We start from the raw sequence: 72089 nt of genomic DNA, 5'->3' as shown, positions 1-72089 counted from the left end.
AAGAAGGATGGAAACTAACAATGTAGGGAGGCTGTAGCTGGGCCTGGATCAGGATGAGGTTTGACATTGTATCTATATATTACAGACTCGAAAGACGGATGGAAACCAACAATGTGGGGAGGCTGTAGCTGGGCCTGGATGGGGATGAGGTTTGACATTGTATCTATATTATCTCATGTATTCTGCACAGAGACTTATTCTCAATATACAAATAGGTAACTGAGGCTCAGGAAGGTAAACAAATCCCCCAAGACCTCGTAGCCTAGTTCAGGTTTCTCTGATTTCGAAGCCCATGCTCTTCTCATTCCTCAGACCTACCTCTCAGCCCACTGCAGAGAGAGTGACCATCAACTCCTCCTGGAGACTGGAATCTGAGGTTCTAAGAGGCAACCATTGCCATTGATAAGAAATTTAGTTGTATTTATTGAAATTATTTACAGCTGAATCCATAATGTATATGTATATAAAATATATACATATTTGAGGCAATACAAAGAGACCATATACAAGGGTTAGAAAATAATTTTTGTAGATGGGAGAATAAAATGTTGCTAAGTAATGTGGATGAAATCTTTTGGGTCTGGCACAGAGGTTGCTATGGGTCTAGGTTGGCAAGCAGGCTCACAAGATGCAAATAAGTTTTCATCTACTCCCATTTGCCTTAGCCTTACGGAAGGCCACAGAACCGGAGATACAGCAGATGCAGCATTCCCAGCTCATGAGAAACCCAGCAGCTACCCAAGGATGCAGCTTCTTCTACCTTCTCACCCACACGGGACATGAACTGCTGGTGTGGATGAGAGACAGGGGGTGGGAGTCACCTGACACAGAGTAGCACAGAGCACCCCAATTTCCCACCAATCGTTCATACCATGCTGATCAGCAGGCCCCAGACCCACATGCCAACTCACAGCTCACTCAGTCCAGATGAAGTCTCCCAGGTCTGAGATTTCACAGACACAACATCCTGCATTTGTTTTAACTACCACTTGCACAGGAAAAAAAAAAAAAAAAGTCTACCTCTCAAGTCACTCAGACCTGATGTCAATACTTTAGTCTCAGGTATCAAGCAAAGAGTCAAGAGCATTCAAGAAGCCAGGTTGGGTGAGATGTAGTGGCTCATGTCTGTAATCCCAGCACTTCGGGAGGCCAAGGTGGGAGAATCGCTTGAGCCCAGGGATTTGAGATCAGCCTGGGAAACACACAGAGATGCTGTCTCTACAAAAAAAAAAAAAAAAAAAAAAATAGCTGGATGTTGTGGCACTTGCCTGTAGTCCCAGCTACATGGAAGGCTTAGTGGGGAGGATCAGCCTTGGAGACTGAGGCTGCAGTTATTGGTGATTGCACCACTACACTCCAGCCTGGGCAAGACAGTGAGACTCTAACTCAAAAAGAAGAAAAAAAAAGCAGCAGCAGCCATGTTGCCTAGCGTACGCTCTACATGCACTATGTGTTATGGTTTGAATGTTTCTCTCCTCCAAAACTCAAGTTGAAATTTAACTGCCAGTGTAAGAGTACTGGGAAGTGGGCTCTTTAAGAAGTGATTAGGCCATGAGGGTTCCACCCTCAGGGTGGGTTTAATGCCTTAATTAAAAGGCTTTTTAGAGTGGCTCTCTCTTTGCTCTCCTGCCTCTGTGATGAGACAAGGCAGCCAGAAGGCCCTTGCCAGATGCTAGCACCTTGATATTGAACTTGCCAGCCTCTAAAACTGTGAGAAAACAGATTTATATTTATTATAAATTACCCAGTCTCAGGTAGTCTGTTCTAGCAGCACAAAACGGACTAGGACAATCAGTAAGATCTGTGCTGGGCCAAAAGTAACAGAAAAACTTAACCAATGTTTCTTAAACACTGGGGGCTTATTTTTCACACAACAGAAGCCCAGGAATGCAGTCCCGAGCTGGTGTCGCTTCTCAAGGGGTAAATCCCAATGGTGAAGACTTCCATCCATGCTTGTTGTCTTGCAGTTACCATAGAGACACTACATCCCCTGGTCTCACATCCACATGACAGGCAGAAAGAAGTCAGAGAAAAGGAAAAGGGGGCAGAACCGTAAGAAGAAAGCAAAAGCTTTCCCCCAAATTCCCAGCAGATGTCCTCTCACATCTCATCAGCCTGAGCTGTATTACAAGGCCACCATCAGCTGCGAGGAAGTCTGAGACAGCGATCACACTTAGCTAGGCCCAGAGCTTCCCCCAACAAAATGGGATTCTGTTCATAAAAAAGAAGGGGAGATTGGACATTGGCGAGTTGGATTGGTAATTTGCAATTTGTCACATATAACCACCTTGAAAAAATGTTTTCACATCCACCAGGCCCCACACAATTTGGGGTAGCCCACTCCATGTACACAGGCTTCTCAGTGAACCAAGCTTTCTCCTTCCTTCCTCCAGCCCCAGCCTCTCCCTCCTGCAACAGGATACAGGAGGCTGAACAAACACAGGTGTCTGTCCTCAGCATACCCACTTGCCTTCCACTAGCCACCAGCCCTTTAGGAAAACCACCAAGGAATTTATATTCCAGGATTCATTTTTAGAGCTTTGAAAAGGGCTTGATTTTTACAACTGGAATTTGGAAAGAATGCCCAACGGCACAGCATTTTTCCAACAGAGTGGGAGCCAGGCACCATTCCCTCAGCAGGACCTGCATTTGCTTGGTTTTCTTATTTTCACAACTAGATGCTGGCCCCTAAGTCATGCTGTAAAAATCTGTGGCTACCATGGCCTAGATATTTCTTAAGGTATCTTGGAGCTATACACAGAGTCTACACTGGTCAAAACTGTCTTCTTTCATATGTAGTGAGCTCCTTGACATGGGAGACAGCCAGGAAGAGGTTGGCTGGTCACTTCTTAAAGCCAATAGAGTGCAGCGTATCAGAGAAATGCTGGACGTTCCTTCAGGCTCCAAGAGTCAATGTCTTGGATCTTTGGGGTTTGCCTTCATTTCCCTCTCTTAAAACAGCATCAAGCAAAAGTCATGGGGCTCCCAACAAAGGGAAAATAAGTCATAGGATTTGGAGACTGGGTTAAGGGAAGTTTGGTGGCAAACTCTTCCTGAAGTTGGCTGGGATGAAATTTGAGATGGTTCTCCTGGGCACCAATGTGGAAGTTAAAAAAAAAAAAATCTCCTGAGAAGTGCCAACAACAACTTCATGGGAGACGAGATAGGTGGGTATTGGGGGTCGTCTCTCAAGGGCTTCCTAAACCACCTCAGATTTCAGAAGTTATAAATTGAAGGGACAGGAAAATATGATAACTATTGTTAATTTTAAAACTGACAAAATAAAACTAACATGTCTTCCGGTGGGGAAATCTGGAAACGAGAAGAGAAAATGTTACTGAAGGAAAAAAGGAAACAATCTTAGTGTAAAATTTTTTAAATCTTAACCCTAGGGTTTTAGAACCTAAAAGTTCTATTAAGAAGGCACAAAAGTTCCTAATGTGCTCTGAATCACATCAAAATTGCTTCTATTCAGGTGGGTTTTAAGATCACAAGGAGTATTTGGAGGAAATATTAACAGATAAATAAAATTATCCTTTTTGCTACTGAGGTAATGTTTAGAAAATTACCCATATGAGGCAGACTGATACTAAAAATGACCTCAATTCTTCACCACTCTATACACCCACATTCTTTATCATGTGACTTTGCAGCTCCTCCTATCAAGAGATACAGTCTATTGCCCCACCCTGAGATCTGGGCTAGGATCACTGGCCAATACAATGTGGCAAAAGTGAAGGAGTGTGAAATCCAAGTCTGACCTCAGAGATATTGCTCATTTCTGCTCTCTTTTGGAATGCTACCTCCACTGTTAACAAGGCTCGGCTAGCCTGGGAGCTAGTGAGAGAGCTCAGAGACAAGAGCTCATTTACCTCAGCCAAGGCCATCCTAGATCAACCTACAGCCAGCCAACCTCTAAACATGTGAGAAAAGCCAGCCAAGATCATCCAAGCTCCCTGCCTGATCCACAGCTGGCCTCAGATGCATGAAGGAGATCATCCAGGAGCTAAAGAACCCAGAGACTTGCGTGCAACAAGAAATGCTTTTTGTTTTAAGCCAGGGTAAGCAAACTTTTGATACCAAGGACCAAATAGTAAATATTTTAGACTTACTAAATATTTGATATGGTCTCTGTTGTATGTCTTATTTTGTATTTTTATGATTTAAACATGTAAAACCATTCTCAGCCTGTGGGTGGTACAAAAGCATGCTTCAGGTCATAGTTCGCCACTCTCTGCTTAAGCCACTGAGCTCTGAGATGGTTTGTTACACAGCAGAAGCTAATAGACGACATGGTTTGTATTTGCCCTTATATCTTGTTCTCATGCAAACAGAAAACTACATCATGAGGGTCATTTCCTCCAGGAGAAAAGGTTGACTGCTGCCAGAAACAAAGAGGTCATTGATCAATGTTGTATCTCAAAGCTGATTTTCCTGGTTCCTTTTATAAAATAATAACCTGAAAGCCAGTCCTTAGGATGAAAAAAAGATTTCTAAATTTCAGAGACTAATGGCCAAGATCCAGGGACTCCAGAGAAAGATACTACCATATATTCACAAAATGTTAAATGGGACCAGTCTCTCTTCAGTGGAAATAATTTCCAGAGCAGACTGGGCTGTCATCCTATAGCAGAGACCAGCCAGGATCCAGGGACAGAGTGAGTCAGCCCCTTCCTCTACAACCATGAAGTCATAGACGCCCAGCCCCCTAAACCTCTAGCTCTCATTTTGTGGAGATATGAAGAAACGGGGGAGGAAATAAGAAAGGCTGGGCATGGATCTGAGTCATGCCTGTAAAGAATGAATAGACTATTTAAATTACTGGATTGGACTGAGTTTATTGGACTGGACTAAATTTAGTTTTTCCTTGCTACTCTGGGGGTTTGGGGACTTAAAAGGATGATAGATCACTTGTAGGAAACAATAGAGCTGTTACGGCTTCAATGCTGTCCCCCAACAAGATGTGCCACCCACCTTATTTGGAAATAAGGTCTTTGTAGATGCTAAGATGAGTCATTAGGGTCATGGCCGTGTTACAAAAAGAGAAGATGAAAATGACACCCAGGAGAAGAATGCCACGTGTCAACAGAGGCAGAGATTAGAGAAATGTGGCCATGAACCAAGAAAGGCCAAGATTGCGGGCAACCCCAGAAGCTAAAAGGAAAGTGTGAAACAGACTCTTTCCCAGTGCCTTCAGGAGAGCATGGTCCCACTGACACCTTGATTTCTGACTTCTGGCCTCCACAACTGCAAGACAATGAATGTCTGTTCTAGGCCACCCAGTTTGCCAGCACTTGTTACAGCAGCACTAGGAAACCAACACAAAGTCCATTTGTTCAAAAGAGATTATTTACATCTTCTCGGCCGGGCATGGTGGCTTACACCTGTAATCCCAGCACTTTGGGAGGTGGAGGCAGGTGGATCGCCTGAGGTCAGGAGTTTGAGACCAGCCTGGCCAGCATGGTGAAACCCCATGTAGAGATACACAAATTAGCCAGGTGTGGTGGCAGGCACCTGTAATCCCAGCTCCTTGGGAGGCTGAAACAGGAGAATCACTTGATCCCAGGAGATGGAGGTTGCAGTGAGCTGAGATCGTGCCATCGCACTGCAGCCTGGGCAACAGAGTGAGACTCCATCTAAAAAAAAAAAATTTTTAAGAGATTATTTACATCTTCTAATTACCATAAATGATTCTTTCAACACTGCTTTTCTGAAGTTCCACTTCTGAAATTCAAGTAGTCCTTGAGGGTCCCGGAACGCTGGCTGGTAAAGATGGAGCCACTACTGTCCCCAGAGAGAGGCTCACAGTGAACTCAGAGACTGCGGGGAGGGCACATTCCAGTGGCTCTGAAGACCTCTGGTTGGTTTTGGATTTGGTTTAGAAGGGAACAGATGATAAAAGGAGCATTTTCAGAAATGACCTGCCTTTTCAAGGTCCTAACTTTAACGTACACTGAGGTCATCTGGAACAAGTGTTGGGAATAGAGACTTCTGAACCTCATCCTCAGAGATTCTGGTTCACTTTGTCTAGAGAATGAAATTCAAGAATCTATATCTTTAGCAAGAATCATTTAGTGATTCTGGTAAAGCCATTTTAAAAACCCTTCCCCAGAAGAAGCCATGGAGGGATCCCAAAATTCAAAGTGGCAGAGAGCTCCCATTCATTCCCTGCCCACTTGGAAGCTGTCCCGGCGTGGGGATTGGCTAAGATGGAAGAGCTTGGACCTATGGTGCTCCTCACCTGCAGGGTCCCTCGGGAGGAAGATGGGGGATGCTGGGGAAGCCCCTCCTGGTGCTCTCTCCCTTCACAAATGGGTACCCAGGTCGGTACTCTGGGACAGTGGCACTCCCTAGTGGCCACGTTTAGTTTTTCAGGTACTTAGCAACCGGCACCAGGCCAGCAGCTGAACGGATGGCACTTCATCAATAACAGGGCAATGGAGCAACTTATTGTGATCTTGACTCATATGGCAATAAATGTGAAATCGGAACACAGAAGCGGAACATCACAGGAAATGGCAACTGCACTTTATGGGTCTTAAATTTCAGACCAGAAGAGAAAATCACTACCAGGCTCTGAAAAGCTGAAGTCGGGGTCATTTTTTCTCAAATCCATTTCAGAAGAAAGCATAAAAAAAACTGTAGAAGACAGGGTTGAGGTGGGGTGGGAGGAAGTTGGGGAGTCAAGCCATTTGGAAAAGCTCTTTAGAAAGAAAATCTCTGTGTACCTTTAAGAGGGGAAAATTGAGTGGTGTAAATCAAAAGGAATTTTTTTAAATGCATTTGATTTTTTAAAGTAGCCAATATCTATTACAAATAAATTGTATTTTCTCCTCCTTCCTACCCTATTCTGCTGATTAAATTACAAAATAGTAAAATAATAGACCTCAACATTCATTCTTTGCATCCAATCAGTTCCTATTATTTACAAGCATCTGCGTATTTGTAATGAAATAATTTCATGATTTCACTGAACATCTACTATGTGGCAGGCTCTTCACATATCTTATCTCTAATCATCTGAACAACCCCGCAGGGTAGCTATTATTAATCACATTTTTCAGGTGAACAACTGAAGTCCCGAGTGATTGAATAAACTCGCTACTACTAAGTTGAACTGGGATTAGAACTCAAATTCTCTCAGTGCCAGAACTCAAGAACAATCTTCTCTAATATTCACCTCTCTGAAGAAAGTGAAACATGTCTTACAATCTCATTTTCCATGACAGAGGTACTGCCGGGAATGACGATGAACATTAAAAGGGTATGAGGTTATCTTACTGGGGTAATCAAAATGTTCTAAAACTAGATTGTGGTTTAGCTGGGCATGGTGGTGCGTGCCTGTAATCCCAGCTACTCAGGAGGCTGAGGCAGAAGAATTGCCTGAACCCAGGAGGCGGAGGTTGCGGTGAGCCGAGATCGCGCCATTGCACTCCAGCCTGGGTAACCAGAGCGAAACTCCGTCTCAAAAAAAAAAAAAAAAAAAAAAAAATGTGCAGCCTCAGGCCAGGCGCGGTGGCTCAAGCCTGTAATCCCAGCACTTTGGGAGGCCGAGGCGGGTGAATCACGAGATCAAGAGATCGAGACCATCCTGGTCAACATGGTGAAACCCCGTCTCTACTAAAAATACAAAAAAATTAGCTGGGCACGGTGGCGCGTGCCTGTAATCCCAGCTACTCAGGAGGCTGAGGCAGAAGAATTGCCTGAACCCAGGAGGCGGAGGTTGCGGTGAGCCGAGATCGCACCATTGCACTCCAGCTTGGGTAACAAGAGCGAAACTCCGTGTCAAAAAAAAAAAAAACTGGATTGTGGTAATGCCTGTACAATTCAATAAAATTACCAAAAATCATTGAGTTATACACTTAAAATGGGTACGTTTATGATCTGTAAAGCGTACCTTACTAAAGAAAATAAAAATACAATGTATGTTTTTATACATATTTAAATAACATATTTAAATAAAAGAAATAATAACTCTAGTGAGATATAAGTCTAAGGGAGATAGATTTGGGTAGATTTGTTTCCTCAGAAGCTTGGGAATGAAATGAGGGATAGATCTGATGGAGAGGACGCACCCCAGGGCAGGCCCAGGCTATATCATGGGCAGATTGGGGACCCCTCAGGCTCTCACTGTGGCTGAATATTCCTTCCTCAGTGATAACCACTTTCCCATCAGCATTGATAGTGGCTCCTTATTTCTCCCTTTCTAACAAAACGTATTTGCAGACTTTATTTATACTAATGTGTAAAGGACTGATTAGTGTTTAAACAGCTCCCCTTTTAAAGAAATTACGTCATTTCCAAACTCCAATTATTCAGCCATCCCCTTCCTGATGAAGAGCACAAACAACATGTCACTTGGATGTCCAAGTTACTTCAAAATCAACAAGCAAACTGAAACTCATTATTACCACGTCCTGCCCTGCCCCGCTAGCCAAGTTGTCACCCATTCTAAGATCGCCAACTCTGTTTGCCACTCACGTTTCTCTGGCTCCTGCCCCATCTGCTAACATAGGCCTCAGCCAACTCATAACATACCCCAACTTGAAGTCCTTCCAGGGAACCCCAGAGACGATGTCCTATCAGCTCTCTGATTGTCTGAGGCTGACACACAGCATTCACCATTTTTACCTCTTCCACCGCTCCAACCCCCTCCAGTGGACACACTACAGTTTTGAGACATAAGCACCATTTTGGCTAAGACCACCAGCCCACTGGGCGCCATCCTTTGCTGGCCCACGTTCTGCTCCTGATGGCTCCTTCCATGGCTACTGGACATGGCTTCCCACCCAGGGACCTCTGTTAGCACAGGGGAGACTCTGGAGGCCAGAAAAGAGTGCTCATCTACTCTGAAGTGGGAGAGTCGCTGCCCTCTATCAGGGAGGTCCCAAATCAGTCCTGCCTTCCTCTCCGCCACCCGTGGAAGTAAATCCAGAAATGTTATCAGAACATCTTCTCCTCTGAGACCCCACCAACAAATTGCCTTCCTGTAATAAATGAAAATATTCCCAAAAGATCATTGTTAATCTTGATGGACAAACCATCCGAGCACTTTGCAGTGTGCTACCCTGAGCAAAGTTACACCGGAGACAGCTTTCACAGCTCGACCTGTGCTGACCTGTCCCACTCCAGTGAAGGCTTAAATTACCCCAGCTGCCAGAGGCCAGAATTAATCCCACTTCGAGTTTGGTGTCCTGAGCACAGAGCAGGTATCAGAAGAGGACCGAATGTTGCAAAGCTGCTTAGTAGTGGGATGTTGTTTAAGAAATACCGTAATCAACTGGCAAAGGTACGATTAACAGACAATTGTGCCAATGAATTTTTTAAATTGGTCTGTATCTGCATGCTGCGAAGCTATACTCCTTGTTGATCTGGAGATTTGGGGGTTTCTGCCTTTTTTTTTCTTCCCCTGATTTTAATCTCCTGGGAAACACTCTGAGTCTTGCTTTTTCGATACATTATTCTCTAGCAGCACTTTAAAAAATCAGCCATTTTTTTCTCAGTTGAAAGAAGCAACAAATCTGTTGATTTGATTTATGTCTCCTGGGATTCTAAAACTCTAGGATATCAGCCCTTCCTGTGATCCCGCTGCCGGTGACTAGGATCTCTTGGAAGCATTTGCTCACTTTCACGCCCCTGTTGCATTTAGTATCCAGTTCCTAAACAAACTTTCATTATGGAGATTTCCAGGCCCCCCGTTTTCCTCTCTATTAATTGCTCCTTTCTGTGTGGACAGGGTTTGCCATGTATTTTCCTAAACAGCTTTTTTGTTTTTGTTACAACTACTATTCTGAGAAGGGGAGTGAATGAGGTCTTTGGAATTACCTACCATGACTTAGGAAATGGGAAATATATATATATGATCCCCATATAGTGTTATTTTGCCAAGATCCCATCCATCAGGACACCTAGATAAAACAATTCAGTGTGTTCCCCTGTCCTGATACTCACAGCCTGGCAACCCGTGCAGTCTGAGTCTGGGTCCAGACAGCACTAGGCGCACAGCCGACCAGGGAGAGCCTTCTCTAGCAAGTAAGAGCCCCTAGTGCTTCTTGAGTCACGGACAGATGAGCACCTTGCTGTGGTCCCCATCCTCACAGAAGGTTAAAGTCTAGCTGGGGAAATTAAATCAACAGACAGGAACCTACAGGATAACAGGGAAGTGACTGCTAAGCTGTAGGGGGCTGATTCTTAGGAAAGCAGGGGTGTGGAGAAGGAGAAAGGAGGTGGGTGAGAGGACATGAGACTGAAGCTGGGCCTTGAATGAGGAGGATTAAATGAGGCAGAGTGAAGAAAGGAAAGCAAAGAGGGTGCACAGTGAAAGAAAAGGCACAGAGGAAGCTGGTGTCGGTGGGAGAGGTACTGACTCAGTCAGAGCCTGGGAAAGAGGAGGAGGGTGCACTCGACCTGGGGTGAGTGCAGGGTTTAATAAAGGCGCTGTCTGCAGGAGTGACGGCAGGTGTAACGAAACCACACCCACATCGGATGGCGAAGCATCCTTGGGCTAGCAGCAGTCAGAAGCTGTTGTCCCCCTTAAGCCTAAAGGGACAATGGAAAGAGTGACTACCAGGGCTCAGAGAGGGCAGGTCTCTGGAGAAGGCCCCTGAGAGCCCCTGTGGCCTTTGTAGAGGGCAGCAGCCACTCCACAGAGAGCCCGCAGGAAGCAAGCCAAGGAAAGGCATAAGCTGACCACTTGCCACTCGCCACCATTCTCCAGTCTCCCGCTAGTGCCTCGCACCAGCTAAGACCAAGTAGATAGCAGAGGACTCACTGATGCTTCTAAAGCTATGAGGTATAGACCCAGGAGGAGAATGGCCCAGAGTGGACCTGGAGGAGCCAAGGGAAGGGACCCAGCACAGATGAAATTAACCAGAGCCAGGACACCGTTTAAATCCCATTGCAAACCTGGTTGCACATGAGGGGCATTTCAGTGAAATGAAGCAAATGGGACCCCTGAACAGGTAAGCTTTAATCAGTCTTTTTATCTCCCAGTTCTCTGCTCAGTATTAGAGGAAGCAAGCTGTTCAAATGTCAAACACATTCTAAACATCAACCCTGTCTGAGCTTCCCTCCATCACTTACCTGAAATTATCATTACCCAGTTCCTTTTTTTGTAGATCATCTGTTTCCAGGAGGATGGAATTTCCTAAGGACCTCTGCACTGAATGCAAGCCTGCTGGGGTCTCCACCTGCTGAAACTAGACAATGATCCCTCGTGGATGAAAACTACACTAGCCAGACATAACATGTGCTAAAACCCACCTCCAGTCTACAGAGGAGGATTGGAGGAGCCGAGCAAGAAATGGGAGGAAGAGGCCGGGCGCAGTGGCCCATGCCTGTAAACCCAGCACCTTAGGAGACCGAGGCAGGCGAATCACAAGATCAGGAGTTCAAGACCAGCCTGGCCAGCATGGTGAAACCCCATCTCTACTAAAAATACAAAAACTGGGCATGGTGGTAATCTGGGCCTGTAATCCCAGATACTCAGGAGGCTGAGGCAGGAGAATCGCTTTGGGCCCAGGGGCAGAGTTGCAGTAAGCCAAGATCATGCCACTGCACTCCAACCTGGGTGACAGAGTGAGAGCCCATCTCAATAAATAAATAAGGAATGGGAGGAAGAGTGTCACATGCGCTGCCCTGATGCTGGTCCCAGCAGGTAACCACAAAGTGTGAGAGAGAGAGCTCTGTGTGACTCCAGGGAGATTTCTCTGCCCGGCCTTAATGGAGAGCTGGAGAAAGCCACAGATCTGGCGGTCAGTTGCTACCTAAGCTGCCCCTCTCATTTGATGAAGCACCCTGGGCAGGTCCTGTAACTCAGGCCCTTTCCGGTTGGAGGGTCCTGAGCCATACATGGATTGATGCTGCACCCAGTTCCTGGAGGAGAAAGGTCTATTCTGACATCAAACAGTCCGTCAGCATCGCTGTTCTAGAAGCTGCTAGCATGATGAGTGGGCCGCACAAAGGTAGCAGGGTAACGATTAGCTCATCTCTAATTATATGGGATTTACGATTAGGCAGCAAGTTTATTTTGGAACACTGCAATAACAAGACGCACAGCAGTGGCGAGGACGAGGGGGTGGAGTTCTAGCTTGGCCTTTAGAATATAATAGCTTGTCATTGCCATGGAAACCAGCTCCCTGGGAGTTCGCAGGCACCTTATTCTATAATTATAAAAGATCTGATAAGGGTTGGGGGGATGGTGGTGTGCATTTTTTTTCTTTATAAATTGTATTCGGTAGCTGAAAATAGAAGAACCTAGAGAACAAAGCCTATTATTAACCACCATCTGCTAAGAGGCGGCTGCACTTCAGCTACTTGAAGGGGCTGTTCCTGCAAGTTCTGCAGATGTGCCAGGATGTCAGAGGTGGGTCAGGACTGTGACCCTGGCAGGGGAGGTTGTGTCCAGGCAAGCAACGCACAAGCACAGCTTCAGACTGAAATGGGCTCCTTCTCATTTCCCAGCACCCGAGGGACTGAACCCATCATCCGAGGTGGGCTGTACAAGTGCCCAATCCCAGGGAAGTTTGCAAGGTCTCCTCCGCTCCTCACCTTCCCTCCCCAACATACCCAGACTCAAAGTCTGGGTGGAATCCCAGCCATCTCAGCCACAGGACCCGGAGCAGGTTCCTTAATCTTTCTGAACCTCAGTTCTCTTGTGATTAAAGATTGCTGTGAGGATGAAACAAAATAATAAAGATGAAGGGAATGCATTTGGCAAACTGTAAAGTTGTTGCACACAGCTGGACTATCTGATGAACTGAGCCAAACTAGCTTTGGGAGAAAATCACCCTTCTTTTAAAAATCAAACCACCCATTTTCAGGTGGAGTGATTTTATCAGTAATCCCATAGTAGACATTAAAAATAAGAGGAATGTCCTGTTATTATTATAATAATAACAACAATAATGCTATCTTTCATTTGTAGAAATTTACAGTGTTTTCACTGCATTTTTCACGTTGTTTTGATGGACTGAGCCCTTTCTGTGTTGACTCACTTATTAGGAAGCCCGAGCAGTTTGGGAAGCCTCTTTTCTCAAGAGCGTTCCCTTTTTAAAATGACTCATGATTATTAAAACTGAAGCCAAGCAGCATGTGGTCATGTATGTTAAGGGCAATGAGTCAACAAAATCATCAAAGCTATTCAAATATCTGAAGAGTTCATCCAGTTGCCTTCTAAAAGCAAGAAATGAGTGAGAAGAATAGAGAATGTTTTCTTTAATTCATGACCATAGTCAACCTGTTGTCCAGAGTTAATAATCTTTAAAGCCAAAGACACATCTGGGGAAGAATATTACCTGTAAATTCATTCTACAGCTTCCATGGAATGCCCATAGCTTCTGGAGGCAGGAGAGTGTTCTGTGCTCAGTGTCTGCTATCAGTCAGGACTAGGTATGGCTGCAATAGAAACCTGAAAAACCAATGGCTAAACTGAAATTAAAATGTATTTCTCTATCAAGTAACATTCCAGAGGTAGACGGCACCACTCTGACACTTCACGCAAATCAAAACGATAATGAGATACTATCTCATGCCAGTTAGAATGGCGGTCATTAAAAAATCAGGGAACAACAGATGCTGGAGAGGATGTGAAGAAATAGGAATGCTTTTACATTGTTGGTGGGAGTGTAGATTAGTTCAACCATTGTGGAAGACAGTGTGGTGATTCCTCATGGATCTAGAACCAGAAATATCATTTGACCCAGCAATTTGACACATGCACATGTGTGTTTATTGCAGCACTATTCACAATAGCAAAGACTTGGAACCAACCCACATGCCTATCAATGATAGACTGTATAAAGAAAATGTGGCACATATACGCCATGAAATATTATGCAGCCATAAAAAAGGATGAGTTCATGTCCTTTGCAGGGACATGGATGAAGTTGGAAATCAGTCAGCAAACTAACACAGGAACAGAAAACCAAACACTGCATTTCTCATTCATAAGTGGGAGTTGAATGATGAGAACACATGACACAGGGAGGGGAATATCACACACCATGGCCTGTCAGGGGTGGGGGGCTAGGGGAAGGATAGTATTAGGAGAAATACCTAATGTAGATGATGGGTTGAAGGGTTCAGCAAACCACCATGGCACGTGTATACCCATGTAACAAACCTGCAAGTTCTGCACATGTATCCCAGAACTTAAAGTATAATTTAAAAAGAAAGAAAGAAATGTAAGACAAGAACATGTGCCTGGGTCTCAAGAGGACTAGGATCTGGCCCCATGAAGCCAAGTAAGCTCTCTGCATGTGCATCCTTCTTGCTGTGGCAGGCTTTTTCCATAGAAGGTGACTGCCAACAGCTTCTGGGCTTTCCATCTGACCACTTCAGCACTGAAGAGAGACACTGCCAAACATTGTCGCTGGTGCAAAGTCAGAAGACGCCCAGGCACAGACGCATTGGTTCAGCCTTGTCAGCTGCTTATGCTGGGATAATCGGATGTGTCCCGGTGGGCAGGGCCAGCAGAGCCACATGGCTGGGGCAAGAGAAGGGCTGTTCCTATAAAGAGGTAGCTTGTGGGACTGATTAGAACAACCAGGTATCCATGGCAACAGTCATTCTCCAAGCACCAATGACTGGTTTCACAACAGGTAGAAATATTCTGGGAAACAGTCAAAGATCAGCTGTCACTGAGCACTCACTCATGTGGCTCTGCTCAATTTCCAGATCCCCAGTGAACATCTCTACCTGCTTACATCCTCTGAAGAGATAGGCTCTTTGCCCACAGCTCCAAAGAACAGACATGGGAGCCCAGTCTGGGAAATACTGGCCTTGCCCTGGGAAGGTAACGTCATCAGGAATAGTTTAATATTCACAGAGCACCAATTATGGGAGCCCTAGCTTCCATTTATATCCTTTAAAAAAAAATAAAAGAAAAAGAAACCCTTAAAAAATCATTGGGCTCTTTGGGGTCCATTTTACTTAGAAAAAAAAAAAAATTCGTGGCCCTCGCCAAATTGAACTCATACAACTCTTAGCAATGAAAAAAAAAAAAAGAAGAACAAGGAAAAAAAATCTTTTTTTTTTTTTTTTTGAGGCAGAGTCTTGCTCTGTCATCCAGGCTGGAGTGCAGTGGTGCATCTCGTCTCACTGCAACCTCCGCTTCCTGGATTCGAGCGATTCTCCTGCCTCAGGCTCTCAAGTAGCTGGGACTACAGGTGCCCACCACCACACCTGGCTAATTTTTGTACTTTTAGTAGAGATGAGTTTCAACATATTGGTAAGGCTGGTCTTGAACCCCTGACCTAGTGATCCACCTGCCTTGGCCTCCCAAAGTGCTGGGATTACAGGCATGAGCCACTGCTCCCTGCTGAAAAAAAAACTTTTTAAAAGTGCCATGTTCAAGCCAGTCGTGGTGGCTGACGCCTGTAATCCCAGCACTTTGGGAGGCTGAGACAGGTAGACTACCTGAGGTCAGGAGTTCAGGACCAGCTTGGCCAACATGATGAAACCCTGTCTCTACTAAAAAATACAAAAATTAGCTGGGCATGGTGGTGGGTACCTGTAATCCCAGCTACTCAGGAGACCAACACAGCAGAATTGCTTGAACCCGGGAGGCAGAGGTTGCAGTGAGCCGACATCACGCCACTGCACTCCAGCCAGGGCAACAAAAGCAAAACTCTGTCTCAAAAAAATAAAATAAAATAATAAAAAATAAATAAAAGTGCCATGTTTGTGCACAATGGCTAACCATAGCTTCAGGTGGGATGGATACTGATTTTACCAATCTTGTCTTTTATGTCTGATTCTGGAAGAGTCAAGATGCCCCTTGGATGGCAGTAGAGGGGAAGAAATAGTGTGAAGTCCTTTGCGACCATGTGCAGGTTTTGTGGGGGAGAGGGGACCACACCAGCAGCAATCATCAACCAACCAGTGGGATCTACTTAGTGGTGAGTGGGCTGGCTGTTTAACTGAGAAGAGTCGCCAGCCTGACCACACAACAGCACGGCCACATGGGTTCCTGTAGAGATGGCCTCAGTTTCCAAAACTCCCCCCAGATGTTTGCTTCTTGCCCAATCTAGAGGATATCTTGAGACTCCCAAGTGGAAGTTGTGAGCTGGCACCCTGCCAGGCTGTGTAGATGGACTGTATGGATATCTGAAGTGGGAGTGGGGGCCAAGGGGCTATTACTGCTGTTTGGAAATATTGACCTCTTGTAGATCCTGCCTTAATGGTTTTCTGACATCCTGGTTCTAGCAAACCCTGCACAAAGTGGGTATCAGAGTTAAAACTGTGCGGAGACAAAATAATGAGAATGGTTTGCTAAAGATAATGAAGTATTGCATGATGTCTGCATTTTACCACTGACTTGAGTGCATCCTTAGAAAAACTTAATGTTACAAAAAAACCAGGACATTTTTGGAAATCGTATGCTCTCTAGCAACTCTGTATGAATTTTTATGCAAAGACAGTTTCATGCGTTACATAAAATGCTATAAAAATAGGGGAAAAAAGGAAATTATCCTTTACTCCCCTGGTAGAAGCACAGGCCACACACTCACAGCTCTAGAATGGACACACAACTATCACATTTCCTGAATAAATTCACACTGTTCACATTACACAAACTCCAGATGCCTGAATAATACATGCACAATATACTCACAGATCCAAACACAAACATACACAAGCCTCCATCTTGAAAACTATATTCTGTCCATATTCTCAGATGACATACATATAGCTTGCAACACCCAAATACACCCAGCCATCCCTCTGCCTCCAAATTCCTCATACCAAAAATGTACACCTAAATTCTCAACTAGACACCATTAGTATACATAAAACTCCTCAACTCTGAATACACACAAAACACTAAAACATGTAACATTACCTGTCTTTTTCAAATGTATGCACACATATTCACAATATCTCACATTACCATCAAAATACACAGAACCACCCCCACCATGCAAATACACACACACACATACCCCACATTCAAATATGAACACATAATTATCTAGTACCCTCAGGATAAACCCAAAACTCACTATGCTTCTGTAATATACTAAAAACTCACCCATATTCCCCTAAAAACACATTTCCAACACCACTGAATACTTATTCAACCTACCTACATAAATATATATCTTAAATATATAAAACATATACAGGACACAGAATACAAATACCCCAAACAGACACAAATCCCCAAAACATGTTAGTATCAAAACATCCCACACCTGCCAATGCATCCCTTGTCACACAGCAGCCTTCACACACCTAAATACACTCCCTCATCAACTCCCCATACCCCTTAGTGAAATATAAACCCAGCAATGGAATACGTTCTGAATGGATACACAATGGGGTGGATGTATCACTATGAAAAGTATTTATGGTCCTTCTCTGTGGTGTCTCTGTCTGAGAGATTACACATCCCCAGTCTGTTTAACTCGAGTATGGCCACATGACTTGTTATGGAAAATGAAATGTGAGCAGAAATGCCATGTATGACTCTGAGCAGAAAAAGTCCTTCTAGTTCTGTCCCAAATGAGGTTGCTCCATCCATCTGGATCCAAGGCAGAGGAGTGGTAATTGATCAAAGCCAACCAATGGAGGACATGTAACTTATGTGAGAAGCCTACGTTGTTGGAAGTCACTGAGATGCAGAATTATTTGTTACATCAGATAATCTGGGATATTCTGATGGATGCATGCCCCACCCACCAAAACACACACTGCACACACACACGCATGTGCATGCACGCAGGTACATGCACACACACACATCCTCTCAAAACTCCCCAAATATGCATCCTCAATCATCTACAGTTAGAAATACACATCTACAACCTTCCATGAGCTAAATACATGCACAGACACCAGCTCCCAATCCCCAAATGCATATGTTAAGCACTCTAGCCTTCTCAGACCAGCTGTTCACACATGCCTCATCCCACCAGAATTCAACACATACTTCACATAACCTTACCCTCCTTCAAATGCATGTACACACTCCCTACACATACTATGAATATCCACATAAACTACCCACAGTCTAGAACACATATAATCCAAAAGAATCCTCACATTATACACAAAACTCCAACTCTACCATAAACATATGTGGTGGCTTCCCCCTAATACATACACAGCCCCTCACACTCTCTAAATTCATACACACAAACTCCAACTTTGTATACATGACCCCAATACATACACAGCCCCTCACACTCCCTAAATTCATACACACAAACCCCAACTTTGTATACGTGACCCCAATACATACACAGCCCCTCACACTCCCTAAATTCATACACACAAACCCCAACTTTGTATACGTGACCCCAATACATACACAGCCCCTCACACTCCTTAAATTCATACACACGAACCCCAACTTTGTATACGTGACCCCAATACATACACAGCCCCTCACACTCCCTAAATTCATACACACAAACCCCAACTTTGTATACGTGACCCCAATACATACACAGTCCCTCACACTCCCTAAATTCATACACACAAACCCCAACTTTGTATACATGACCCCAATACATACACAGCCCCTCACACTCCTTAAATTCATACACACAAACCCCAACTTTGTATACGTGACCCCAATACATACACAGCCCCTCACACTCCCTAAATTCATACACACAAACCCCAACTTTGTATACATGACCCCAATACATACACAGCCCCTCACACTCCTTAAATTCATACACACAAACCCCAACTTTGCATACATTACCCCAATACATACACAGCCCCTCACACTCCCTAAATTCATACACACAAACCCCAACTTTGTATACGTGACCCCAATACATACACAGCCCCTCATACTCCCTAAATTCATACACACAAACCCCAACTTTGTATACGTGACCCCAATACATACACAGAACCTCACACTCCTTAAATTCATACACACAAACCCCAACTTTGTATACATGACCCCAATACATACACAGCCCCTCACACTCCCTAAATTCATACACACAAACCCCAACTTTGTATACGTGACCCCAATACATACACAGCCCCTCACACTCCCTAAATTCATACACACAAACCCCAACTTTGTATACGTGACCCCAATACATACACAGCCCCTCATACTCCCTAAATTCATACACACAAACCCCAACTTTGTATACGTGACCCCAATACATACACAGCCCCTCACACTCCCTAAATTCATACACACAAACCCCAACTTTGTATACATGACCCCAATACATACACAGCCCCTCACACTCCTTAAATTCATACACACAAACCCCAACTTTGTATACATGACCCCAATATATACACAGCCCCTCACTCCCTAAATTCATACACACAAACCCCAACTTTGTATACATGACCCCAATATATACACAGCCCCTCACACTCCCTAAATTCATACACACAAACCCCAACTTTGTATACATAAAGACACAGTACCCTAAACATACCTGCACCTCCTACAATCCTGAACACAAAGACACATGCATTTGTCTTCCACCCTCAGACTGCAAATGAAGAAATGGATTCGAGCTGAACAGGAGCAGACTGTGGTGGATGTGGGCATCAGCCACCTAGATTCCTCCTTGATGAAGGACTTGTTTCCCCATTTGCTGGGAGTGCTGCTGGAAGATAGACTTGGCTCTCAGGCCCTCCCAGGGTTGCCTCAGTTATGGAGAGTGCCCGTGTTGAGTTCTTGCATCTTTCTGGGGAAGCTTCATATCCAGTAGCTAATAGAGGCAGGTGTAAAGCGGCTGACTAAGGACAGTTCTAATGAGACACTTTAGTCCCACAGCAGCATAAGGAGTCAGGTGAGACTGTTTGGGGACCAGAGTCACAGTTAAACTTCTCCTTCAATACAACTATGCTCCCTTTTTTCACTTCTTTTAAAAAACAAAACACTATTGCTTATAAACTCTCAGGGACTGAACTAAGGGCACCCAACCTGAAACCCCATTCTTTGATTCCTACATTCAATAATTATTTATTTATTTTATTTTTTTGAGACGGAGTCTTGCTCTGTTGCTCAGTCTGGAGTGCAGTGGCTCGATCTAGGCTCACTGCAACCTCCGCCTCTCCAGTTCAAGTGGTTCTCCTGCCTCAGCCTCCCAGGTAGCTTGGACTACAGGCTTGCACCCCCATGCCTAGTTAATTTTTTTATTTTTAGTAGAGACGGGGTTTTACCATGTTGGTCAGTCTGGTCTTGAACTCCTTACCTCAGGTGATCCCCCCGCCTCAGCCTCCCAAAGTGCTGGGATTACAGGTGTGAGCCACCGCACCCAGCCCAGTTATGACCTTCTTTAATCTGCAATTTCCACACAGACACCACCAACCCACACATGCGAATATATATTAGATTCTCACCAGTTAAATACATATCAAATTGCAAACTAAGAAGTCATATAAACACATTTTTCACATACACACAACCACCCCACAAATCTCATACCCCCCAAAATCCAAAACAAACCTTTCTTACATTCTCAAGTATACACACTGACCCAACTGCCCAAGAAGACACACACACGTGTGCAGTACATTTTAGATATAATACATTTGTAGCCTACAATTTACAAATAATATGCCCTACTTTTTTTTATAAATTCCACATAAGTAAGTGATTCTCATAGAAGCTTTTCTTGACTTTGGCCACACTCTTGTATCCACAACCAACTTGTGCTACCAAGTGAACAGACTACGACTAAAGGCCTGTTCTTCGACTTTGCAACCGCTCATATCACTGACAAATGAGCGTATTGGAACATCCATGCTGGGTGATCATTCTGCTTAAGTCAACAAGCTTCACAACTCACCAAATGAGGATGTCCATGGGAACATCACTGATTCTCCCAGGACAGGAGCTATTTCTTTGCTGAAGGGCATCACAGTTTCAACTGCTGGGGTTTTCCTCAAGCTCTTGCATTGTTCAAAATGTGAGAGGAATGGGGGAGACACACTTTGGAGTTCCCACTGCACTGTTAAACCTCCTCCCTCATTTCAGGGCCAGGCCAGCAAGGGAAAGAAGCGCGGTCTGGGAGTCCTGCAGGGTCCCCGCTGGGCACGCTCCCGCCTTAAGCGCAGCCATAGGCCCGCTGTGGCCACAAGGGCGAGGTCGCCCAGCGGACACTGATGACCAGCGGAAGCATGGCCAGGAGGTGATTACCTTCTAATCATACATAGCTTTGTTTTTAGGTAACACCACGGAGGACGCCATGAAAGCAAAAGTCGTTGGGTAACAGCCATTTCTGTGCAAGGGCGCGTGAAGGGCCCTATGGGAGGGCCCCACAGGAGCTGTGCAAATGGAGACACTCGGAACCTGGGCACTTCCTGGGGCCAGGCGACGCCTCCTCATTGGAACCTCCATGACCGTCCCTCTGAGAAACCAGCACGTCCCAAACCACCTCTCCTAATATTCAGTAATACAAATCTGCAGTCCATGCACTTAGCTGACAGCCTCGCTAAAAGGTTCACCTTTGGAGGGTTTACCCTAAATCAAAGATTCCTCAGATTGCCTAAGTCTTGCATTCCCCCTTTGGACTGCATTTATTTCATTCCTGCTCATGCCTTTTAAAAAATATACTATGCCCTGTTTTCCTACCCAGTCTGGAGGTTCCATTAAAGAACGTTTCTGGCAAACAATTTTAGACCTGAAAAAGCACTCCAAAAGATACTTTCTTCTGACTCCACGCCCACAGTTTTTCCTACCGCGTTCAAATGATTTCTAAAAGTGTTTTTGTTATAGCTTTGATCAATTTCACTAGCCAAAGCAGCAGATAGTAAGGGAGTAATTCCACCTTCCCCCAAGCGCACTCTGCAACATAGTTGCAATTAAAGTTGGCAAGAAAAAGCTAGTAGAGAACTAACTCACTGACTTGAATTTCTAATAGCTTCAGAAGAAACTTTAATCCACAGATCATTTCTGCTCATTTGCAGGTTCCTATCATTCATGGCTCCTCCTGATAAAAGTGAAGAGTCTTCACGTCTATGTTGGCCCAGAGCCTCAAGTGCAGAAACTGAGAGCTCTGTAGGACACAGCATGGACCCGCCATTCCTCTACCTACCTTCTGTTATTGGGTGGAATAGTATCTGTCTTGTGAAATGAGATCCATGCTCTGAGACGTTCTTTCTCAGCAGTCAGTGTGGCCCAGGACTCCCTGTGGTCATGCTCAGAGAGCAGGGGCCAGAGGACTTTTAGCCACCACCTCCCATGGCCAGTCTTCACAAGTTACCTTTGGCTAATTTGATTGTCTCTCCTCCTGGGATCTAGGACTTCAAACACATACAGAGGGGATTGCAGAATTCAGACAAGACACTGTTCCACGGTATACTTTTTCTATCAGTGGCTCAGAAAAAGACTCATTCAAATCCAGTGTCAAAGCTGTGCGTGAGAATCTTGAGAAAGCGTCGGCTGACTGACTTGACAAGGGGAGGAAGTGACCAAGCATTCTGCCCTTCCTCAGTGCCTGACTAGGAGATTTTTCCATCAACATCGCTCTGAGATGAAGTTATTGATGGAAAATCATTGAAGGTTGCCCCGTGATAAAAGATCAAGTCCTCAGAAAGGTCTCCAAAAGTGGTTATTTTGTTTTTGTTTTAATTCGTTAAGTTTACCATGGTTTTGCTTGAATTGCTCTCCGTTGATCTCAGCTAAGATCGAGGTGAGCTGCACGGTGGAAGAGGGCTGCATGTAGGAAGGCAGCTCTGTCTCAGAGGACAAAAGGCCTGGGGGCACCCAGACAGGCAGGCACTGCGTGGAGGTCGCTCCCCTCCCAGTGGCCACTTTGGAGGCATTTCATAGAAATGCTCAAGGACCATTCAGGTTTAGAGTTGGGACCAAACCAAGAACCCATGAGGAATATTGGAGAGGAGTTAGGAAAAGAGTTTCTCACACAACTGTAGAAAGGAGGGGGGAACCCTGGGTTTGAGACCTGCAATCCGCTGCCCTCCCTGCAGTGTGGCCCAAGTTATGTTTTCCCACAACTCTGCCTTCTTGAGTCCAGTTGTCTTCAGAAGGGGCAAACGCTTCGTAAGTGCCAACAGGGAGTGTTTCAGAAAATGAACACAGTGTGCGCTCATCCGTCTGAAGGAGTCTTCCCTTCCCCAACCTCCTCCTAATTTTTTTCTTTTTTTTTTTTTTTTTTGCGAATAGGCAACCTTCATTTCTCAGTGACCGAAGCATGTTTGAGATGCCGTGGGAAACCAAATGCATAATAATAAAAATATAAAAAGCTGATGTTCAACAGAAGTGAAGACAAAACAGTATGCATCGGGAGAATAAGATTAAACTCAGCTCCCACCCTCAGTGGGCTGGGGTTGTCCATCCACAGGAAGAAAGGGAAGGAGGTAGAGGGAAGAAGCAGAAGCGGTGTTCCATTTTCTTCCTCACCAATGACACTCTTTTCTTTTCTCCTTTTGTACTCCTCCCTGAGAGTCCCCTCCTTTCTCCCACACTCGTTTGCCTCTGCTCATGACTCCTGTAGAGAAGTTTCTTCAAACAAAACCCAGCTCCTGATCTCCAGATGTTGTTCTGTCAGTTGCCAAAGGACTTCTCTGACCACTGCACGGGGATCCAACCAATTCAATTGATGTCTTCATCTTGAAGAACACATGTACCTTCAATTGCAAACCTCGTTTTTCTTTTGTTTGCATTTTCTTCTAAAATCACTGGCCAAGATTCTCATCTCTCAAAACACCATTCTCATCTTTTCCTGGAGCAAACACCCGTTTGCTCCAGGAAAGAAAATGCTGTGGACAGGGAAAGAGGTGGGAGGAAGACTGGTCACTGCCTGTTCCACTGTGCACAATTTGAATTTGGAACCATGCAAAAGTGTTGCTTGGTTAAATTAAAATCATTTAAAAGATAAAAAATAAATATTTGATACCAGCACAATATGCTGGAAAACAAAATGAAAGACTTTCTGGCCTCATAGCCACTCTTTCCTGGACTGAGGCTTTCCAGCAAAGGAGATGGGAAGTAAGGCCGGCCTGCTGGTGTGGACAGATTCCAGCAACATACACGACCTGGGGGCACAAGGACGGCTTCCATAACAATGATGAGCACACAGCCACCTAATAGCCTGGATCCTCTGAACCAGGCACAGGATCCAGACGTGGATCGTCTGACAAACACAGGGGTTCTTAGGTAGTGTCCTAAATTGTGTTTAGGAAGTGCAGCCCCTGTTGAAATTCATCAAGAGTGGGAAAGAGCCCAAGTGGGAAGGAGCATGGGTTCAGGGGCACAAAAGTAGGTCTGTTGATAAAGAATGGAAGTGAAGGGGACATCAGGTTGAAGCTGTGTGCTGTGAGTCAGAAGGACAATTTAAAAGTTGCCTGAAGAGGCTCATGCCGTCTGCGCTGCTGCCCTGCAGCTGGAAATGAACCTCAGTTCTTGCCTATTGGCTGGAGCCCTTCACAGAATGTCCCTCACCGCTACCAGTACCTGCTGCAGCGCCCCTCCCCCTCTGCAGAATGTCTGGGGCCCTGGGTTCTAAACTTCCTTACTTTCAGATTTTAACTGATCTACCTGAACTCAGGAGTATCTGTTGAGGCAGGTCACTCTCTGGGTCCTGCCCTTGACTCTTATTGTGGAAACTGTCAGACAGCAGTGATCAGCACCCAGCCTGAGGGGATGGCTTCAAATGGAGGTGAGGCTGTAGGGACAGGGGCATTATCCAATTCTCTGCCATGTTTCAAATCCTTGGGAATTCAAAGTTGACACTGCCCTGGGGACAGTTGATAGAGCTCATGTTGAGGAGGGAGGGACCACTGGATGTCCCCAAAGACATCACACCTGGGGAGGGCCATGGCACCCTGAGTCTGTGGTTAGGGAGAACGGCTCCTTAGAGGTGGACCAAGATGCTTGGGGCAATACACCATGTAGGGGAAAGGATGGAGTGGATGTATTGATTCTTTCTAGAGGGGGATAGGTCACGTCACCGTGTGTTTGTAGGGAGTGGTGGGATCGTGTTGTGCTGGTGGCCCACGGAGGATGAGAGGCAAGCCTGAGCCCTGTGTTGTGTGTTCAGGCTCCTGGAAGGTGCCCTTCCATGTTGTTCAGAGGGATTTGGACTTGACTTTTCTAGATGTTAGGGAGGAGTGGGGAGAAGTGGTCTCAGCCAGAAAACTGTTGGGTGTGTTGTCTGTGACAGAACACGCAGTGACAGCCTCTGGGTGGGCGAGGCTGGGCGCTACTGTAACTGCCGCAGCCTCTCAGCTCCCTCCGCAGGGGTGGCTTCTCCGTCAGTTCAGGTGGCTGTTGGCTCTGGTTTAACAGGGGTGGGGGCAGTTGGGGAAGTTCAGGCAACACGGCCTGGGCTTCCCAGGTTGTTCTGAATTGTTCCTCCTTTTGTGGAAGCCCAGGTCTTCAGACCCACTTCCTCTTATCTGCTAGCTCATGGCCTGCCCTCTGCACTTTGTGTTACTATGGAGATGAAGGATTTGCTTCTATTCCATGTCTACTACCTCATGAATGGGGACAGGTGTGGACTCTTGTTGGTTCTCAGTGGAAGGGTCTGGAAAGACTGGTTTCCTGTTCAGTAGACGAAGGAGGGTAACACACAAATAGGAAGACGGTCCTATTATTATTATTATTATTATTATTATTCAAGTTAGGATGTGTGTCCTGACTGATGAGGTGCGTGTGCTGTATCCTTTATCCCCCTTGACTGGAGACTGCATGAGGTCCTAGTGAACAGGGATGAGCTCCAGACAACGTTGCCCACCTGGCCCATGGCCCAAGAACCTCTGGTTCTTGGTTGGTCACTATATTCAGTTATTGGGAGCTCAAAGGAAAAGGACCAGAGGTGGGCTCGCTGTCCCATGACCTATTGTAACACGACCAGCAGCTGTGAAAATCCGTGGACACCTCCCCTGACAGCCCCACTGCTCACCGCTTGCTGGCTGTGCTCTAATCGGGTGCCGCTGTTGCTGGCTGCACAATGACAGTATCTCAGGGAACTCCTACTTCTCAGACCCGCTCCCTGGGAACGGAGCTTCCTGAGTGGCAGCCAGGACCACCGACCACTGAGGAAAGGGTGGGCCGAATCTGACCCGTGTGTAGCACTTGCTGTGCATGGTGCCAGGACAATCACTTGCAGGCTGGGCGTGACGCGTACGGGTTATCTTCAGGGTTCACAGCGTGCTGGCTTGGGACAGATTTCCATCCAGTGGTTTTCTTTCACTGTTTCTTTTTTGAGACAGATTCTTCCTCTTTCACCCAGGCTAGAACGCACTGGTGCAATCTTGGCTCACTGCTGTCTTTGCCTTCTGGTTCAAGCAATACTCCTGCCTCAGCCTCCTGAGTAGCTGGGATTACAGGCGTGCGCCACCACACTCAGCTGAGTTTTGTATTTTAGTAGAGACATGGTTTCACCATGTTGACCAAGCTGGTCTTGAACTCCTGATGTCAGGTGATCCACCCGCCTTGGCCTCCCAAAGTGCTGGGATTACAGGCATGACCCACCACACCCAGTCTATCCAGTGGCTTTCTTTTGTTGTGTTGAGTTAGGAAAGAAAGGGCTTTACAAGAGCTTCAGGAAAAGGAAGACTGAAGAGGAGATGGGGCCATAGCATTAGGAAGCTTCTGGCTTCCTGTAGGCCTTCTGAGTGCGGAGCACTGCCCTGGGGGAGGCCCCTCACCTGCTGCTGAGCACGCTGAGGGCCTCCAAGCTGGTGAGAGATTCATCCCTGACCCATGGCTTGGGAGATGCCTGTAAGGCTGGCAAGGTCTGCCAGGGATGCCCGAGGGAGACCATCAGAGGCAGCGAAGGCTTGGCTGTTGCTTCTTGGCAGACAGGGGTCAGGGAGTCTAGAGGAGCCAGGGCCAGGCTCTCTAGTGAAGCGACCCTCCCGTGGAGTCACAGAGGATCTGATGCACACACAGGGACACTTGCAAGCTGCAGTTTCCCTGTCACAGGCCCTCAGCTGTTGGGACACCCCTCTGATTCCCAGTGACTACAGCGGACCTGCAGACCCCAGCTCATTCACCTCTTTCCTTTGTCTCCACAGCATGCCCAGGGCTGGAACTGGGTGTGACCGAGAATCCTGGCACCTCCATGCCAGCGTTCACGGCTCTGCCCTTCGCCACACCTGCTCCCGGCCCAGCACACGGGCCTCCCCTCGTGACTGCAGTGGTTCCTCCAGGTGGCCCTTCAGTGCTGTCTGCCTTCCCCAGGACCCCTGTGGTGGCAGGACAGGATGGCCGAGGCCCGAATTGGGCTGGGGCTTCCAACGTCCTTGCCCAGATGGGGACAGAAGTGGGGCCTGTGAAGGCTCCTCAGGCACAGACCTTGCTCCTAAGTCAGGCCTCCCTCGTCTGGCAGGCTCCAGGCACCCTCTGCGAGGGCGTCGCATATCCACCTCCCCGACCCCTGGCAGCTGCCCCTGTGGTGCCCGCTATGGCTGCCCAGGTCTTTGGGGGCACCCAGGCCTGCGAGGGAGGCTGGCCCCAGGGCCCTCCTCCTCCAGCACCACCGGCTCCCCAGCCAGCCCCCATGATGCCTCCAGGGAACGCTGGGCCATGGCCACAAGGGGCTCATGGAGAGGGCAGCCTGGCTCCCTCCCAGGCCAAGACCCCCCCGGACGACTCCTGCAACAACAAGAGCATATATGAGAACTTCCGACTCTGGCAGCACTACAAGCCCCTGGCCCGGAGGCACCTTCCCCAGAGTCCCGACACCGAGGCGCTTTCCTCCTTCTTCATGTGAGTGTCCTCGGGGCACCAGAGCTCATCCTGCAGCTTACCCGTAAAGAGGCTGCTGGATGGAAGGGAGGTCACTCTGTTCAGGGGAGCTTGCAGGGTGGCGTTGAAGGCGATGGGTTGAGCTATGGAAGGGCACATTTTCAGCAACATTAATCTGGCTGCCTCTCAGGACAGACTCTCAGGGGCCTCATCTCACCTACCCCTCACTGTCCTGTGAGTCCAGCCAATCCTTACTTTCAATCATTTTCATGACAATGTTTACAGAACACCCAGGTCACAGAGGGTTCCCGGTCCAACATGAGCCACGGGTTGGGTTTAGGTCTTTGAGTGCACCCCAGTGCCTCCCCTTGACCTGGGTGGTGAAGGCCGGGGGCACATCACATGGGGCTGGGGTGGGAGCTGCAGGAACCTGGCACACGCCCACTGTTCTGCCGAGGTCCCGCTGGCACAGCGGTGGTGGAGCCTGCACAGCGGATGGTCTCGGGCCCCACACTAGGGTCAGTGCTGGGCAGGTATTTGCAGCTTCACCCTTGATCCCTCCTAGAAAAAGGGATGATGATCCTTCATTCAGAGGATGGTGAAGAGGTGACTTGAGCTCACATATGACGCACGCAGCACAGTGCCCGGCACATGCTGTGACACATTACATGATAGCAGTTATGATTACTGTCCCTATTGCTATCATTATCAGAACTAGGCCATCCAGGACAGCGCTCCCCAAAGCCATGGGCTCTGGTGATGACTCTGAGTGCACCACGAGCCCAGCAGCCCAGGGCCGTGGACTGTGGTGACTGAGGCAGCAATGCCAGCATCTGGGAGAGTTTGTCGATTCAGTCCCAGTCCTGCCTCTCTCCATCCTGCAGTGCCTCTGTGACCCTGTATCCCCCGCTGATGAGCAAACCCATACTCCATGGGAGCTTGAGCACATCTACCATGCAATATACTGATCACTCCCCTAGGCAAGTCCCCTGCCTAGTGTGTAGGTGTAAGGAGGCCCCATCTTTGCTCCCAAAAATCTTGCCGCCCCTGCATCCTGGAACTGGTTACCTTCTCCCTTGGAGCTGAGTCCCGGTGCACTTGGGACCCTGATTCTCAGAATGGAGCCACCCCAGGCTCACAGGCTCCGCATGCAGTGGGCTTGGACGCTGCTCTGCTTTGGTTCTGATTTCCACTCCTCTCCAGGACCCTGAGGCTGCGCCCCCAGGGGCTGCCTTGTTCCAGAGTCCCCAGGAAGCTGGTTAAATGCTGAGTCCTGGGGTCCTGGAACCTGCACAGTGAACTTTCGCTCCCCCGTCATTCTTTGTGTGCACTGTCTCAGTCAGCTCGGGCTCTGCCATAACAAATCCTATAGACCGGGTGCTTTATCAGGACACATTCATGTATCCCAGCTCCAGAGGCCGGAAGTCCCAGGCTGAGAAGGAGAGCCCTGGTGTCTCCTCCTGCCCTTATCAGGACTCAGATGCCATGATGGGAACCCACCCACATGACCTGCTCTAACCCCGATTGACTCCAAGAACTGACACACCATGGCTCAGGGCTTCAGCACAGGAATGCTGGGGACACACACATTCCACCCATAGTACTGAGCTCACTTGTCAACACTGAGGACTCAAGGGGCAGTTGGAGAGGCCACCCAGTGGCTTGTGTTGATGTTTGATCTTGGGGGCCTGTCCTAGAGGCTGAGGAGCCCACTTTGGGGAGAACAGGACAGGGACACATGGCAGGACACATGTGGGGAGGACAGGGGCCGGGTGTTGGGACCAGGTGGGCTGGGGATGGAGGGTGGGCTTGTGGACTGGGACTGACTGCATCGCCTTACAGCCCAGTTCTCCGGTCCCTGGCCCAGCGGAAACCCAGCATGACCCTGGAGGAGGGACTGTGGTGGGCCGTGCAGGAATGGCAGCACACAAGCAACTTTGACCGGATGATCTATTATGAGATAGCGGGAAAGTGAGTGTCTGGGGTGCAGGGCAGAGCCCGCATGGCAGGGTGAGAGAGGGTGACAGAGGCCCGGTGGCCATGGTGGCTTCTCAGTGTGGAGCATGAGGAGGGTGTGGACAAACACAGGCCTTCCTGGGCCTCTGGCTCCCTCAGGAAGCTGCTCCTCCCTTCTAGGGTGCTCTGGGGTCTGTATCCTGCCCTGGTGGGAAGCCACGCCCTGCCTGGCCTGGGGCCAACCCCTGCCTGACACTGGGGGTCATGGAGGGAGCAGCCAGCATCACAGCCCAAAGGAGATCACCGCCAGCTGTGGGGATGGGGAGAAGGGGCGCTGGCGACTATAGACAGAGCGGGGTGCACTCTCCTCACAGCAGTGGCCAGAAGTCAGTTTTCACCCTTCCCAGCCTGGCCAGGATTGGAGAAACCTGCGCTGGGTCAGGGGAGACCTGCGTCCAGGACACCACGAGACCCATCTCTGGCCTGCCTGCCTTTCCTCCTCAAAGTCCCCTCTGTTAAGACAGAAAGACAGCAGCCTCAGGGGAAAGGGGCCCTGTCTTCTGGGACCAGCTTTTCCTTCCTCCTGAGCAGGGTTCTCCCAGGCCTCATCTTCCTGGGTTATCCTTCCAGGACCCACAGTCCCAACCTCAGGACTCCTGCATCTGGGCAACATTCCTGACACCTTCTGCCATAAACCCCACCCCTCACCAGCTGAAGCCTGGAGGAAGGGTTCCCCTGGTGCCCTCCAGGGCCTCATGGCCCTGACTCGAGTCGGGAAGCCCTGTTGATGCCATGGGCTCTGCAAGGGCCGGGTGAGGGAGGGTGAGCCCAGAACTCTGGGAGCAGCTCCCTCCTGGATGGGGGGATGGGTCCCAGGGAGGGCCTGAACAACCCACCTGAGGCACTCCTTCCCATCCCTGCCATCGGCTGCTGCCTGGTCCTGGGGGCAGGGGGACTGGACCCTCTCAGCATGGCCTGCACCTTCTTCACCCCAGGTTCCTGGAGTTAGAGGCTGAGGAGGAGATGCAGGTTCAGAAGTCGAGGCTTGAACCTCAAGGACCATCAGCCTCTGAGGTGGTCAAGCAGCCAGGTACGGCTTCCCACATTCCCACAGGAGCCACGGAAAAGGCCAGAGGGGCCAAGGGAGGCCACTGTCCCCACACCCCATGCCTCCCTTCAAGAGAGGGATCTGTTCCTTCCAACAAGACAGCTCAGGGGAGCCGGGGGGCTGGGCGGCCCGTGGTCATGAAGTAGGTATTCACCTGGTCACGTTTCCTAGCTACTCTCTCCCTTCCTCATTCCAAAACTCAACATACAATCTGCCCAGGAAGCAGGGATGAGCGGGTAGAGTACTCAGCTTATCGGTGGCTCCAAACTTCCTCCAAAACGATGCTGTCTCACATGTGCCCCTCCTGCGGCGTCTCCTCTGGGGGCACTGTGGTTCAGGTGGTCCTGACCCAGCTGGGTCCGAATTCACGTCCCTGAGCCCTGCCCTCCCCTGTGTGGTGCAGGCAGGAGGAGCAGCCCTCACCATCCTCCTCCCTCCCTGCCTCAGTGTACCTCCCCAGCAAGGCTGGCCTCAAGGCCCCGCCTGCCGGCCTGCCACCACCCAGGCCCCAGGAGCCAGTGGAGACCGAGGCCCCTGAGGAGATCCCCCTTGAAGTGGTGCAGGAGTATATAGACATCATGGAAGACCTGCTGAGGCCTCCCGTTGGGGCCATGGGGCAGCTCACGGGACAAAGGGAAGCGGGCGAAGTGGAGCAGGAAGAGGACGGGATGCTTTCAGACCCCGACTTCCTGAGCTATATTGATGATCTGTGCTCCCAGGAAGACTTTGTCACCAAGGTGGGCTGGCCTGAAGTGCTGGGGTCTGCAGGATTCTGGGCGGGGGGCACTCACAGGTCCTTGGAATTAAGCTCTGTTCCTTAGCTACTCTGCAGGGGGTGGATGTGTGTGTTTCCATGGCTTTGAGTGTCTGTGTATGTGATTGTGTGTGTCTGTGTGTTTGTGTCTGTGATTTGCTACTGTGTGTCTATGTGGCTGTGAATGTAGTGTGTGTATGTTACTTGTGTCTGAGTATTTTCCTGTGTCATCTGTGGGTCTGCTTGTGTGTCTGCGTGTGGATTGTGTGTCTCTGTCTGCATGTGCGTATGTTACCAGGTCTGCGGTCTGTGTGTGTAGCTGTGGTTGCCGTGATATGAGACAGCTCCAGAAGGGTGGGGACGGGGCACTCCCCGCTTTCTGCATCTCCTCCAGGTGTCCCTGGCTCCAGGTTGCTCCCTGCCCGGGAAGCTCACGCCGTCTTCCTTCTGTTTCCAGGTGGAGGCCGTCATTCACCCCCGATTCCTGGAAGAACTGCTTTCTCCAGATCCACAGATGGATTTATTGGCCCTAAGCCAGGAGCTGGAGCAGGAGGAAGGACTCACCCTTGCCCAGGTAGAGCAGGGAAGGAGGGGAACCCAGGTACCCTGGGGGCAGGAGGGACCCGGCACACAAGCCCCACCTGATTGCCTACCCCACCATGCGGGGACGCCCGGCTTCTTGAGGAGCCACTCCGAGGTGGGGAGGTGCAGGTTCAGATGGAGCAGGATGGAGAGGAGCCAGGGAGGGGAGTCAGGATGCAAACTGCAGTGAGACCCAGCGGGATGCCCGGCAGAGCCACACCCTCTGTCTTTGACACGAAGCCCAGCTGCCTCAGGCTTCCCTGCCTGCCACCCAAGTGCCCTGGTCTCCACTGCCCTGGGCCCTGCTCACACTTAGGGCAGTGCCAGTAAGTGCCCCCTTTCCTCCCACAGGTAGCAGAGAAGCGCTGCCTATCCCTGAAGGAGGAACAGCGTGCGAGGGCAGCCCCTAGTCATGACACCGCCCAGCTGGACTCAATGTCTTCTGAGTCTGCAGCGGGCCAAGGAGCAGAGAGAGATGTCTCTGGCCCCCAACAAGGGGGGGGCATGGAAACCTGCCCACCCCAGACAGCTGACCGGGACCCTCAGGGACGAGGCAGTGCATGCACTGGCATAAGCAGGTCCATAAACCCTTTTGTCCTTTTGGAGAGACTAGATTCCAGCAGGCTGAGGGCTGCCCGGCCAGACTCTCCTCCCCAGGACCACAGACCCACCCCCCAGAGGGCTTCCCGGGACCCTCAGGGACGAGGCAGAGCACGCACTGGGATGGCCAGGTCCATAAACCCTGTGGTCCTTCTGGAGAGACTAGATTCCATCAGGCTGAGGGCTGCCCCGCTCAGAGCCTCTGGGGTACAATCCCTGGCTTGGGGGATGTGTGGCCCCTCACAGTCCCAAAAGAGAAAGGGTGACCCCTTGCCCTCTAAGGGGAACAAAAAGCAGCACTGTAGCCACTAGAGGGACAGGGCAGGCTCTCTGGTGCCAATCCTCAAGGGTGGGGCTCTCAACTCTCGGACCCTCATGGCACCAGGTGACCCAAAGCAAAGACTTCTCCCCCAGTGCTGATCTTGCTGGGCATTAGCTTTGGAGGGTGGGGGAGGGAGGGGAGGGAGAGAAAGGGAGAGCAAGGAGGTGTGGAGCAACATCTTGGGGGCCTCCTGTGTAAATATAAATAAATATAGTGTTGTTGGAAATGCTCTCGGGGCTGCTGCCTCTGTCCTCAGGGCTGTGCTGCTCAGTGGAGGGGGGTCTGTGAAGGAGTACAGAGGGACCGGGAGATGCCAGGCACTGGGGACCCACGGGGGCCAGCCCCACTCGTTCCTCCAGACGTAAGCTGCCCCTTCAGATGCTCCAGGGACTGACGGATGCTGAGGAAGCCCTGATCCCTCCCACTACCCACACACAAGCCCCCGCCTGCTTTAGTTATCAGCATCCCTGGAAAATCCTGGGATGGAGAGAGCTGGCTGGCTCTTGTTCTGCCCAGTGGGACCTGAGGAGAAGGCAGCTGCCTGCAACATGGACACAGGGAGAGGCGGCCACTCCTGCTTAACCCTCATCAGGAATTAGGAAGCACGTGCTTTTTTCCTAAGTGAGTGCTGACACATTTTTCTGATTTCATCCACAACTGGTTATTTACCATAGAATATGAAGCACACACTGATGCCACAATATGCAATGTACAAAATTATCAAAAGGATACATTTCCCTAGGTAGCCTAATTAAATAATGTTTCTTTTGTACGATTTTCAACTAAATATACTGGAAAAGGATTGTACAGTGCAAATGCACCCCCTTTAAAAAAAAAAAAAAAGAATTAACTTTATCAAGCAATAATCTTTTGTAATGAAAGAAAAGGCCAATTTTTTAATTTGAGCAATGACTATCACGACTCAGAAACAAGTGAATGAAATAGAGACACGGTTCTGAACTATCAGCTAGTGTAATAGAATATATTATTGGCACCGGGATCTTCCTTCCTCACCCTTCCCGTTGTTCTTGGCAGAAGTTTAGTTCCCCACCCACTGATGTTGTGCTCAGCCACGTGACTTGCCCTTGCCAGTGGAATGCAGATGAAATAAGAGTGTGCCACTGCAAAGCAGAGGACTTTAATCCGCTCAAGAAAACCTAAGTCATAGCCTAAAGCCAAATCATTCCAGCCACCCTGCAGTTCTACCAAGGAGGAAAACTAATGTTTGTTGTTGTAAGTCACTAAGATCCTAGAGTCGTTTGTCACACAGTATTGTCACAGCAACAGTTGACTAATTTAACTATTTACCATTTTCTCTTACTTTTCAGGAAATATTTTTCACATTGCCATGTGAGAAAGCATGGTTTGCAAACAATCACTGGTTCAGTAAAAATGTCTCACCTCTTAACAAATTGAGCCATCGAGTGTGATTAAGCCACATAATTTTAGGGAAATTATTTTCAAAACTTTCTCATTTTTTTCTAAATGTTAAAAGGTGTAGTAGGATAGTATTTTGAAGAACTAATGAATGTGTCCTTAACAATTCTCTACATTTTATTGAATTGTTACCTGTAGGACCCTTTCTCAGTCCAAAAGCTAGAAAAAAGGAAAGACTGTTTCAAATTATGGATTACAATCCTTTAATAAATCACAAAATTAAGTAAATCTCAATATATATATGTATATATATGTTGAATATATATAGGTTGAATATTGAAAGAAAGACAAAAATGTTTTTCATAGATGATGTTACTCAAAGCTTTAATAGAAAACTCAAGCTTTAATAGAACACAGAATTAATTTGGTAATAGGGCTAAATACAAATAAAATATTATTTAAAATCTTCCTGATTCTAGGTGACCCAAGATCTTTGCTTCTGTTGTGGGATCAGGAGAGACATTCCGCTTTCTATTGAAATTATTCAATTCCTACTTCCTTAGATTCCATGGGAAGATGAAAGGGAGTAGATTTTCACTAGCATGTTAGCATGAAGGAGTTGAATCTGACTGCCTTTTTAACATTTGTAACATAGGAGTCTGCGGTGTTGTGGGAATACCGACTCTAGGTGCTTTGATGGACTGGGGCTCTCTGAATAGTAGGAAGATGTCGGTACACTAGAAGGTTGGGTGAAAAAATGACATTAGATGGATGAGAAGCACAATCAATGGACACTTTCTTCTACTTTGCAATTGTACCTCAGAGTCTGACCTTTATCCTAGAAACTAGATGAAAAGTCATGTTAAGTCTGGAAGCTATGCACCCCTGTGGCAGGCTGAGTTTCTGGAGACAAGTCTCTGAGCTGGAGATTTGTGTTCAGTGAATTTTATGTTGGTGCTCTTGGGAATAACATCTCAGAGGGGGCAAAAGGAATGTGATTGAGCAGCAAGAAAAGTGAGCTCTGCGGCAGTCACAACAAAGTCATCCTCCCACTGAGGGCTTCCGAGCCATGATAACACTGCTGAATTGTCCCTTTTGGGGAAAGGGGCCGTAGTTTATGCCTCTGCATTGGCCAGTCATTGAGATGTAGGCCCTGAATAGGGAGTGTGATCTTGATGGAGAGGCATCCCTCTTCAGGAATGGGCAATCGCTGGAAACAGGAAGCCCGTAAGCTGTTGGGTGTATAATTGCATGATAAATGGTAGTGGGTGGGGTTAGAAAAGGGTGGGGCAACATGGTATCCACTGTGATTTCAAAATCATGTTCCAACTGGACCATTTATGTATTCATTCAATAAATTTGTATGAAACACCAAAAAAAAGATAGTTCCAAGGCATAAATTTTGGGGACATATTCAAACCATACCACATAAAATTGAATAATATACATTATATACTGCAATGAAAATGAAAACTACTGCTATATGACATAGATTTAAAACTTTTTTAATTCAATAGCTAGACAAGAATATGTGTGTGTTTGAATAAATGTATCCAAAGTAAATAAAGACAAAAAATAAGTGCAAAGGACACTTTCACATCCTTAGACTTAAAGAAAACCTCTTTATAGCAATTTTAGAATTGCCATTATGTTCCAACTTTAACCATGAAGACTTCTGAAAACTGAGGCCAAGAAATTTTGAAATGATGAAAACAAATATTTACATAACTCTTGTTTGAATATTTTTAAAATTTTTAATAGGCAAGAGGTAAAAATTCAGACTGCCTCATTTCCATTCTGGACCTCAGCGTTCCTTCCCCAGGCTGCCATTGTCAGCTCACCTCATGCTCCATTCTGAGGTGATTGATCACCAGTTAGAGCATAAATTATCACTTTCTAGAGGAGAGATTTGGAAATGAGACTGAGCCAGGAATGACCATTGGAGACGTGTGCTGCAAAGACTGTAATTATATATTTACTATTGCTGACACAAGAAGAACAACAGGTTCATTGGCAAAGCCCAAGGTTATAATTGTATGTAGTTATTCAGCCATCCTTGCAGTAAGAAAAGATTCGAGTAAGCTTCACATGGGACCACCCTATCAGCCAAGTGAGGTGCATGGGCACTGACTCTCTGCCCTTAAGATCTGAGGGGAGGATACTGACGCGTTCAGGTAGACAGTGAGGGGAACCACATCCAGTCCACACCTCTGCCCAGGTAAGCCAGGCCTGACCAGCTCTCCAACACTTTCATGCCAAATGAATAGTAAAAAGAAAACAGCATGGAGCCTGGGAAACAACGTAGAGCAGAGAGAAAGAAAAAAGAGTACAGTCAGGCTGCAGAGGAAAAACCTGCTTTTTTTAAAAGAACAAAATCCTATATTACATATATATATACCCTATATATAGGATGTTTGTTCTTTATATATATATATATTTCATATATATATATTTAAGAAGAATAAGAAACATTCAAAAAATTTCAGAAAATTTGTTTCCAAAATTAATATCCCCAAACTATAAAATCTTTATATCTATATGTCTCTTTAAATCTTTAAACTCTGTATATTTTTAAACCATACATCCCTTTAAAAAATTATTTACTTAAAAAATGAAATACTTAGTGTGGGTTGAATAACGTCCTTATAAATGTATATTTACCAGGAACCTCAGAATGTCACCTTACTTGGAAATAGGGTCTTTGCAGATATAATTAGTTAAATTAAGATGGTGTCATATCAGATTAGGATGTGCCCTAAACCCAATGACTGGTGTCTTTCTAAGAAAGGACACACAAAGACTAACACCGGGGAGAGGCCATGAGGGAGAGGAGGCTGAGACTGGAGGGAGGCAGCCACATGCAAGGATTGCTCAGAGCCACCAGAAGCTGGAAGAGGCAGGGAAGCATTTTTCTAGAGCCTTCGGCGGGAGCACTTTGATTTAGCCTCCACAATTGTGAGAATAAATTTCTGTGGTTTTAAACCACCCAGTTCGTGACAATTTGTTATGGTAGCCCTGGGAAACAAATACAATAAGACATGAAAGAGTATACAGAGCATAAATTAACAGTTCAGAACGACGATGAGCTAAACATCAGTTTATCCATGACCTAACTTAAGGAATAAAAGTTACTGATAACTTTGAGGCTCCCGAGTGTGTCCCTCCCATGTCACACCACATCCCTTCATCTCTACTGTCTAGAATTTTGCATTAAGCGTTCCTTTTTCTTTGTAATTTCCTTACACATGCATGTGAACACATTTCCAGACAGCACAGTGTTTAGTTTTGCTTGCTTTGAGCTTTTATATAAATTGGGTGATACTTTATATATTGTTCTTTATGTATTTTTTACTATTTTGTTTTTGAGTTGAATTCATGATGATGTATAGTACCACATATACAATATATTTATTCCTTTTATGACTAATAACATTAGTTTCCAACATTTTGCTATTATCAGCCATGAACATTCTTGTGTATGTCTTCTAATACACATGTGCCTCATTATGAGGCTATAACAACCTGAATTGCAATCAGCTGAGAACTAAAATTAGAATTTCTACCTAATAGTAGAATTGCTGAGTTATAGGGTATGTTTATGTTTATATTTTATAACTTTATAAAGAGCATACTTTTAAAAATATTATAACAAAATTAAGAGGAGCATTTTAGATGTTGAAAACACAGACTCTATGAAATAAGACAGAAAAGATCAGACGAAACACAATCAGCTAATAAGCTAAAATCAGACAAGGACAGAAAAAGAGACTAATCTCACTTAAGAATATAAATCTGAAAATCATACATAACATAAAAGTAATTCAAGTGTAAAGTATATAGTGGAAATATATTATCACCAAGTTGATTTTAGTCCAGGAATGCAAGCATGATTAAATGTTAAGAAAAATGGGTCAAATCACAAAAATATGCCTTATCTCAATCAGTACTGAAAAGATATTTGATAATATTCAGAATCTTTCTTTAGAAAAACCTCTTTATGAATCAACACTAGAAAAACAGAGTTTTAGCATGATGAAAAATGTCCACATTAAATTAAGGACAAGAAGAGATGTCTTGCTTCAACCTCTATTATTCAAACTAGTTCTGCAATTTCTAGTCTGTGCACCAAGTAAAAGAAAATAAGATACAGATACTATGGTGCCCACATGTCAATCCTGCTTTTGTTTCATGCCGAACTCCACGCAAGATTCAGCCCTGCCACAAATCTGACCTCCCAACAACTATCCTCTTACGCCAAAAATATTATTGAAAAAGTAAGAAAGTAGAATGGTAAATAACAAGCTAAAATATATTTACAATACACAAAGCAGAACAAAAAAGTTGATATATTGAAAGAAGTGGTTTTAATTAATAAAATACAAATTAATATTAAAGAAATGAATAAGGAACATGAACAGGTTACAAATGGCTAATAAAAACATGAAGTATTGTCCTACTTCAACAGTAATAAAGAAGGTAAGTCTTAAAATAAGATATAATTGTCTCTGATCATTTGGCCAAGATTTCTTTTTTTAGATATTCTCAAGGATTCAGGATTTGCACATTCTCATACACCATCAGTAGCTGTAAACCTGTATAACTTTTTAAAAGTGACTTGGCAATACACATAAAATCTATAAAATATGCATAACATTTGACTTAACAGTCCTTCCAGGAATTTATTTGAAGGAAATTGTTCTTCAAAAAGTGTAATTATATGAACAAAAATCGTTTTGTCTTTAATGAACAGTGAAAATCTAGAAAAGGCTTAAATGTCCATCATCTGTGCAGGATTGGTAAAATACTGTTATGTGCAGCACAATCACGCAATGGGCTATTGTACAGCCACGAAAAATGATGCCCTGCGCCCCAGCAGCTCAGCAGTGGAAGCAGCAGCCGCAGGCAGCCCATGCAAAAGCGCTTGCTGGGTGACAGCAATGAGTTAAAACTTTAGCGGACTGTTGGGAAGGCATGATTGTGTTTTAAAATGTAAGGACATGAGCTTTGGGAGGGGCCAGGGACAGACTGATATGGTTTGGCTGTGTCCTCACCCAAATCTCATCTTGAATTACAGTTCCTATTATCCCCATGTATTATTGGAGGGACCCAATAGGGGGTGATTAGATCATGGGGGCAGTTACCCCCATGCTGCTGTACTCATAACTGTGAGTGAGTTCTCACAAGATCTGACGGTTTTATTAGGGACTTTTCCCACTATGGGGGAATGGACTAATACATGGATCATCTTGTGAATTTCTTTGGTTCAGCAAGTTAACATTTATATTTGTATTTAATATTCTTATTTTAACTCACCACTTCCCTATTAAAAAGGGAGAGATGGTGGAAAGCAGTGATGGAAAGTGGTCCTGGCCAGCTGTCCATCAGTAAGTGCCACCATATGATTCTCCTGACAGTCTTAGAAGAGAGCAGGACACACCATATCCCTATTAGATTATTAAATCAGGTAACATTTTGATACACGATAAATCATTTCTTTACATCATGGGCTCCCCATTGCTTTAGAAAAAAAGCGTAAGAGGTTATCTTCACAATTCCTAGCCTGACACACTTTTTTAAGCCTTTACTTATGTCTGCTCATGTCTTCTATAGTTACAAATTTTTCAATTTTTCTCACCTTATCTAGGATTTAAGACAAAAGAAAGCAATTTTGCAATTATATATACATATATATATATATATATACAGTGTGTGTTTATATAGTGTGTGTATATATGTATATTTATCAAGAAAGAGAGAGAGAGAGAGAGAGATGCTAATATGTGAGTCCTATATTCTGCAGTAGAACATTTGAACTGAGAAGTGATTATGGGCAAAGGTGAATGATCAATAAGAACTGCATCAATAACTTCCAATAGTGTCTTTCCCAGCAGCAGCTAATATGCAGAAACTCTAGGGAAAGTCTTCTAGTCAGGAGATATTTTACTTTAAATCTTACATGAATGACTAAATAATTAATGAATATGATTTACTAAATATTTGTAAAACAGTTTATATTTTATATCTATTAACACAGTGTTTCTTTATTTTTTTATTTTTATTGTACTCTGGGCTCTGGGGTACATGTGCATATCCTGCATCCTGCAGGATTGTTGCATAGGTGCATACATGCCATGGTGATTTGCTGTCTCCATCCCCCACTTTCCCGTTGCCTACATCAGGCATTTCTCTGAGTGTTATACCTCCCTATTCTCTCCACCCCCTACTGTCCCTCCCCTCCCCTTCCCTCCACCTGCTCCCACCTAGCCCAGTGAGTATTGTTCCCTTCCCTGTGCCCAAGTGTTCTCATTGTTCATCACCCACCTATGAATGAAAACATGCAGTGTTTGGTTTTCTGTTCTTGGGTCAGTTTGCTGAAAATGACAGTTTCTAGATTCATCCATGTTATGGCTGCATAGTATTTCATGGTGTATATGTGCCACATTTTCTTTATCTAGTCTATCATTGATGGGCATTTGGGTTGATTCCAGGTCTTTGCTATCGTAAACAGTGCCACAACGAACATACGTATGTATGTGTCTTTATAATAGAATGATTTATAATCCTTTGGGTATATACCCAGTAATGGGATTGCTGGGTCAAATGGAATTGCTATTTCTAGATCCTTGAGGAATTGCCACACTGTCTTCTGTAATAGTTGAACTAATTTACACTCCCACCAACAGTGTAAAAGTGTTTTTTTTCCACATCCTCTCCAGAATCTGTTGTCTCCAGATTTTCTAATGATCACCATTCTAACTGGCATGAGATGATATCTCAATGTGGTTTTGATTCGCCTTTCTCTAATGACCAATGATGATGAGCAGTGTTTCTATAAATGTGAGAGATACTCTCTGACCAAGAAGTGCTGTGATGAAGTAAGTTTAAGAAATGCTATATACCCTTTCTGGAGGCAGATGGCATCTTTAATGAATAAAAGGCTCTGAGAAGTCCTGCAGTAAGGATGCTTTGCCTACCCTATAATTTGTTGGAATTTCCCAAATATATTTGATCACGAAACCCTTTTCCTTTACCATCTACTAATATCTTATGAAACTAGTGTTCCTGGGACTAAAGGAACCTTTATGTCCAATGGCATATAAGGAAATTGACCATTAGAGAATCTGGTGACATACCCAAGATTTCACAGCTGGCAGGAGGCACAGCTGGACTCCAGGCTTCTGACCCACAGTCCATGCCTTCCTGTGACAACTTGTCTTCCGCACCTGCTTTACTATTAATAATAAAATATCCAAGTGAGAAGAAATCTATGAAACTCTAATTTAAATATATTTTTGTTGTTTTGTGATCTTTCATTTTTCAGCTGAAAATGGGCCTGGTCTTGTCAATACTCTAGATTATTTACAAAAAAAAAAAAAAAGCTATTTGTAAAAATAATAACAATAATAGTGTCTACATGAATATCAAAAAAAATATGAGTGGGTACTTTGTTCTGAATATCATTAATTCATTAATTTTTCTTTCCTTTAAAAACTTGAAGTATGAGTTTTCATCCAAATAATAAAATGTGCAAGATAAATTGAAATTTTACTTTATGCCCCAAAACCCATCTTGAAACTATACAATGGCAACAACTATAAGAAAAATCACTACACAAATCAGTGGGCTTTTTTCAATTATTTCTTACCAAATGGCTAAAATAGTATTAACATCTTTACAGTTATTGTTACAAAGAAAAGCAAAACAACTTTAAATACTAGCAAAACTCTTATGGCGTTCCTGTGACATACCAAGTGCTATATATACACTATCTCATTTAATCCTCAGCACCACCCTGGAAGGTACACTCATATTCCCATTTGAAAGATATGAAAATAAAGGTTCTGGGGCTTAGCACAGGCCTTAGGACCTTGGGCTCTGGAGCCAGCGTGCCTCATGTTAAATCCCTCCTCTCCCTTCTAACAAGGTAAGGGGCCTTGGCAAGTCACTAGGTTTCTCTGTGCCTCAGTGTCTTTATCTGTAAAATGGGGATACTAATTCAAGAAGAGAAGTCATCAGGATTAAATAAGCCTCTATAAATGTAGATTCTTCTCATTTCCTCATCTTCTGAATTTGCTATCTTGTAAATGCTTTCCATGTAAAGTCAAAGGCAGAGAGAGGAGTGACACTTCAGTCCACTTCAACCGAATCACAAAACAAGCATGTTTACTTGGCACTCAATACCTGGAGCATGTCACTTGTATATGCTTCAGGAAGCTGCAGTGCTCAGAGGCCTGGTTCTGAAACGGATCTGGGATGCTGTGGACACATCCCTGAGACAGCTGGATTAGCAGTGTTCTAAAACCATCGGCTTCCTAACTGCTTCAGATGTCCCTCATATTCTGCAAAGGTGTGAATCAACAGAGCACATGCTTGAAAACGTGGTCAATCCAAAAGCAAACATTTCCAACAAGAAAGGACCGAGAAGCTTGTCTTTGACATGAAAAAGTTGAATGTTCTTGTTTGTGAAGGTGAAAAGGAAGAAACAACAGAACAGCTCAGAAAAGCTGAATGTGACCACAAAAAAATATCCACTTCTGCTGAGCAAATGTTGACTGAGCATATACTGGTTCAGGACCTGGCAGATGCAAAGGAGAGTGGGGCTGGGATTTTAAGCAGTTTGTCATTGAACTTTCCCAAAAATATGGAAGATTGAACACCTGTATTTCCTCCCTGAATCCCTCTAAAGTGACTATAAAAGAATTTTCAGACAGGAGGAATAAAGAAAGCTTAAATTCACGCTTCTCAGCTCACCATCATCCTCTCTCTCAGCAAATGACCTCACATCACACGCCATGAGAACCCTAAAGCCATCAGAAACAATTCCCCCAGTCAGCACATCTACACATCGACACTTCTCCCACCCAGCATGCTCATCCTTCCCTCCCTCCCTCTCTCCCTCCTTCCCTCCCTCCCTTCCTCCCTCCCTTCCTATTACAAAAATGAGCTGAGCTTCATTACCTAAGGTCACCCCCTAATTGTATCTCCCCATGCTGGGAGCTTCTCCAGGGAACTCAGACAATTCTCCCGCTCCTGCTTCCTCACCTCCCCCTCCAGCGGTCATCCCATCAGGATACAAACAAGCTCTTTGTCTCCTTCCTCCTTCAGCCACTGTCCCATTTCCCTATACAAAACACTGCAAAACTCTCTTATACCTTATTTTATTCCAATTCCTCTCCCTCCCCTTCTCTTTTAAACCCACTCCATTCAAGTTTTCCAGCCCACAGTCTTAGCATGGTGAGCAATGCCCTCCCTGTGCTAAATCCAGCAACCAATGCCCTCCTTACCTGGCGCAGCATATCACTCCCTCCAGCTGGATGCATTCGCCTTCCTCTACTTCTCTAACACCACATTGGGAGTCCCCGCCTCTCTGGCCACTTCTTTCTCCATCTTCTTTGCAGGTTTCTCCTCCCCACCCCCTAGACAGCAGTCTTGTGCCTCTTCGCTCCTCTATTCGCATCCACCCTTCTGCGTTCTCTTCTGGTCCCGTGGCTTCGAATGCCTTTCTTATGTTCAAAACGTCCCCATTTACCTCTCTACCCTAGACCTCTCCCCTAAGCTCCAAACTCTTAGCCAACTGCTTCTTTTGACAGCTTCACTCAGATGTCAGACAGACATCACACACTTAATGTGTCTGAACCTGAACCCCTGATCTTCCCTCACAAAATTTGTTCTTCCACAGCCTTTCCAACAAAACCTGTAACAACTCCAACCTTCCAGGTGCTGAGGTCAACAATGTTGATGTCATCTTTGAATTCTCCCTGTTTCTCATACTCACAGCCAGTTGTTCAGGAAACCCCAGTGGCTCTACCTTTGACATAGATATGGAATCCGCCGCTTCCCAGCCCTCCACTGTCCCACCTCAGTTCAGTCATGCCCTCTCTTGCCTGAATTATTGTGATCACTTCCCAGCCACCCTCCCTGCTTCTACTCCTGCTCCCGCTGAGTAGCCGGTAGGACTCTGCTAAACCCCAAGTCCCATCATGCCCCGCTCTGCTCAGGAACCCATCAAAGGCTTTCTTTTTTTTTTTTTTTTTTTTTTTTTTTGAGACGGAGTTTCGCTCTTGTTACCCAGGCTGGAGTGCAATGGCGCGATCTCGGCTCACCGCAACCTCCGCCTCCTGGGTTCAAGCAATTCTCCTGCCTCAGCCTCCTGAGTAGCTGGGATTACAGGCACGCGCCACCATGCCCAGCTAATTTTTTGTATTTTTAGTAGAGACGGGGTTTCACCATGTTGACCAGGATGGTCTCGATCTCTTGACCTCGTGATCCACCCGCCTCGGCCTCCCAAAGTGCTGGGATTACAGGCGTGAGCCACGGCGCCCGGCCCCAAAGGCTTTCTTATTCCTCCCATAGTCAAAGACAAAGTCCTTACAACACGCTGCAAGGCCTTATCCCACCTGGGCCGCCTGGCTGGCCTCGTCTCCCACTTCTCTCCCATCTCTCCTCTCTGCCCCTCTCGGGCATCCTCGCTGTGCCTTGATGGGCACCGCCCTCACCTCAGGGCCTCTGCACCGGCTGCTCCTTTTGTCTGAACTGCACCCCCACCCCAGTGCTCCAAAGTCTTCCTCCATCTCCTCCTCTGAATGTTGCTCAGATTGACCTTCATACCGAGGCTCCCGCAGACCCCCACATTATAACTCCACCTTCATAGCCCTCCTAGTTCATATTGACTGCTTGCTCTATTTTCCTATAGCATAAATCTATATTCTAACACACAATTGTCTTTCTTTTTTCTTTTTTCTCTTTCCTCCTTTCTCCCTTCCTTCCACAAATAAATGAGATCAGAAGGAAGGAAAGAATGCAGGGAGGGAGAAAGGGGAAAACACGAAGGACAGAGATGTCACCATATTTTGGAGTAGAAAGCAGAAAAAGCAATGACGAATGAGGAGCTATGCTGTCAAAGTGCCTGCAGCATGCTATAGTGAAAAGGACGGAGCCAGTTCACTTCATCAGCTCCCAGAAAGGCTCAGAGGATAGCGCTTCAGGTACTTCTGAGGCATTCACTGTTTACAGAATAGTTCAGTCACTCGATCACCTCCCCATCCCAACAGGACAGTGACAACGCCTCCCTGTAGCCCTTCCATGCTGCGTAATATAGGAGGTTTCTCTCTGGAAATCAAATGAATGAGTGACCACAAGCTGGGGAACACAGGCAGAGCAGGGGGCAGGGGTGGGTGGGCTTGCTCCCTCGCCCATCATCCCTTCTCCCACAGCATCCACAGGCAGGTGGACCTCTCCACCTTCCAGGGATTGCAGCTTTCTTCCTTGGAAAAACTTCCACATGGAAGGGACTCACCAAATAATCAGGGGAAAAATGACTTTTAAATGATCCACACAGAGGGAAACAAAATAATTTCAAATTCTCATAGACGAGAGGATTTTAAAGGCTATTAAAGCTGGGGGGAGGGCATAGTGAGGGTCACATATCTTCGACTTCTTAATAGAAAAACTGCAAACTAGACAAGGGAGCAATGCCTAAAGAATCCTGAGGGAAAATTATCTTCAACCGAGATTTGAAACAGGTCAATATTTAACAAGTATGAGAGTAGAATAAGAAAATCCAAGCATCTAATGACTCAAGATTTACCTCCCATTTATCCTTTCTTGGGAAACTCCTGGAGGACAACGGGAAGTTCCTGGATTATTACTACAAAGGGAGTGGCCAGGGCAGCAGCTGGCACTATGGATAGATGAAAGTAGAAAACAAGCGGGAGTCTCCTTAGGAAGGGAGAGACGGAACTGATGGGTTATCTGCTGCCCTGCATTACGTGGAGGTGTTATTGATAGGCACTGTACAGCCTATGAATATCAATGGTTGAGTGTTTGGGGAAGAATTTTAAACTGTTGTGTAAAAGCAAAAGAAAATTTTCAAAAATACATCTATTTCAAAAAATAGATGTACAAGATGGGACATAACATCAGTACACTAGTTGGCTCAGCAGTGAACAACAGTTCAATAATCACTTAGAGGCAAACAGGGAATACTAGCTCAACCTAAAGCTGAGTTATGATTTTAGGATAGGGGAAGGATACAGGAAAGAGCAGGGACTCACCGTGGCAAAGACGATGGTATGTGTTCACAAAACTCTATTTCCTTCCTCACGGGACACACAGCTAAATGTCCAGATCCTCAGCAAATAGCTTGGCATCTTGTGGTTGAGCTCTGAACAATGGTAACTGGACAGAAGTGATGACACACCACTCCTTGGCCATAACATCTCTCACATTTAATCTTCAGTTCACTCTTCCTGTTCCAGAGAAAACTTGGAGGTCACTTGTTGAAGATGGTGGCATCAAAGGATGGCAAGAGCCTGAGTCCCTGAATGTGTGGAGAACAATTTTGGACCCTCCCTCAATGACCTGCACTGAGAAAGAAAACTTCATCGTACTAAGCTACCACTATGGGGAGGTTATTATAGCAGCTAGCATGACTTATCCTGAATAATATGCTCAACCACTTATAAGAGGAAGGCAATGAAAAATCTGAAATTGACAAATCAAGAAATAGATGTTGTGTAAATTATTTAGAAATATGTATGTATGTATGTTTGTATATATGTATGTATAGACACACACGTGAAACAAAAATATGTATGTACGTATGTTTGTTTATATGTATGTATGACACACACATAGACACACATATGAAAAGAGTTCAAAGCAGTGCATTTGAGAAGTGGAACTGGGAGAATAGAGTGGGATGAGGTAGTTGACTGTTTTTCCTTATAACCGTAATGGCAACACCTAACTGTCAATTATATGTCGCATAATTTAAATAAAAATATAAATTCTTGATTTAAATGAGACTTATAGGCTTCTAGGAAATGCAAATATAAATGTAGATAATTACAGGACACGTAATATAAATACCTAAAGTGAAGCATGATGTTGTAGTATGAGTGAACCACAGATGAAGTTCTTCAATCAGATCAAACACATTGGAGTATAATAAAAGTTGCATTCAATTTGCTTCCATTGCTCCATGGTAGATTTTGGGTATGATGGCTGATAGAGAATAGAAATCATGGGAACGTATTCTTTCCTTCCTTTCTTTGACTTTTTTTCTCATTTCTTTTCTTTCTGGTTTTTTTTCTGGGGGAGGGGATATAAGAGGAAGATGTTTTAAATAGTAAATGGAAGAAGGCCAAAAATCAGAGCTCTGCTAGCACATCCCCTTCCTTTGTGTGAATTTTTTTTAAAGCACCCTCCCTCGAGATACTTTCATCCATTGGAATATGTCTTTAATATACTTATCTTGTTAGAATAAGACCCTTTGCTGACATCTGGTGGATATTCAAGTGCAAATATTCCTACCTGCAAGGTGACTTGCCCTCTTGATGTGTGATTCGTTTCATCCACAACTCACACTTTCGGCATCAACATTCCTAAAATGTCTGTTGACAGCACCGGCCCTTGTAGATCTTAGCCTCTCAATTTACTCTGTCTTGCTAGCTCTTCTCTTGCACCTTCTCCTTCCTCTCCTTTTCTTTCTCTTTAGCCTTCCTGTTTTAAGAGTGCCTCTCCTCTCAAAAAAATTCTCCCCTTCTTTTGAAAAGCAAAAGCCTCAGTTTCAGCAGACACCTAAATCCTAAGAGCTTCAGCTTCTACCCAGAGTTCTATCCAAAACTAAGACATAATTGCAGAGCCTGTCGTTAATTTAAAAAAACTACTTTCCACCTCAATCTAAATGTAGGACACAATTCGGCATGCCTTTTAGTGGAAGGTCTACACTACACAACAGGTGAGTGGTACCCTAACAGGTGCTCAAAAGAGAACCTTGCCCTGAGACTGTGGCTCCACCATGAGGACCCACCTGGAATGAACTCTGCTTGCTTGGAGCTGATACTTGCCATACCCATTAAGATCACGTTCAAGCCCTTGACTCAATCAGGTGCCAGCAAATCACGGAGTGTGCTTTCATCATCCTTTCTCTAGGGAATCTGGGCTTCTTTTGCTGACGGTTGTTCAGAGCCCCCGATTCAGCTGAGTTGATTAAAAGGGAAGCCTTACCTATGTTTCCTCTGCCCTTTCCTGTTCTGATTTACTTAAAGGATTGCCTGATATACATCTGAAAAAGGGGGAAAAAAACATAAGTCAATACTTTATTCTCTCTGCACCTAACTCTTTCCTCCCTTGCCCTTTGTGGGAAATTGAATGAAGCAGCCTATGATTTAAGAATTTGATCCCCTTTGCCTACATGCGTGGTTTGACACCACCAATTCTCTGGATTACTTTCTAAAACCCATAATCCTGGCTGGATTAAAAGATTTATCTTCAATGAATCCCTTTCTTTCCAACCACCTCCCCTAACACTACTAAAGGGAAATGAGGTGCTTTCAAGGAGGCAACCCGCTGTCAATGACTAGCCTCTGAATCATTTTGACTCTTACACATGCTAGACTATAAGACAAAATAACTCTAGGAAACATTTTTTTAAACCAAGCGCAGTATAAATTCAAATGTCTTTAGCCAGTTTTGTCATATTATATTGGGTTTGATTCCTGGAAATTTTTTAAGAAATTAGGATAATTTAATCCAGGAAGAAGCTGAAGAAGGTGGGAATGTGTTAAAATACAAAAGGACTATTACAAGGGTCATGCCATAATTTATATCCAATAAAATTAGTTTAACCTACAGTCATATAACATTTAGTTAGTGAAAGATTTTAAATGTGTAGATGAATAAACTTTGGAAGGTCATCCTCACTCACACTAAGGAATGATTTTACTTTGTTGCAAGCATACTAGAGGCAAGAGAATGAAGACATAGCCTGCTGATCTCCCTAGAGCCAAAAGATTCTACACTACTCATTCAACAAGCACTAATTGGGCTTCCCTATTTGTCAGACACCTGTGAGATACTAAGAGAACTAATATCAACTAGAATCCTTGCCCCTAAGGAGCTCACCATCTGTCAGTGGAATCCAGGTTACGCAATGCATTTCTGCCATAGTTCAGTTTATCCGACAGGTAAGGGAAAGTCAGTCCCTTAAGCTAAATTCCTGCTTATCTGAGATTCTCTCAGATTCATCTGCCAATTTGAGTGGCATGTGGATTTAGCCCAAATCAGTGAACACCAGAAATCTGTCCTCCTCCCTGAGAAGACCCATTGGCTCTCTGTTAACCAGCCAGAGAGGGAGGAAGGAGGATTTTTTTAAAGTGTCCTAGAAATACCTTCAATTACGTTGTACACTAGGGATGATTTAGGAAGAACGTAGAGAAGAAATTCCAACCTCACACTGGAAAATGCAGTGCTGATCTCTCTCTTCTGAAGCTCCAGTGGAGAGTATGTGTGACTGTTCAGCAACACAAGATTTGTAAGAAATCAGAGACTACTGATTATGAAAATCCAGACTGCACACATTAAAATGTGGAAATGCATCATATATTATCTGTCCTCATTTGTTCTCTTAGAATTAGAAGTATGTTGTTAATATCACAATTAATTAATGATAATTTTTTAGAATCTGTCTGTACCAGTCAGGGTTTCAGCTGGAAAGAGACAACACACTCAGGATAATTCAAGAAATATAAGTAAAAGAACCATCTAAAATTGCATGGGGAAACCACAAGAAATTGTGTGGTCCCTGGGGCTAGTGTCATTGACACTAGACACTGGGGACTCACAGGAGGACAGGAAGGAGTGCTCATGATCGTAACATTCAACTTTCTAGCTTCCTAAAAAGGAAGGTCCTGGTAGCAGGAACATGGTTTCTGTCAGATTATTTCTATTTCTTGCATGCGTAAAATTCTTCGTAATAATTTTTTAAGAATTGCAACAGTCTCTTACAACAGGGAAACATTTATCTGAGGTCTAGCATTTCCTTCAGTTTTGCCTCAGCTTCCTTTTCTAATGATTTCGAATAATATTAAATTCCATAATATAATCCTCTTCTTCTGAAATTACTTCTGTAGGTATGTGTGTGCTGAAATGTGTCTGTTTTAATGTTCAGAAAATATTAACACGGGTGTTTTTCAGTGTAATTATATTTAGCATGGTTTGTTCCCTTCTTTTTGTGCTTTAAAAAAAACATGTCTGCTGGGCGTGGTGGCTCAGATCTGTAATCCCAGCACTGTGGGAGGCCAAGGCAGATGGATCACCTGAGTTCAGGCACTCTAGACCAGCCTGTCCAAAGTGGCGAAACCCCTCCTCTACTAAAAATACAAAAATTAGCTGGATGTGGTGGTGCATGCCTATAATCCTAGCTACTTGGGAGGCTGAGGCAGGAGAATTGCTTGAACCCAGGAGGCGGAGGTTGCAGTGAGCCAAGATCATGCCATTGCACTCAAGCCTGGGCAACAGAGCAAGACTCTGTCTCAAACAAAACAAAACAAAAATACACATGTTAATTTTTTTTAATGAGCATGTATCACCTGTAGAAAATAATAGATATTAAATCTATGGAGCTGAAATCCTGGAGACCTGGACCACTTTCCCTAGAAGGGAAGGATTACATGCTCGTGCATGTGTGCATGTATTTGTGTGTGTTGTGTTTGTGTAAAGGAAGGATTGCAAGTATATTTACAGCTATGTATCTTTGTATATATTCCCACACATCTTCATCTATTTATGTCTCTGATTTGCTAATTCAGCCCTTATTCAATTTTTTCGTAATGCATATCCCATCAGCAATTGTTTCCTCTTTCTAACAATTGCTTTCTTCTCCCTTCATCCCACAATGGATTATAATCTCCATGAAGGCAGGAAGCTGGGCCACACCAGAATGGAAGCAAACACATGCCAGAGAGCTCCAGAGACGAGCAGCCACGTCCCAGGGAACAAGATACTGGGCCTTGAGTCGCTGAAAATGAGGGAGGGAGCTGTGAGACCCTGAAAGAAAGCCAGGACACCCAAAGTGGCTGCATATTCATTGAAAGGGTGGATAGGTATAAAATCGGCCAGAATCAAAAAGGACCCACAAGGAAACCTACCTGTCTCTCCCTGAGACTCTGTAATTTTAGGCCTGTTCACACAAGAATCTGAGAAACAAATTCTTACCAGCTTTGGTGGCTTTGCAATATGTCCACTTGGCTTGGCTGAACCACACATCCCAGGATTCCCTTCCTTCTGTATTTCCGGTTAGAGTGGGCAACAAGTGACACACTTGTGGAACTTTGAAGGGCAAAGAGCAGCAGCAGCCATGTTGCAGCTCCCATGCCTCTTATTTACCTGCTGGGTAACCTCTATCACCTGCTACTGCTCCATCCACGTCTGGACCCTCCTTCAGCTTCTCTGAATCCTGGGCCAGGTGTGTGTGTTTAGCGTCAAGACGAATGGCCCATGCCGCTAAGATCAAAGGCAAAAATAACTAACACAGGCTCCTGTCTGTCTTCGTGGGCTCCCACTTCTGCTGGGGTCGGGGCAGGGGGTGGTTCCAGCTTGTCCTTGGTCTCGCCCACTACACAGTCATCTTTCCTTCCCAACTACCTGCTGGATTCAAAGCCTCAGCATCAGATGCAAACACAGCAACCATGCAGAGCCTGATTGAACAGCAGCCACCACTGCGTAAGGTCAGAATCAGGAACAAATACGTGCGTGTACATGTCCTAGTGATCCTGCTTCTCTAGCTGAACCTCTTTTCAAGTTGCATTTGTCTCAGACTTAAGCAAATGACTGATAGTGGCTTGGTTAGAAGATTCACAACATGCCCCAAGTATCACTAAAGCTTATGAAAATGGGGTTTATGTTCTTATAAAACAAGACTGTTTGTTTTGAGACAGAGTCTTGCTGTGTTGCTAGGCTGGAGGGCAGTGGCATGATCTCAGCTCACTGCAACCTCTGCCTCCCAGGTTCAAGCAATTCTGCCTCAGCCTCCCAACCAGCTAGGATTACAGGTGTGCACCACCACACCCGGCTAATTCTTGCATTTTTAGTAAAGACGAGGTATCACCATGTTGGCCAGGCTGGTCTCAAACTCCTGACCTCAGGTGATCTTCCTCCCAAAGGCAGATCACCTGGCCTCCCAAAGTGCTGGGATTACAGGCGTGAGCCACTGTGTCCAACCAAAACAAGAGTTTCTGATAAACTGTAGTACATCCAGACAATGAATTATTATTCAGTGCTAAAAACAAATGAGCTATCAAGTCATTAAAAGGTATGAAGAAAACTTAAATGGGTATTACTAAATGAGAGAAGCCAATATGAGAAAGCTACAGGCTCGGTAATTCCAACCATATGAACACTATGTAAACAGCAAAATTACGCAGACAGTAAAAATGTTCAGTAGTTCCCGGGGGAGGGACGAATAGGCAGAGGACAGGACTTTCAGGGCAGTGAACGCACTCTGTGTGATACTACTGATACGGGAGGGGCAGGGAAATGCTGCGTAGAGAAGGGCTGGTTTCTGGCTGGGGCTCTGCTCTTGGGCCTGTGCCCACGGACCTAGGTGAGGACAGGCATTTCTGGTTTTGCCCCAGAATGTTACGTTTTCTAAGACCACCCTGACCCACTACACCCTCATCCTGTGCCTGTAAAAACCCCAAGACCCTAGCGGGCACGCACACAAGCAGCTGGACGGAAGAACACACCCACAGGCACCGGCAGACGCCAGCAAGCCAGAGACTGGCAGAATGACGTGGGCACCAAGGGGAATTCGGCGGGGGAGGTCGGAGGTGAGTCCAGCCGCTGAGCAGCCTGACTCCAGAGGAAAGCCACCTTCCCACTCCATCCTCTTTCTGGCTCCCATCCATCTGCTGAGAGCTAATTCCACCATTTAATAAAACCTTCCACTCATTTTCCACGCCCACCTGGGATGTGACTTTTTCGGGTACACGAAGGCAAGAACCCTGGGATACAGAAAGCCCTGTGTCGTTGCGATAAGGCAGAGGGTCAAATTGAGCTGATAAACACAAGCCGTCTACAGATGGCAAAACCGTGCACACTGGGGCTTCAGCTGTAAACATTCACCCCCAGACACTGCCATGGGGTGGGAGCCTTACGGCCTGCCCCTCTGCACGCTCACCCTAGGGGTCTGAGCTGCGGGACACTGAGGAAGTGAGCCACATCCCCATCACATGCCCTGCGACGGGGGCAAGGGAACTTCTACCGTTTCACTATAATGGTGGCTGCATATCATTACACATTCATTCAAACCCACAGAATACGCCACGCCAAGAGTGAAGTCTAATGTTATCTATGGACTCTGGGTGATCATGGTGAATCCATGTAGGTTCATCAGTTGTAACAAATGTACACTTTCGTGGCGGGGGTGTTAAAGGGGGAAGCTGTGCATATGTGGGGGCAGGAAGGATTTGGGAAACGTAAGCCTTAAAAAACGACAAGTCTTTCTTCCATTTCAGGAGAGGAAAGGTCAGATACATCATGCATTGCTGCCTCAGAAGTTATAATTTCACCAGAGAGAGAAAAAAAAAAAAAAGAAAGAAAACAGTTACTAGCAGAGATGTTGTCTCTGGGAAATATTTGGTAAGTATTAAAGATTCTAGTCTTGGCACAAGTTGACATCCCATCCCTAACTTCACACACGTCCTATGGGACCTTGCTGGCTAACGTGGTGCCCTCTCGTCAAAGGAAACACTTCTTCCTCACAGAAGTGCCCCCAGAAACCTCAAATGCGCAGAAAAACATCTCAACAACAACGGTTTTAGAGGAAATTTACAGAGGAAAAGTTTATGTAAGAAAAACATCCACTTTCGTTAGGATCTTTGTATTTTTTTTAAATAGATAAAACTCAAACTTCAAACATATGCTATATTATGGAAAAATATACTCTCAAAATATAGAGAAATCTCATTGGAATTATAGTTGTGTTTGTCAGATACTTCTGAATTCTAAACTATTTAAGGTTAAGACAATTTGAAAATATTATATTCACTTTTCACTGGTATTACTTCTTTTTAGTCATAAAAAATAAAATACAGCCATTTCAAAAATTGAGAACAGGCCAGGCATGGTGGCTCATACCTATAATCCCAGTACTTTGGGAGGCCAAGATGAGTAGATCATTTGAGGTCAGGAGTTCGAGACCGGCCTGGTCAGCATGGTGAAACCCCATCTCTACTAAAAATACAAAAGTTAGCCAAGCCTGGTGATGGGTGCTTGTGATTCCAGCTACTCAGGAGGCTGAGGCAGGAGAATTGCTTGAACCTGGGAGGCAGACCGTTGCAGTGAACCGAGACTGCACCACTGCACTCCAGCCTGGGCAACAGAGTGAGTCATTCTCAAAAAAATAAATAAATAAACTCCATCTCTACTAAAAATACAAAAATTATCTAAGCCTGGTGGTAGGCGCCTGTGATCCCAGCTACTTGGGAGGCTGAGGCAGGAGAATAATTGAACTCAGGAGGCAGAGGCTGTGGTGAGCCAAGATCACGCCACTGCACTCCAGCTTGTGTGGCAGAGTGAGATCCTGTCTCAAAAAAAAAAGAGAGAACAATGCATGCTATATTTCAAAATAGTATTTTTTATATTCCTCCAAATATAAAAACAAAAAAGTATTTGTATTTACTTATTAAAAAAATAAGATGAGCAATGGAGCAGCTCTTCAGAAATCTGTACCTTTGGAAGAACACTGGGACAAAGGAACATTCAAATGCTCCCCAAGTCTGCAGAGAAGGAAACAGAAACCAGTGGGCAAATAAAGATAAGGCCGGAAGCTCCACTATGAAGTTACTTGGACGGGAGTTGGACTTGCTAAAAAAAATGGAAAATGTGAACACATCACACATCTGGAGCAAGTGTTTGAGACCCCTAAGTGAATGTACCTTGTGATGGGGCTTTGTGAACAGGGAGAATTTGAAGAAATTCTGAATAGGAGAGGGCACATCCAGAGAATGAGTCAAGGTAGGTCATCCTAAGCCTCACATCTGCTGTAGCGTGTCTTCACAATAAAGTACATAGAAATCTGAAACTGGAGAGCATAATGGTTCAAAGCAGCTTTATTGATGCTAACAACAAACTGAACTTCAACATAAAGGTAATGCTGGCTTAGCAGGGAGGAAGCCATGCTGGGCACCACATGTGGGGCTCCCGTCTACACGACCCCTGAAGTTATCAATGCCCATAGCTGTAGCCAGCAATGTGACATTGGAGCCATCAGGTTACAAGGACATATCATTTTGTGGGAACCCCCTTCATGGCAAGTTCAGAAGAGACATTTTTGAATTAACAAAAAGAGAGAACTATATTTTGAAGGTCCACTTTGGGATTCTGTAAGTGATTGCACTAAAAGCATTTTGAAACAACTTATCAAAGTGGATCCTGCTCCCAAAATCACAGCTAAGGAACTGCTTGATGCCCAACGGCTAGCAGGCCATACACTTCCCTTGGCAAGATCAACCAATGTGGTAGAAATGATTTAAGAATGGAAAGACAACCCAGAAACCGATGAGGAAAGCACAGCAGGTCAAAAGAAGAGCAACGGCTTCATTCAAAGACAGTTGAGAAGTTACCAACCCAGGGAAATGCCACTGATGTCCTCACACTTCCATTGAAGAAGAGGAAAAGCAGCCCTCTTGTGAAAAGATATCTTCTGTGGCCAGTAAGAAGGCAAATATGGACAGTTTGGACGTGTCTCAAGGTCCACATGCGGCAACCACTTTCTGTTGGGCTCAGTGGAGACATAGAGAAACCCCCTGTGACTTCAAGACAGAGAATAACAACCAAATGCATTACTAAATCAAATGCAGTGCCCTGCATAGAACCAAATAAGGAAAAGTCAAAGTTTCCTCCAAGGCTGAACACTATAAGGACAAGCTATTCTTCCTTGTGCTAAAATGAGAGGATGGGAGGAAAAAAGGAGAGGAATATTCTGAGACCGTCAGCTCTACCGAGCCCTGTAGCTGCTTGCATCAATTTAAAACAGAAGCTGTTTATTTCCAACCAGTGTGAACTGCATGTGTTCTTGTAACACAGCCACCAACGGGCTTGATAGCAGGCTCAGCCAGAACCAACTCAAGACCTTTCACGGGCCAACGTTGTCTAATGGACAGATGCCTTCAAAGCAGTAGGACCAGTTGAGAAGGCTTTGAGTTATACTTGCTCAGTTTTCCTGATTGTGATGGTTAAGTTTATGCATCACCTTGGATGGTCATTGACCATGGAGTGTTCAGATTAAACATTATTTCTGGGTGTGTCTGTGAGGGTACTAAATTCCTTATATATATCCAATTAAAAACAGATAGTAACCCTGTCCTTCATTCCCTGACTCCCCCCGCCCCCCCAACACAAAAAATGAATCCTACAAAAGTGTGAGATTCACTGCTCATGGTAATGCGAATCAGAACAAATTTTCTTAAAGGTAATGCAGCATATAGCAAAAGCCTTTAAGATGCAGTCATCCTTAGCCTCAGTCTTCTCATCTGTAAAATGAGGACAATGACGCCTCCCTCCTCAGATTGCTATGACAACTGAAATTCTGTATTCAGGCCAGCTGAAAGCTATAGCTGCCTAATAAATGCCACTTTCATTTCTCTCTTTCTTCTGGTAAAACCCCATCTCGTTCACTATCCAAACAACAGTGTGGTTAATACCATGGTTACCTATGTTATTATTTAGAGCTCTTATCTTGCAAAATGCACTTCCAGATGACTTTTAAACAAGGATGATAAGCAGGGTAACTCTGAGACCAAGAAGCAATTGCAATCACTTTCTCAGACATTAAATTCATGGTTTTTATACAGTTTGATTTGTGTTCTGACCAAAGAAGCTAAGCAGGAGACAGAAAATGTACCATGGCCATTTGTTGTAGACCCAGGACTGTCACATGTATGACTTTCCTCAATCTACACAACAATTGGCTAAAATAAAGCATTATTAACTCCACTGGGTAGTTGAAGAAACTGCAGCTCAAAGAAAATAAGTGGCTCATGCAAGGGATCAGAGACAGAGACAGCATTTAAACCAAGATCTTCAGGCTCTAAGGTCTTTCTTCCAACATGCTACCCCAGGGGAACTCCTGGCTCCATCTCTGACCCAAGTACTCTCTGGCCAAAATCAAGTGGAGCCTACAGATGTCTTCTGTATAGCATCGCAGAAAGGCCAGTGGCCTCGTTTCATTCATCTTTCAACAGGTATTAATTGAGCATCTTCAATGTTCAGGCTCCATGAGAGGGTCTAGGAATGCAGAGATCAACAAGCAAAACCCCTGTTCATGACACTGACTTACGTTTTAGTTAAAAAGCCCGCTTGAGGTGGATAAGTGAATGTAAGCACAGGGACTGGATGGCCAGAAGACCCAAGGACATCATATTTGAAATAAGACTTAGTAGTGTCAACCCTGCAAAGAACTCAGGGTTGGGAGTGAGAGGGTCTAGGCAGAAAAGCAGAAAGAGAAAAGAGCATTGAATGACATCAAGATTGTGAAGTAGGAAGCCCGGGAGCCTCCTTCCTCTACTAACACACTGACTCAACAAAATTCACAAACAAGTTCCCTACATGAGAAACCCAGAAAGTAATTGAAAGACAAAAGAACTGCAAGACAGAAAACAAATCACAAAATGGCAATAGTAAATTCATCCTTATCAATAATTACTTTAAATCTAAACAGATTAAATTCTTCAATCAAAAGATATAGTGGCTGAATGAATTTTTTTAAAGAACCAACTACTTGTTGTCTACAAGAAATTCACTTTGGATATAAGGACACACAGACTGAATGTGAAGGGATAAAAAAGATATTCTATGCTGCAAATAAACAAAACAGAGCAGGAGTAGCCATATTTACATCAAACAAAACAGACTTTAAGTCAAAAATTGTCACAACAGATAAAGAAGAACATTATGCAATGATAAAAGAATTAATCCACCAGGAAGATAAAACAGTTATAAATACATATGCACCCAACATCAGAACACATAATATGTAAAGCAAACACAGACAGAACTGAAGGGACAAATAGGTACACTAATAGTAGGAGATTTAAATATCCTACTTTCAATGATATTTTTGATAGAACATCAAGTCAGAAAATCAATAAGAAAACAGCAGACCTGAACACTACAGACCAAATGGACCCAATAAACATCCAGAATATTCCACCCAAAAAAAGCAGAATATACATTCTTCCAGCTCATGCAGAAGTTTCTCCAGGATAGATCACATGGTAAGTAGGTCACAAAACAAACATTCACAAATTTAAAAAGATTGAGGCCAGGTGTGGTGACTCATGCCGCTAATCTCAGCAATCCCAGCACTTTGGGAGGCCAAGGCAGGAGAATCACTTGAGGCCAGGAGTTGGAGACCAGCATGGACAACATAGTGAGACTCCCATCTCAAAGAAAGAAAGAGAGAGAGAGAGAGAGAGGGAGGGAGGGAGGGAGGGAGGGGGGGGAGAGAGAGAGACAGACAGAGAGAAAGAAAGAAAAAGAAAGAGAAAGAAAGAAAGGAAGGAAGGAAGAAAGAATAGTGGAGAAGAAGACGGAGGCAGAAGGAGGAGGAGGAAGAAAGAAGAGGAAGAGAAAGGAGGAAGAGGAAGATGAGGGGGAGGAGAAGGAGGAGGAGAGGGAGGAGGAGAAAAAGAAGATGCAGGAAGAGGAGAAGGGGAGAGGGAGGAGGAGGAGAGGGGGAGGAAGAGGAGAGGGAGAAGAAGAAGAGGAAGAACAAGAAGGAGGAGGAGGAAGGGGAGGGGAAGGAGAGGAAGAAGAAGGAGAACAAGGAGGAAGAAGAAGGAGAACAAGAAGGAAGAGGAGGAGGAAAAGAAGAAGAGGAAGAAGAAGACTGAAATTATACTATGTATCTTTACTGAGCATAATGGAGGAAATGAAATCAATAGCAGAAAGAAAACTGAAAAATCTATAAATACATAGAAATTGAATCACTAATAACCATTGGGTCAATGAAGAAATCAAAAAGGAAATTAGAAAATATCTTGAGAAAAATGAAGACAAAAATGCAAAATACCTAGGATACAGCAAAAGCAGTACTAAGTGGGAAGTTTATTGGAATAAATGCCTGCATTAAAAGAGAATATCTCAAGTATCCTAATTTTATCTCTTAAAGAACTACAAAAAAGACTGTAATAAACAAAATAGAAAACAAAAAATAAATTAAAAAGATGAATAAAACTGAATTGGTTTTTTGAAAAAATAAAACTGACAAACCCTTAGCTAAACTAATTCAGAAAAAAGAGAGAAATAAATAAAATTAGAAATGAAAGAGGAGACATTACAACTAATACAACAGAAATAAAAAGAATAAGATACTACTATGAACAAATATATATGCCAACAAACTGGATAACATAGAAGAAATGAATAAATTTCTAAAAATGTACTACACGCCAAGACTAAACCATGAAGAAATAGTGAACAGCAAGGGTGAACAGAACTATGTCTAGTATGAAGATTGAATCAATAATCAAAAATCTCTCAACAAAGAAAAACCCACACCAGATCCCTTCACTAGTTAATGCTACCAAACATTTAAAGAAGAATTGATGCCAATTTTTCTCAAACTCAAATAATTGAAGAGGAAGGAACATTTCCAACCTCATTTTATGAAGTCAGCTTTACCCTAAACTCAAAGCCAGGAAAGATACCACAAGAAAAGAAAACTACAAACCAATATCTCTGAAGAACATACCTGCAAAAATCCTCAACAAAATACTAGCAAACCAAATCCAACAACACATTAAAAGGTTCATACATCAAGTGGAAATTTCCCCTGGGATGCAAGGATGGTTTAACATATGAAAATCAATTACATGATACACCACACTAACAGAATAATGACAAAAAAACTGCATAATCATCTCAATAGATGCAGAAAAAGCATTTGATGTTATTCAACACTTTTTCATAATAAAATCTCTCAAGAAATTAAGAATAGAAGGAAGGTACATCAACATAATAAAAGCCATATTTGAAAATTCCATAACTAATATCATATTCAATAATGAAAAACTGGAAGTTTTTCCTTTAAGATAAGGAAAAAAGCAAAAATGCTCAGTCTCCACTACTTCTATTTAACATAATATTGGAAGTTCTAGACAGAGCAGTTAAGTAAGAAAAAGAAATAAAAGGCTTCCAAATCAGAAAGGAAGAAGTAAAATTTTCCCCATTTGCAGATGGCAGGATCTTATGTATAGAAAACCCTCAAGACTTCATAAAAAAACTGTTAGAACTCATATATAAATTAAGTAAAGTTGCAGGTATAAAATCAACATACAAAAATCAGTTCTATTTCTATACACTAACAAACTACCTGAAAAGGAAATTAGGAAAACAATACAATTTACAGTACCAATGAAAAGAATAAAATATTTAGAAATAAACTTCATTAAAGAGATGAAAGACTTACACTAAAAACTATAAAACATTGATGAAAGAAATTAAAGAAGACACAAACAAATGGAAATACATCTTGTGTTCATAGATTGGAAGACTTACTATTTTCAAAATATCCATAGAGGCAACCTACAGATTCAATACAATCCCTATCATAATCTCAATGGCATTGTTTTACAAAAATGGAGAAAACAATTTACAATTTATGTGGAGACAGGAAAGATCACAAATAGCCAAAGGAAAGAGGTTTATTTGGCTTATGGTTCTGCAGGCTGTACAAGCATGGCACCAGCATCTGCTCAGCTTCTGGGGAGAAGGCAGTCTTTACTCATGGATGATGGTGGAGGGGAAGCAGGCATGTCACAGGGTGAGAAGGAGCAAGAGAGCAGTAAAATTAAGAGCAAAGGGCGTTAGGGTGGACAAGGAGTGAACGAGGGGATAAGGAGCAGAAGAGCAATTGCTGGGGTGACGTGAGGGGACGCAGGAGGTAAGCAGCGCATCCTCATCCATCAGGGCCGCGCGGGCCCAGGTGGGATTGTATGCTAAAGGATGGTGGGGGAAGCCACGGGGAAAGTGACATCACCTGATTTATATGTTTTAAAGTCTCCCGTGACTTTAGCGTGGAGAATGAAGTAAAAGCAGTAAGTCCAGCTCAAGGACTCCAGCTGTACTCCCGCAGCAAGAGAATGGTAGCCCAATGATGGGCAGAAGTGACCAGCATTCAGAAAAGTGGGGTTCTGAGTCACCTTGCTGATGAATTGGGTATGTGACTATGAGCATGAGGTTAGGGTTAAAGGAAAGAAAGAAATGATGAGTGAGCTCTGGGATGTTTACTTAAACAAGGTGCCATTAACTGAAGTGAGGAGGCCAAAGGAGAAACAGATGGAAGGACTTGATGTTGGCTGAGGTAAGTTTGAGCTGCTGCTGTGAGATATGCAAATGAATATAAGAAGTAGGTGGTTGAACTTGAAGCCTTTGGTTCCTTGCAGTATTCGGGATTGGATTGGATTAACTAGGAAGTGAGGTCTAGAGAAGAGAAGGGGGCCTAGGGACAGTCTGGCTCCTCATTTAGAAAGTTAGAGCAATGATTCCCACCTAGTCTACCTTATAGGGTCTCCACTAGGATTCGATGAGGAGAGGGCAGAGCTCTGTTCCAATTTCAAAAATTCTAAGTTTCAAACACCACCCACTATTCCTTCTTCTCAGAGGTAAAGAGGCTGATGAGGAATTTCCAATGTGGGAAAGCTCTCCAGTGAGACCGGAAAGGATGCTGGAGCCTCCACCCCCACCTCTAGGACAGGTGAGTTCTCCCAAACCTTAGCCTCATTTCAACGACCCTGGGATAACTAAAAATGACCTGGTCTTCTTCTCCATCCTGCCCATTGTTATTGTGAAGCCCATCATCATTTCATCCAAATACATAGCACAGAAGAGCCCATTCTGTGGTTGAGATGCTCGTGAAGCCCTTGGGCAGTTGGCCTGAGAAGTCTGAGAAACACCAGTGCTTCCTTTTCTCAAAGTGTACAGGCACATTTTTCTTCATGCAGAATTTCACATATGGAAGATTTCACTTTATAGTTCCCAGATGTTCTTCTGTTATCTATGAGTAAGATAAATTCTTTTTTCCTTTCTGCATGTTAAACACGACACACACACACACACACACACACACACACACACACACACACACACAATCATCCTCCCATCTAGCTGCAAAACAGAAAACATGTTTTCATTGAATTGTATTTTTCCCCTCCTTTTGAATGCAGAACAAACATGGAAAATTTTCAAGGGAATAATCCCTCCCAAGGCTGTGATGTAAATAAGGAGGGGGTGATGATGCTGTCCCCTGGACGCGATGCTGACCACTCCTCACTATCACCCACAGGGCGAATGCCGCCAGCGCAAGGCCAGCCACCTGCACTTCATCCACACCTCCACAACTTGTCCAGCCTTTCAGCTGCCTTGGCCTTCATCTCCCATCTTCCCAGAGAAGAAGATGAAAGCATTCATTCCCTCCCTAAGGATGCTGTGGAAAGAGTAAGAATCCACTGTGTGTGGCTGTGTGGTCTGAGTCACTCTACAGCGGAAAATGTAAGAATGGAAGTATAGAAAATATGAAATCCTTGCTTCAGGAAAGACGCTCCTTTGATCTCACTTGATGATTAAATAAATCAGTATCATTGACACATAATAAGTGTTTTCTACTCCCTCAAAAATATTATCTTAAATATATTGCATGAGTCTATGTACATCTATTTACATAGACACACACACATACTTCTATACAATTACACATAAGGAGGCTGTAGGTTGCATGCATAGTAAACATGTTTAAATCTTCTTAGAACTCCTCCTCTGTGTCAACATCTATGCTACGTGCTACGGATGTGAAAAATGAATAATGCACAAAATACCTTCCTTTGTGGAGCTTACTGGCCAGTAGTGGACACAGACTTCTAGACAATCTCAGCTTGCCTATCAAGTACAACAACAGGCATTTCCTCAGATTTAGAGAATGTTCAGAGAAGTAACAGAGCATCACTTCCTGGCAGAAAGTATAGGAGGCTGGATACTGGTCCTCAAAGATGTCCATGTCACAATCCCAAAGCTTGTGGCTATGTCATCTTGCGTGGCAAAGAGACTGTGAAGATGGGATTAAATTAAGGATCTTGACAAAGGAACGTTATCCTAGATTATCTAGGTGGTCCCAAGGCAATCACAGGGATCCTAGAAGGAGGAGGAAAAGGATACAAGCCAAAAAAAGGAAATGTGATGATGGAAGCAGAGGTCGGAGTGATGTGTTTTGAGGATGGAGGAAGGGGCCACAAGCCAAGAATGCAGGAGGACTGCAGGAGCTGGAAAAGGCAAGGAAATGATTCTCCCCCAGAGCCTAGAAAAAGGCCCTGCCAACACCTTCAGGTTATGCCTGATCTCCAGAGCTGGAAGAGAATACAATTGCGTTGTTTAAGCCACTAAACTTGTAGGAAGCTGCTATAGCAGCAAGAGGAAATTCACCTAAGTTAAGAAAAGATTACTGGAAGAGATCAGATTTAGGCTTTGAAAACTAAGTAGAAAGTTTCAGGAGGCCAACACAGGGGTGACAGGCAGGAGCACCCAGGCGTGGAGACCATGCAAGCAGTGGACAGAGAGTAGATATGCCACAGCGTCGCAGAGGCTCTGCTCTCCGTTGTCTTTTGTTCAGACAGTAGAGGGTAACGGAGAGGAGGAGGACATGATACTGAGTGGACTGTGGAAGGCCTTGAATGGGAAATATCAGTTACAGCCACAATAATGCTGTGTAACAAACCATCCCCAAACCTGTGGCTTTAAACGGCAACCCCTATCACTTCTCACAAACCAATGGTCAGTTGGGTGGTTCTGCTGATCTGAGCAGACTCACCAGTGTGGCTGGGCCTGCACAGGCATCTGCGGTCAGGAGAGTGTGGACTGGTTGGTCTGGGTTGGCCTCAGCTAGGAGGCCCGTGGCTCTCCTCCCTGTCTCTCCCATATCCTTTTAATGGGCTACCCTGGGTTTGATCTCTTGGTGGTAGCAGGGATGGAAAGAGAAGAGGCAGAAATTCACAAGCATTTTTTCAATCTTCTTGCATAAAGTTTGCCGCACTCTCACTGGTGAAAGCAAGTCACATAATGTATTGGTTTGCTAGAGCTGTCAGAACAAAGTGCCACAGATGGTGGCTAAAACAACAGACATTTATTTTCTCACCCTCTGGAGGCTGAAAGTCTGAGATCAAGGTGTCGACAGAATTGGTTTCTTCTGAGGCCTCTCTTCTTGGCTTGTAGATTGCTGTCATCTTTCTGTGTCTTCAAATGGCCTTTTTCTCCATCTGTCTGTGTCCTAACTTCTCTCTATAAGGACACTGGTCATATGAGATTAGGACCCACCCTAATGGTTTCATTTTAACTTAGTTACCTCTTTAAAAACCCTGTCACCAAATTCAGTCACACTCTGGGGTACCCAGGGTTACAAGTTCAACATGAATCTGGGGGAGGGAGGACACAGTTCAGCGCTCAGCCCATGGCCAAGTTCAGAGTCATTATGGGAGAGGAGCGCCGAGGGGCATGGAGCCTGAGAGAAATGAAAAGTTGGCACCAGTAAGGTCATCAATGTGCTACATGAAGAATTAAGAATTTTGATTTAGATTCATTAAACAATGGTAAGCCTGCAGATTTTTAGCTGAGGAATATAATGATGAAAATTGCATTTAAGGAAATTATAGTTCCAGAGCGGTGTCTTGTGACACAGAACATGGATTTAAAGAAGATTAGCAGAAGTGGATTCTAAATGTCATGACTGTGATCCAGCATACTGATTTCAGTTATCTATTGCAAAGTGCCTCAAAACTTAGTGGCTTAAACAACCATTTTATTAGATCTCACAATGTCGGGGGTCAGGAATTTGGGCTGGACTAAGCTAGGCACTAGAGAGTTCTCTAAGAGCAAGAATGTGGAAACTTGCAGTCTTCTTCTTCCTTTTTTTTTTTTTAAGAGACACAGGATCTCTGCACGTTGCCCAGACCAGAGTTCAGTGGTTATTCGCAGCTACAAGCATGGCACACTACAGCGTCAAACTCCCTGGCTGAAGCCATCCTTCTGCCTCAGCTTCCTGAGTAGCTGGAACTAAACGCATGTGCCGCCACACCTGGATCAGCTTGCAGTCTCTTAAGGACTGGACCCAGAAACTGGTAGAGAGTTCATTCGACTGGATTGTGTTGGTCAAAATAGTAACAAGCAAGATCAAGCTACTCACGTCTAAAAGCCATGCCTCCTTAGGAAGGCAGGGTGTGAGTAGCTGAATTTACATGTTATTTTTTCTTCACATATTTACAAAGGGCTTTGAAAGAACATGAGCAACATTTCTAAGCTGGGTGGTAACTTTCCACCAAGAACAGCATCTGATGTGGAAGCAGGTTTGGTCGCCCATTCTCAGTCTTGCTGTAGATTCACATTCTAGAGGACAAGCCAAAATGCCCATGCATTGCACTCAACCCGGGGTCTCCCAGCATGCACTTCGGTGCTTTTGGGTGTAGTGAGGAAGGAGACCCTTAATCACCTTAATCCTCTTAAGCTTCTAAGCCCACTTCCCCCTAGCCTTCTGCATTGCATTTCAATAGGAGAGGGAAAAGCTGGCAGACGGTGCACCACCCTTAATCGCACCCCTATAGATATCAGGCATGGAATGGAGGAATCTTTCCGGAAGGCACTGTTTTTGCTTAAACATGATCAAACCCCCACCTAGTCATGTACCCGACACCTACTTCATGGATCAAGACTCTTTCACATGTAATTTCTAGAATTGTAAGACTTTGAAAGGGCAAGGATTTTTTTTTGTCGAGGAGCTTTGTTATTAGGGCATTCAGGCCCTCCACAGCTCCCGGCCAAATAAATCACCCAGCCCCGGCTGAATAAATCACCACTTCCTTCCCAGTTCGGTGTTCGAGAGGTTTGTTTGCAGCCTTTCCTGCTCCGCTACCAGCAGCAGTAGATTCTAGACCCTCCCAGGAGTGGAAAAGAATGAAAAGGGACTGACTTCTGGCCCTTTTTTCTTGTGCTGTCATTCTCCTGGTCCCCTCCCACAAAGAAGTAAGGGAAACAGAAGTGCACTGTGCCAGCCCCTCCAGGAGGTGAGTGAGAAAGAATTGCGACCTGTTCCAAGCGAGTCTATGTGAGTATGAAACACCAGCAGTGGAATGGTGAAGTGAGACAGGGAAGGGAAGGACGCCAAGAGGATGTGCTAGTGAGCAGATTGCCTCTGTGAGCACTGAGGCTCACTCTGGCTGGGAGCTTCTTGGGGATGCTGTAGAGCACAGCACCAAGTTGGCCCATCCATAAAGTGGAAGTGGGGATCTTTGCCTTGCAGCCCTGTTCCACGTGGCTGAGGGTTCTTCCCAGGGCATGGACTGCCTTGCACATTGGGCCTGCTCCATGCATGGTTCTGGCAGCCAGAGAAAGCTCAGACAGAGAATTGCAGATGCTCATACTAGAAGAGCAGGAATAGCAGGTGTTCAGGGGATAAAAACAGGGCCCCAACAGTGTCTGCCAGAAACTCATATCAGGGAACCCACCTTGGATCTCACTTCAGGGCCGTTTTTACTAATTACACCGTTGAGAAATTTTTATCAAATAATCAAAATATCCAATCTTGAATGTAGCATGGATGCTCAGCAAAATAAAATACAATGAAATAAATTTGAACAATACGGAAATGTGTGCAATCAGGGCACAGTGGTTCATGCCTGTAATCCCAGCACTTTGAGAGGCTGAGGTAGAAGGATCACTTGAGCCCAGAAGTCTAAGACCAGCCTGAGCAACAAAGTGAGACTCTATCTGTACAAAAAAAAAAAAAAAAAACACATACCCACACAAAAATTAGCCAGGCATGGTGGCACACATCTACAATCCCCGCTAGTCAAGAGGCTGAGGTGAGAAGATCACTTGAGCCTGGGAGGTGGAGGTCTCAGTGAGCCGAACACTCCAGCATGGGCAACAGAGCAAGACTCTGTCTCAGTAAACAAATAAATAAATAAATAAAAAGTACCATCATGTCTTCCTCCCTCTACTCATTCCACAGAGGTGTCCACCCTTGCAACTGTTTCTGTTTTAAACTGTTAGTACAATCATCCTTCTAAATAATATACTTCAGAGAGTAGGTCCTCATTATCCAAGAACAATTGGCGACGGAAAAAAAACCACTTAAAGTGAATCCATTTAAAACAGAGATCAAAATTTCACAGTTGATGATGATTAGGAGATTATCTTGAAAACTGAAACTAAAATTATAAAAATAAATGTATTTTTATTCAATAAAACTTAGATTGTAATGGCAACTGTGCATTAATTCTTAGAAAGAGTGAAGAAGAAATCAAGCATTTAAAGAGTGTGGGAAGTAATTTTTATGCAAAATTGTACAATAGCAGGATGCATCAAGAGGGAAGGAGGAGAACAGAGGGAATTGACATTTCACACACACCTTTCACACAGTCACTGATTGCTGCACCAGGCTCTACATATATTATCCCCATCATCCTTCCAACACCATCAAGCATGAGTATTCCCATTTTACAAATACTAAAACTGAAGGCCACAGAGATAAAGCAGATTATGCAGGTCTTAGCTTACAAGTGGTAAAACCAAGATTTGAAGGCGTACAACGTGAGTCAACAAGACCATTTCTGGGCACAAGCATGGAGAAGAGAGTGTTATGAGTGAAACTGTGTCCTCTTCCCAAAATGTGTATATTATCGCCCCCCACCCCCACCATCCTATGTGCCTAGAATCTGACTGTGTTTATAGAGAGGACCTTTAAAGAGGTAGTTTAAGTGAAATGAGATCATGTGGGTGGGCCGTAGTACAATTTGACTGGAATCCTCCCTAGAAGAAGAAATTTGGACTGAGAGACCCCAGAGCTGTACAGGCATGTGAGGACACAGCGAGATGGCGGCCGCGTGCAAGGCAGGAAGACAGCCCTCACCAGCAGTCGAATATGCGGCTCCTTGATTGTGGTCTTCCAGCCTCCAGAACCGCGATGAAAGTCATTTGTGTTGTTCAAGCCACTCAGTCTGCAGTACTCTGTTATGGCAGCCATCAGAAACTAACACACAGGGGAATGGAAAAGGAAAGGAGGCAGGGGAGGGAAGGAAAATAAGAGGAGAAGGAAGAGGTGAGAAGTACTCAATCTCGATTTACCTTGGGACCTGGGGAGGAGCTTGCCTATAGGAATCAGTGAAAAAGATGCAACAGTGAGTAAAACTTTGAGCAAACGTCTCAACCGTTGTCAAGAACGCCTCTGGAATGAGCTGCGCATAGACACACACCCGCCATCACCCCTCCAGGGCAGCCGCTGACTCCCAACAAGGAACAACCTTTGTGTCACCAGCGCCCCCATTCTTAATGTGACATGTTAACCCTTAAGGGAAGTGTCCAAAGGAAGTCCTATTAGATTCCTACTAAATGGTTGGATTCCATTTTTAAAAAGGGTTTCCAGATGAATAGTGAGGGACTGGTTCTGATCTGCATGTTTTTCCAGACCTTGGAGTTTTTCCACCCTCGCTGCTTCCAGTTCTGCCTTCAAAAGGCCAGGGAGGTGAACTGAAGGGAAAATAAGCTCCTTTGTCCCCATCAAAAGCAGATGCCACAAAGCAGGGAGCAGCACTCCCCACAGGGCCTGTCAATTGCTCAGTGTTTTACCGTTTTCCTTGCAGTTAAAAGCATGTCAACTGGGGAGGGGTCCACACTAGGGGGGCAGAGGCACCTGCCAAGGTGTGTTTATAGCAGATGCTTAGATCTTGTTTTAATGTCATCTGATCTTCAGAGGGAGCAGAGCTTGAGAGTTTCTGTCCAGGATGCAAAGAACTGAGAACCTCACACTAATAGCTGAGAAAGCAATGTTTTGAAAGATGTATCAAATTGGTGACCACAGAGGATGTTGTTAGAGCTTGGGAGGGGCAGATGTTTTTTAACCTTTCGTTAGTGATTCTGAAATAACAGATGGAACAGGGCCATCTACTGCAGTATTAATTTGTTTTGTTTTCATTGCATTTTCCCCATCTAAGAACCATGAAAACAGCAAAGCTTTTCTTGGTCCCTGATTTCAGAGAAAGGTTGTGTTATAGGGTAGACATCAGGGGCTACTTGAGTGCCATTTGCTCTTGTGTCCCTGAAACATGGCATCCTTGAAGAGGTGTCTCTGAGTTTGGGAACCTCCAAAACAGCTCCCTGGACAAGGATGTCAGTGCACAGAGTTTATTTGGGAGGTGAAGTCAGGAGGCACTGTGGCAAGTAGGGAAGTGAAGGAAGATGAGGAAAGGTCCGACTAGAGGGAGACGGCAGGTTATCAGTGTGAGCAACTGGGGCTCAAGCCTGTTGGGACCCCCTGGAGACAGTGTAAACAATGCCACTGAGTGATCCCAATCAAGAAGCAAAGGATCTGGGGTATTTATCCACCAAATCCTACCTAGCATTTGTTGAGACTGCTCCTGGCAGGACATCAACTGCCCCGTCCTTCAGTCTGGCTGTGAGCAGGCCAGAGGAAGGCAAAGAGCCCACGTGGCCTTGCAGGCGGACATGGGCTTCCAGTGGGCTTTGAGTCAATGGGCTTGGGAAGGATGAGGGTTTGAAAAGACGTAGGTGGGGCACCATAGTCTCTGCCACAGCAGTTATGCTAAGAGAAGGGAGGGGGAAATGCCTTCTAGGACCACGAGAAAAAGGAAGAGAATTCTAAAAATGAAAGGGTGATGCAGAGCTCCCAAGTTTTGCAAGTAGGATTGTTGAGACCTAAGACTCATGACTTCTGTGAACTCTGTGGAGGTGACAAGACTGGATTGGCCACCTAGTGTTTGCTTCCACACTTGGGGCTGACGAATTACTCCTGGAGCTGGAGTCTAGCCTCCTTAGATGCACTTCACAACTGCAAATCAGAACAAATGCCCAGCCAATTATAGTAGACATTCAACCTATCAGAATAGATGCTCGACAAGTAAGAACTGATCCTCAGCCAATCAGAACCAACACTGGCCACTAGCAATGGGTTCTGCTGGTGTAGCAGCCAAACAGCTCTAGCTGGGGGTAAACTCAGACCTAAGCACAGACTTGCAGTCAGTGAGCTTGGACCTCAACTCCCAGCCTCCACCTCTGCATCCTTTTCTCTTCCACCTGTTATATTTCTTTCAGCAACCCAAAGCCTTCATGTGGCCCAGGCCTCTTGGCTTCAGCATTCTCACAAAGGAAAGGCTCATGTATCAGTCATTTGCATCATAAATTCAAAACCCTAAAGCATCTAAAGAGTAAACTTCATATCTGACTGTGGGAAAAAAAGGCAGAAGCCCCATGAGAAGACACATTCACAACAGGGATGGGTCTTTGCCTCTGAAATGACTCCACAGTTGCAGCCCACATGGGTAAGCTATAAAGCAGCCTATCTCACTTCAGTGCTTTAGGTAGACTGCTGCCTGCCTGTCCTCCCAGATCCATCGCAGCAGTTGGTCCTGGTGTCCTTCACATGTCAGAGTCTGATGACCACCTGTGTTACCCACTCAGCTGCTCCTGAGGCTCCATCCACTCACACACACATAACCTAATGGTCCGTGAGGAACGACAGTCCTAAATGAAGCAGAAAGGCCTGCTTTTTGCAGACCGTGCCAGCCAGGTTCCAAAGAACGTCACGTGGTTTGGGTTACGTGGGATTTGGGCGGGGAGCTGCAGAGGTGAGGAGGAAACCCTGTTGTTTTTGCACAGCAGCATTTCTTGCAATGGCCCTTCCTGTCCATGCCTACGGCCACAGCTCACCTGAGATCGCTTCTCAGGAAAGCAGCCCAAAACGCTCTTCATCAGTCTCCTGGTCCCTCCCTCCCACCACCCTGTCCTGGATTTTGCTGCCGATTCCTCTTCTGAAAGCAAAGCCTAAAGTAAGCCATTTCCTCCAGCAGAGCTTCTAATGGGTTTCCGCTGCTGGAGTCTCCTGGGCTGGGAGGACGACTAGGCCTAGGACTGCCCTCCAAAGCCCGACATGTGGCTGCTCCTCAGTGTGGCTTCCCCAGGGCCCGGCTAGCGCAGGTGGTGGGATTCTCACGTAGGGGCTCAGGGCTCTGTGTGCCAGAATTCCCACTCTCGAAGCGGAAACTACAACTCCTTTACTCCCCCAGCCTTGCAAGTCCTGCCACAGCGTCACTTCCGTGGGACTCCAGTGGCAGCACACAAGTCACCAGCTCACAATTCAGAGAGAGGGGAATTCAACGCTACCTCTTGATGGGGAGAAAAGTGTGTGGCATGGCGGATATTGTTGGAATCATATTGGAAAATAGGATCTGCCCCATAGCGCAAAGCCAAATAAAGCACTGGCTCTAGCCAAGCGTGCCCACCCTCTCCCAGGCCATGTTCATTACCCCCACCTGCGACCCCTCCTTCAGGGTTCACCACAATTGCCACCTCCTCCAGGAGGCCAGCGTCCCAGCCAAAAACAAGCTCTTCCTCCACTGCCCACTCACCATGCTGCAGCTGTTCTTCCCGGCACCTATTCTCTTCCGTCTTGCATCTTAGGGCATCTGGTCTGCCCTGGCTCCTGCCAGTCATGAAGACACACACCTCGAACCTCCCTGTAGCCCCTCCATGTGTTCAAACTTCCCTGCCCCATAGCATACTCAAACCTCACACGTTTTCCCACAGCGCACCATGAGAGGCCGGCAGAATCGGAACAGCATGTGCTGGGGATGTTTCTGTCAGTGAAATGTGTCTCTGAAAAGTTTATCAGCCTTTGAACATGGCCCTGGCCCTGGCCCAGCCCCAACTGGCAAGCTTGGAGGATGAGCTGGATGAGCTGACATCATACTAATACTGTCCAAGCCCATATCTCTACCATGGCTTCTTAAATATGATGCCCTAAAACAAGGTTCCCCAGCCTTCCAGTCCAGACAGACATTGCCTGTGGGGCTGTGTGGGGCTGACGGACAGGCTGGCACACACAGTTCTTGGCTGTACAAAT

General features: G+C 45.1%; 1 protein-coding gene and 1 long non-coding RNA gene across 2 annotated transcripts; one reads left to right on the top strand and one right to left on the bottom strand.

Annotated features, from left to right (window-relative positions):
• The first annotated feature begins 24601 nt into the window (after positions 1–24601).
• On the top strand, positions 24602–34135 carry LOC135268649 (NUT family member 2G-like). Its single transcript, XM_064361317.1, has 9 exons — positions 24602–24617; positions 26980–27673; positions 29495–29623; positions 30604–30698; positions 31164–31453; positions 31928–32044; positions 32404–32859; positions 33231–33335; positions 34010–34135. Exons 1-9 carry the CDS (start codon positions 24602–24604, stop codon positions 34133–34135), a joined length of 2028 nt encoding a protein of 675 aa, XP_064217387.1.
• Positions 34136–34775: 640 nt separating this feature from the next.
• LOC105724991 (uncharacterized) lies at positions 34776–71819 on the bottom strand. The gene is made up of 4 exons (XR_001109174.1): positions 71596–71819; positions 47222–47443; positions 46405–46599; positions 34776–35088 (listed from the first exon to the last, which is right to left on the bottom strand). It is a non-coding gene; the product is annotated as an uncharacterized LOC105724991 (long non-coding RNA).
• Positions 71820–72089: the final 270 nt, after the last annotated feature.

Source organism: Aotus nancymaae, unplaced genomic scaffold (assembly GCF_030222135.1).
Source record: "Aotus nancymaae isolate 86718 unplaced genomic scaffold, 86718_ANA_hifiasm-v0.15.2.pri h1tg000041l, whole genome shotgun sequence".
NCBI classification, from domain to species: Eukaryota; Metazoa; Chordata; class Mammalia; order Primates; family Aotidae; genus Aotus; species Aotus nancymaae.
Note: the sequence above shows the minus strand (reverse complement) of the source record. Positions and strands in the feature narration are given on the sequence as shown.

What these genes read in the sequence shown, in the direction of transcription:
- LOC135268649 (XM_064361317.1), top strand. An exon ending in GCGCTTTCCTCCTTCTTCAT is followed by an intron (nt 27,674 to 29,494) that starts GTGAGTGTCCTC and finishes ATCGCCTTACAG; the next exon opens with CCCAGTTCTCCGGTCCCTGG. An exon ending in AAGGACTCACCCTTGCCCAG is followed by an intron (nt 32,045 to 32,403) that starts GTAGAGCAGGGA and finishes TTCCTCCCACAG; the next exon opens with GTAGCAGAGAAGCGCTGCCT.